The sequence below is a fragment of the Lathamus discolor genome, chromosome 1 (assembly GCF_037157495.1).
Source record: "Lathamus discolor isolate bLatDis1 chromosome 1, bLatDis1.hap1, whole genome shotgun sequence".
In the NCBI taxonomy this organism is placed as follows: Eukaryota; Metazoa; Chordata; class Aves; order Psittaciformes; family Psittacidae; genus Lathamus; species Lathamus discolor.
In genome coordinates, this window is record NC_088884.1 from 136,470,494 (window position 1) to 136,542,582 (window position 72,089).

The following is a 72,089-nucleotide window of genomic DNA, read 5'->3' on the forward strand; positions in this document are numbered from 1 at the left end:
CTAATGAGCTGACAGCTGGTGGCCAGAGGACGTGCAGAAAAGAGCCAGTCAGCTGTGCCTTCTGGGCTGCTGCTGGAGCTATCTCCCTGTAACCCAGGGCTCTACTTTAGCACTGCAGCTCCCAACTGCCAGGCTAAGGCGCACCCTGGTAATGCTCCAGGCCTCTCAAATCTCCAGGGGCTTGAGTATGAGCTTTTGCAAAGTAATTATAACTCTGGGATTCTATTAATTTCCTGGGGGGGGGGGGGGGGGGAGAAGGTGGAGGTACCAGTAGTCCTTGTATTTTCATCTTTTCTAAATACCCCAAAATGCCAGAAGTTCTAAAAGAAACGAACCAAACTTTCAAAATTAGATAACTAATTGTAGTGAAGCAATTTGACTTTATACTACTTACTTCATTTCATCAAGATAGTTCATAGGATGCTGACAAGCATTCTCTTCAACCATTCATTTTCATTATTAAAAGAGAAGGTATTCTAAAACTTAATCTCCCCCTCTTTTTAGTGTTTTAGTTCTCTCAGAATGAATAGCTAAAATGTATTACCTCAGAAATTTCCCTCCCTTCCCTCAAAACAAAGCCACTTGCAAACACCGTGATGTGTGAGGACACCTCTGCAGGCCTGAGTTATGAAGGGATGAAGCCAGCATTTCTTCCTCTGCTGCTGCCGGGCTTGACCACATGCTGGTACTCAGCCTGAGAGGCACATTGAGCTTCTGCTGCTCTTCGCAATGCCAGAACTCAAGGCTATCCTCAGGTCGACCAGTGGCTGCTCTTCGTGGAGCAATTGACATTTTGATCCGCTGTTTCTAGTCCAAGAAGAAGTCTTCCCTTTGGTGCTTTAGTTCAGAGACATTCTGTCTACCAGAGTGAGATGAAACATGAAACATATTGCACAAGAACTCTGGAATTTTCCAAATAACACTAATTTCTAGAACAACATAACTAGCTCATGTTTGGTTCCACCAAAAGAATAAAAACTCAAATAGCTTTTGAATGAAAATGACTGAAGGGGAACATACAAAAATGTTTTCATTTCATAAATGAGTTTGAATTGTTTTGCCATTTTAACTCAAAAGAGGACATGCCACAAACAGCATAACGGAGGTTGCTGTTGCCCTTTTAAAACTTTATTTTAATGCACTGAATGGACCAGAGCCCTGAGGAATGCCTTTCACTCCTTTCATCCCCAACCCACCAGGCAGCTGTCCTGCTCAGCAGCCCTCCTCCCACCCCAAGCTGGCAAGTCAAATGTCACATTCATTTCAGTTGCCAAAAGTGAGTGCTCAGCTGTACCACCAACCCAACTTTTTGATGACCACACCAAGCTCTCCCACAAACGTATATTAAGAGGAAGGCCCCCTGCCCAGTAATGGTACTTGGACCAAGTGAAAAGCACGTGCAGTAGAATTTGTGGAAGTGCAATGAGCCACTGGTGCTAGTACTTCTCAAAAATATACGCCTGGGGGAAGCCAAAGCTGATTTTGTACTTTCTGCAGCTAGAGAAAGGACTTGTACTACACACTGATCTGTACAGATCGATAGGCAAGCCACAGACTGTGCCTTCCTACGTGGTGACCTGATGGCTGGATAGCGTTAAACCTGACGCACAAACCCCTTATCTGATGCTTCTCATATTGCTTAGTGAGGAGCACATGCTTAAAGCCCAATGGGCTCTTTGGGGTCAGCTGTTTTTCTACTATCTGTCACAACCTAGCTAAAATGATTTCCAGGACATGGGCAGAAAAATCAAGTCACTGGAGCTATCACTGCTGGTAAATAATCTCTGCTACCTGGCTGGCAGCTGACAGATAACAGTTCTCACGAAAAAGAGTGACCGATAATCAATTTATGAAATATGGGCAATCTTTCAGAAAACATAGCCTCAGCACAGTTTTTGGACATAAACTTACTAGTTACAGCAGACTCTTTTAAGAAATTAGTGCTCAGGAATCATGGCAATTTAAGGTTATCTGTAACCATTATTGAGAGCTACTAAAGTTCCTGGAAACCACAACACAACTGTAGAGTAAGTTTGCATATTTTTATTACAACTTCAGTTCAAAACCAGGGGCTAAGAAGTCTATGCAACTGCTCCTTGTCCTCTGTTGAGACTCACACCTCCCCACAGGATGAGTAGGAAGTTTCCTAATCCAAACAGGAAGGGGGAAATGTTTCACTCGGTTTCAGCCTACAACACAGTAGAAATAGGGATACTGTTATCCAACCTCTCCAGTGATCGCTGTGAACATTTTGGTCTAGGGTGCGACTGGTCATTCCCTGGTGACTTGGCCAGGAGCATCATGTCTCCATTGCATCTTTACGGCATACAGACGAGAACCAGAAACAAAAAATTCTGCTGGTGGTGATGTATACGATGCTGGTCACTATCTCCATGTATCCTGTAGTGTTTCAACAGTCTTTTTTCTTCTTTTCTATAGAGCTTACAAGTAGTTTCTTCTCTAGCTAGTAAAGAGAATGCAGGAAGAATCTCTCCCTAGTGTTCAGTATACGGGTGGGATTTTCTTTTCTGCTTCTCGCTGAATGAATGTTACAGCTGAGGTTCTCTGAAGTGCTCTTGCTGACTGCAGAATTACAGAAGAGATTGGCAAGCACCCCTGGAGGTCATCTGGTTCACCGCCCCTGCTCAAGCAGGGCACCTAGAGCCAATTGCGCAGAACAATATCCAGATGGCCTTTGAGTATCTCCCAAGGATGGAGACTCCACAACCTCTCTGGACAACCTTTGACAGTGTTCGGTCACCCTCACAGGAAAAAAATGGTGTTTCCTGATGTTCAGAGGGAACATCCCATGTTTCTATTTGTACTCTCTATCCCTGGTCCTGTCACTGGGCACTGCTGAAAAGAGTGCTCTGGATCAGTCTTCTTTGCAACCTCCCTTCAAATATTTGGTCCATGTTGGTCCGCAGTCCAGATGGTCCATACTGGTAGCACAATGTGGTTTCTCTTTATATCTGGGTACAATAATGCTTTGAAAGGCAGATAAAATATGTACTAAATGCTTTCCTAATGTACTTTTCCATGTAAGCTATTGCTTAGATGTGGCTCAAAAAAAATAAATTCAGGGGGAAATGGTCTGTGTGAACGTGAGCAGGGATGGAGGCAGTAATCGCTGTGAGCTTTGAAGCAAAAAAATAGGAGTAAGATTTTTTCAGAAAGCAGAGATGTCGTATTCTAGGTTGCTTCAGAAGGGGAAACATTTCAGGAAAATAAAACTAATGATGTGCTAACTGAATAAATGCATAGAATAGCTCCTTTGGCTATGCCAAGTAAGAATTCACTAATTATTTGTACCAGCTCAGCTACTGGGATACCTCAGTATGAAGTCTACTTTTCTTGACATGGGGAGTGGACGAGACGGGAGAAAAAATGGTTCAAAGTCAGCCACAGTCTCGGTATCTTCTGAAGCTGTACTAGAAAACACTGACAATGCTAATTGTCACAAAGCTGGCACCTCCTGGCTCCTGACAAAATTACTTTTTAATTTTCTTAATCAGTTTTATCAAACAGAGCCAAGACCTGGGTGGAAGAAAAAATACCCATGAAACTGTTTTAAAAAGTTCTTAAAAGTTCTTTAAACTGTTTTAAAAAGGAAGGAAGCTCTTCAAAGAGGTTTTCTGACAGAACAGAAATGGTTAAGGACCAAAACAGTTGAGGTCTGTCACTCATATGAGTTAGTAGGGGGTTTTGATAGTATGGTTCTAGAAACTTTTGATTATACACTCTGTACCTACTATAACCACATACCAACTATGCTGATGCTAACCCTTACGCAGCAGAGTTAAGAATGAGCAGGTAAGTCATAGATTTCAAATTTGGAGTAATTAAAACACAGAGTCTCCCAGTGAGATGCAGGATACCTGCTCGGCAAGGGAAGTATTACGTTTTCTCTTTCTGATGCCCCCAACCAAAGCAGCATGAAGTATCTCATCCTGCCTCCCTTCTTCCTGACAGATAGACTCCATTATCAGTCTACAGGATCAATCTTTAGTTGAAATTTTTGCGGAAGAAACCTGCATCCATGTTTGCAAGTATTTGTCCCATATATTCACAGGTAAAGAACTTTATAATTAAACATTAAGGTTTTCTGTCACACAGTTGCAAAAATGTTTCAGAATACCAAACTTGACCTGTGTGTGGCCAGACACTAAGATTTTGCTTCAACCCAAAAATTTATTGACTTACATGAAAATATTCCATCTTAACATAGTACACATTGGTAGCATTTGAATACATATTTACAGATTTATTTGAACTTTTCTGAACTGCAATTCTACAACCGAGCAACATATCCATAAGTGTTTCATAAACTTTCAAACACTTACATATTTATACATATAGTTTTTGCATATATATATATAAAAAAATATTTTTGAGACTCAAGGACCGAGAATAGTCAAAAGGACATTATTGCTACATTTCCATATTTACAAAAACAATGCATAAACCCATTCAAAACACCAAGCCATTGCAAAATAAGATTCAAAAATCCCCAAATTATAAAAATATACATTTCAAGAACGAAAAACCCAAACCTCTTTCAGCTAAGTGTCTGTATAGTACCGAGACATCTATAATTATAACAACTAGCTTGTCTACAGTAGCTCTCAAAGCCAACACGTTACAAAAGAGCTTTTATAGCATTAAACTGAAAATGCTCAACAACAAGTATGCATAAGAGTGCCTCCAAACAACTGGCTAACTTTGGAAAGGTGCAACAGCCTAAGTATGTTCAGTGCAAATGGCTAATTTTTGACTTAACTCTGAAAGACAGCTTCCTGTAACAATAAACCAAATGCACAGTCATTGAAGCAGTGCGGTATTCAACATAACCCAAAATATACTACCAGTGTGTGTATTTACAATTACCTTGCATTTGGGCAGTTAGTTACAGATTTAAACTGCATGTAAACTCAACCAAAATCCTGGTAAGGTATAAGTTACAGAGTGCTTAAGTGCATTGTAAATAAATAGGTACTCCACTAGGACTCTGTCACTGACAAATGCTTCTTTCAATGCCTTTTCTAATTTCTAGGGGACAGAAACAAAAGAAGAAAATAACTAGCCCAGTCCTAGGCTGAACAGGTACAGATCCAAAGCCTCATGTCTGTCAAACAAGAATGAAGGGATACTTTCTTTCACCCCTTCACAGCTAGGCTCTTCTTTATGATCTCTGGACTACAACAGAAAGATGAAACAACTTGGGGCGGGAGGAAATAGCCCTTTCCAGTTAGCACTATCCAAGCCTGCCTGTGTGAAAGATTCACCTGGGTAGGACAAGATAAAGAAAGGGCCCCTAGGAGAGACATTTTTGCCTCTGCTCTTGCTTAGATAAGATGACTTGTTAAACGGCCTCTCCTCCAGACACACCAATGGGAGCAGCCCTCCTCCTCTATTTTGACCAACATGGCAGGGCCCACCTATCTTTGGTGAACACTTTTGGACATAAATATAAGCAAGACAAGCATCCAAACCCTTGGGCTCCCAAGGCAGGGAGGTGTGGGAGTGGTTCAGGCTCTGTGTTGCAGTGACACCCTGTGATGGGCAGCTCTGTCTGCTGCTGGTGGGGAATGGGCCAGTGGAAAGTACTGCCTATATCCACAGAAACCTTGTGACTGGTCTGCAAGGCTGACAGTGTGGGTGGGAAATGAAGATGCACGTTCTTCTCCCCTCCTCTGGTTCAAACCCCAGAGCTCCCAGGAGGGTTTGCTGCTGTGCAGACCAACTTTGGAAGGGTCTCGGTCCCTTGTCCTCTTGCCCAGATACATACAGCCCCCTTGCTGGCCTCTATGATACTTGCCTGGGAAAGCTTCTCAGGCATGGCTGGATGTGGAAAGGGGTTTGCAAAGCCATTAGCTTAATATTAGTTTATTTCTTACATTTGTGAAACAAGATTAACTAGAAAATGACTGTAGGCCTTCCAGGCGCGGATCCAGAGAAGGATCACAGCAGATTTGGTTTGATCTGCTGTCATCTCATTCCACACCCTGGCTCAGGATTTCTTTTGTTGGTTGGTTTTTTTTTTCTTCAGATCTGGCTCTCTACTGCAAATACACACAATATAGCAAAATATATACAGCTTCAGTTAACATTGCAATGATGCGTGTAACCGTGCTCAGAAGATTATGTGTAACAGTGTGTGGTAAAGGACAGTATTACAACAACGTTTCAGCTACACAGTGGTAGTAGTGAGTAAAAGTAAAAGAAATTATTGAAGTTGTCCATCTCTCACCCCCTGCACAATACAGCTAATACATCTGGGCTCCTCTTCTTCCAGATGCCACTCAAACATCTTCACGTACCAGGAGAGGCTGAGTAGATGAAGCACTACTACCCACCGAGTTAATCCTCACTGAGTGATCTGGAGCGTTTTCTTGACTGGAAGGTGGAGTTGAGAAGTTCGCATAAACCTGCAGACACCAAAGACCAGTGTCAGTACTCTTCACGCGTACCTGGAGAGCATGCCTTTACTAGCCTTTTCTCACCGTGTACTACACACCACTGTGGAGAGGTTCCAGATCAAGCGTTTCTTTGTAAATCTAAAGAGATTTTCAAAATTTCTTGGGCTTAACTGCTCTTTTAGAGAATCAAGAACATCAATCTCAGTTATTAACAACACCACAGCTTCTAACTGCATGTCAAATTTCAACTGAGCTCGAGAAACGCAGCCCAGGCTATTACTAAACTCCCTCAGAAACCTCACTAACACTTCCTTCATATTCTTGTTTTTGTTTTAGTAATGCCTGCACCTGCCAAAAATATGCTACAGGATGCAATCGAACACCAACAGCTTTCAGTTTCCTCTTTTCTCAAATTGTCAGGAAGCCATGTACTCTGTGCCCAAACAAGGCATCCAGAAGGTAAAAAGGAGCTTTATTTTTAAAACAGGTTTTAAACCTACTTCTTTAAACCCCAGTAGCACACAATGTGATTGTGAGAAAACATCCAAATTTCTGATGTGCCTCTAATTTTTCTTTGGACTGTTTTGTCCAGTTACCCTCCCACAAAAGCTTTTACTAGAGAATGGTCGATGAAGCAGCGAATATGGTTTGACATGACATACCTCCAAGGTTATAAAAACAGAGCTAGGGGAAGCAAGAGAGAAGAGGCAGAAGAGCATGGAAAGCTCAACCCCTTAGTCCACACAGATTTCTAATACAAACAAATGCTAAGTATACTTTATGTCTGAGATGTTTCCCAGATCAATAACATTTTTTGTAGTTTAAAACGAATTTACAAAGTAAATCAAAAGTGTTGTGCCAGGTCTATTTTGAGTGAGAAAGATCAACCATACTAACAGTCTACACCAGCTAGTATGTTTTAGGTATGGGCTTAGACAGCTACTGTCTAGTGGCACAATTAAGCAGCAGTGAGTAGCTGTTGTGGTTTAAAGCCTGTCAACAAGTTGGCCATGCAGTCCACACTCTGCCCCCCCAACCCCACTCCCGGAGGGATGGGGAGGAGAACCGAAAGAATGTAACTCCCACGGGTTGCGATAAGAACAGTCCAGTAACTAAGGTATAACACAAACCACTGCTGCTACCACCACCAATAATAATAATGATAAGAGAAATAACAAGGGAAGAGAATACGATACCACCCGCCGAAACGAGCCCAACCGAGCAGAGAGTGCCCTTCTGGGTAACTCCCAGTTACATCCCAGGATGTGCTGTGGTATGGAATACCCCTTTGGCTAGTTTGGGTCAGGTGTCCTGTCTCTGCTTCCTCCCGTCTCCCTCCCTGGCAGAGCATGAAACTCACAAAGTCCTATGGCCAGTCTAAACACTTGAGCAGTAACTAAAAACATCGGTGTTATCTGCTTTGTTCCCAGGCAGAAAGCCAAAAACACAGCGCTGCACCAGCTACTAAGAAGGAGAAAAAATGGCTGCTACTGCTGAACCCAGGACAGTAGCCCAGATATCATTCCTTCCACCCAAACTAACAGTGCAAAGCTACTTAAGTAATGCTGGAAAATCAATGGAGCACCCAGTGTTTTTGCTCCTCACAGTTCTAGTGTAAAGTCTTGCTTGAAACTGCTTTGACTCCTGAAATCTGCTGATCCATAACTTACCCGGGGGGCATTATCTGAAAGCTGCTGCTCTATCAGCTGTACGATTTGTTTGAATGTGGGTCTCTGTAATGGATCAGCATCCCAGCAACTCTTCATTATGTCATACCTGCAAAGATAATGAAATTAAGTACCTCTCATGAGGAAGGCACCTATCTCATTTCCATCGTTATTTCAAAGAAAAGTGTGACCCGGTCCCACCTTCTTTAAATGATACTTAAGAATAGAAACAGCGCTGATAACACCTGAGCTTGTAACAACAAAGGACTCAATACTCATTGGTGCCTCTGGACAGAACTTTCTTTGACAGCTTGCTAAGTGCCAACCATTTGCAAAACAGAGGATTAGGGATGGCTCATAAAGAAGAGCAGTAGTCAGTCCTCTCACTGTCAGGAAGTACAGTGCAAATGCAGATGCTGTACAATCTAGTAATGCATCTCTATGTCTACTGTATCTGAACTAAAAATGTTTGTGTTCTGTGATCCGTCAATAATTCATTGACATGGGGCAGATGCCATGACAAAGTGATCAGATGACACAGCACATGAGTGTATTTCATTGCTTGTAACAACACAGGCATGTATTCTGCTAGTTAGAGTACATGAATTATTTAAAACATGAAAAAATCTTAAACAAAAAAAGACAACGAGGCAGTGCAATGAGCCTTAAGGCAAGGATGGAAGCGTCCCTTCCTTTGTGCCACTGCTTATGTTTGGTGATCAGAGGTTCTGGTTTCTCACTTACATTTCAGGTGGTGCACACTCAGGGCTGAACATCCTGTATCCCTCCTTGATCATTTTATAGAACTTGGAGTCCACAGGCATCCCTGGATAAGGGCTGCTTCCTGTTGAGAGAGCACACGAGCAACATGATTTCTGCACCTGCAATAAACCCAAGATGAAATAGAAATCCCCTAAAGTACAGATCTTGAAGGAGCTTACCTAAAGAAAAGAGCTCCCAAAGCAATATCCCATAAGACCAGACATCACTCTCAAAGGTGTAGACACAATTGAAAATACTTTCAGGTGCCATCCACTTCACAGGAAGACGGGCCTTTCCAGGGAAAAGGGAATAAATTAAGACAATAGACATAAGGAATACAAAATTTACAATATAAAATTAAGCTTTTCTACCTCTTACATGCTTTAAATGCTCATTAAATCAAGAAATCCAACCAATCTCAAATATCCAACCGAAATTGAAATCTTGGCATTTTAGAGTCTCTAAGCACTGCATGGGTATTGATCCATCTTTCTGTGGACCTACCAAACTCCTGCAGTTCCTTGCACTCTGATTTTCTGTATACTGTATGATTCCTCCTGTCTTGTTTACAAAAGATGGCAGGCAGCCAGAGCAAAATAATATGTATGACCATAGCATGGTTCCTTATGCAAACATGGAAGTCTACTTCCACAGACTGGTTACCATATGCACACAGGTAAGATTAACCTAGTCAAGATGCTTCAAGACTTTAATCAACAGTTAAGACACCTGCTTTAGATCCTCAGCGTATCAGAAAATCACAAGAAATAAATATATATTGACACATATTTTGGGTGGGAGTATTAATCTGCTGAAGGATAAAAAGGCTCTGCAGAGGGATCTGGACAGGCTGGATTGATGGACTGAGGCCAACTGTATGAGGTTCAACAAGGCAAAGGGCCGGGTCCTGCACTGGGGTCACAACCCCACACAATGCTACAGCTTGGGGAAAAGTGGCTGGAAAGCTGCTCGGAGGAAAAGGACCTGGGGGTGCTGACTGACAGCTGCTGAACATGAGCCAGCTTGTGCCCAGGCAGCCAAGAAGGCCAATGGCATCCTGGCCTGTATCAGCAACAGCGCAGCCAGCAGGCAGGGCAGTGATCGTACCCCTGCACTGGGCACTGGTGAGGCCACATCTCAAATCCTGTGTTCAGTTCTGGGCCCCTCACTACAAGAGAGACATTGAGGTGCTGGAGAGGGTCCAGAGAAGGGCAACAGAGCTGGTGAAGGGTCTGGAGCACAAGTCTGATGAGGAACGGCTGAGGGAATTGGGGGTGTTTAGTTTAGTCTGGAGAAAAGGAGGCTTAGGGGGGACCTTATCAATCTCTACAACCACCTGAAAGAGGTTGTAATCAGGTGGGGGTCAGTCTCTCCTCCCAAGTAACAAGTGATATGGCAGGAGGAAATGGCCTCAAGTTGTGACAGGGGAGGCTTGGACTGGGTATTAGGAAAACTTTCTTCATTGATGAAAGGGTTGACAAGCACTGGAACAGGCTGCCCTGGGAAGTGATGGAGTCACCATCTCTGGAGGTGTTTGAAAGATGTTTAGATGTGACACTTAGGAACATGGTTTACTGGTGACCTTGACAGTGCTGGGTTTATGATTAGACTTAGTGACCTTAAAGATCTTTTCTAGCCTAAAAAATTCTATGATTCTATGATTTTTCATAAATTCGTGTGGGGACAGACATCCCTTGGGAATGCCAACTGAAGCAGAGGAAAGGGCACAGAAAGCCCTTTCTGTAGGAACCGGTCAGGCTTCTATCCTAAGCATTTGTCCTACTGTGAGAGAAACCTGTTAAGTGGTCGTGCAACGGTATGTCAAAAGTTACATTTCAGCCATACTATTGAGATGAATTTGCCATGGGCTGGCTCACCAGACAGTCAACCAGAGCTGTTTATTTCCTGAACACAGACAGCAAAAACTCTTCCTGGGCAAGCCCCCAGCTGCTGTCATCAGCACTGCCTCCCAGCAGTATCCACAACCGGCAATGCCTCAGCACTCCTCATCTGCTTTAAGATCAGGCCAGATGCAATTGGATGCCTCCTGCAGCCACTGCTTCCTCTCTCCCCCACCAGGCAGCTGCAGCCTATCCTCCTCTGACCCTTTCAGGCTACGGAATCAAAGAAAACCATGGCTTTTTGCCTCCCACTATGCCCTAATCAATAAATTCACACTTCAGAATCCAGTTTCCATTGTCTGAGTGATGTGTTACAGCACAGAAGAGGATGCAAGCCCCAGATTATATAGGTATTTTAAAAACGAACCATTTCAGTAATGCACAAATATAGTAATGCCAAGAGAAAACAAGTTTCAAAATAATTATATTTAAGATTGAGCTACCAGCATATTCCAATGGCAAAACTTACAATTATTCATAGAGATATAACTTTTAGTACATTCAGATGTAGCAGAAAGACTTGGCATTGAATTGGTGCAGCAAAATCCTCTCCTCCACTACAACATGCATTTAAACACCAGCATGTTTTTTTCCAGTATAACACCACACACATACCAAAGGGTTTGTCAGCACACACATCTACATCAGGAATTGCTCCTGCTAACATTTCTGACCAGCATGGATATATACCAGAATTTGGAAATCTACACTTCTGTGTAAGGAAGACTTTTATTTTCATGTCAAGACAACAAGAACTCCCCAAACTTAAAACAGGTGGCTTAAGTATCATATATACTTACGTTTCCCTTGACCACATAATTGGAGTCATTCCTTATGTCTCTTGCCAGGCCAAAGTCACAGATTTTTGTTATTCGACCATGAGTAAGAAGAATATTTCTTGCAGCCAGATCCCTGTGAATGCACTAAATAACAAACAAACAAAGCTATTTTATAATCATCTCAACAAGCTGTTGCTTGGTTACATGTATACTCAGCTATTCAACTTACTGCGTTATGCATTTTATGGTAAGCTGAAAGTCATAATGAAGCCATGTGACGATAAGCTTACTCAGATGATTAAGCATTCTGGTGTAGTATCTTTACTATCATGACATTGATCCACATAGCTAAGGTTGTCTATGCATTTATTTTAGAAAAGAGCATTTGCAGTCACTTTCAGTTTTCTACTGTTCCACATTTGCGCTGAAGTTTCATATACTTCTTCTCTGCCATTTTATCAAAAATAATCACTGCCTTGTTTCCTAACACAGGACAAATAAGGGGAAAATATGGTTTGTTTCTAAAATAATTCCAGTCTTCCATTAATAACTATTGCGGTTGAGGAAAAAGTGCTGAGAAGATGAAAATAGGGAAAATTATTGCAGTAACTCAAAGCCAACAGCTTGGAAACTGAATCCCATTTCAGAAATACTCCTCTGGAAGATCTGAATTATTAAGTACCTACGAGATCTTTATAAGCAGACCTAAGTATTTGAAAATACTGTAAATTTTCACACGCCAGTCTCTTTCAGTGTACAGTCATGTGTTCAGTGACCTAGCTAGCTTATATTCCTGTTTTCTGGAATACATTTCCCAGGCTCCAGATGGGTGCTTGAGTTTCCCACGAGCTGTGTTCCTGTGTATGCAGTTGTGGAAGCCATGTGCATTTCTTAAGAGAACGGAGGCAGGTCCCTAACAAAATTATCTCTTTTTCCATCTGGAAAGGAGAGTGTTAAGCTCCTGTTTTACTGATGGTATATAGTATGCAGGCGAAACCTGTCTAAAGAATACCTGAAGATGGTTCATTTTTTTTTTTTCCTTGAAATATGAAACTTCAGGAATTCCCTACAAAAAATTACTTAAAATATCAAGAGTTATGCAAATCAAACTCAGACCTGCAGGTTGCATAAATCCCTTAATCTCTGTCCCTTCTGCAGGCTTACATGAGGAACTATTTTTAATGACAGTTACTGTCTCAGGGGACTCTCATTCACCTCCCAGTCCAACATATTCTGCACTTTGCATATGTAAAGGTAAGAGCGTAAGTGCACTGCAGCAGTAAAGTGAAGGAATGGTCAAGCATCCAGCACGTCTCTGCCTTGTTCAGTCTGCACTGAATAAAGACTTTGTCCATTGGAGGAAGCCCTGTCTTGTGATTAAGTCACCACATGCTTAATAAGGGAATTATTTCCCCGTGACAGACTCCTATCCCAGCTCCTGCACAGAGGCACTTTTATGCCTCTGAGCCTTGATACACAAGCAAGTTGCAAAAGAGCAGCTGGGTACTCTGCGCTGATGATCTGCATTGACCCTCCTTCCCTGAGAGTGTGAGGCAATCTGAGGCATCTTATCCATCAGCCCACACTACTCTGCATTTACTAGCTGGAGCTAAGAGCGCATAGGTACACTAAGACTGAAAAGGTCCAAGCACAACAATGTGTTAGCACAGTGAACTTAATTCTGTGATAAAGCTGTTTATTCTTCACTGCCAAAGCAACATCACTCATTACTTCCCAACCTCACGTTCAGGTGGTGTTACATTCATTATTGCCTTTGCTACTCAGTGTCACAGTGTCAGTTTGAGAAAGGAGTCCTCAGGAATGATGCATAGTGAATTCTGGGGCTATTCTATAGGAAGATAAGAAGAAATAAAGAACATGTGTGCTAAGCAGTGGATGTCCTGCATATTGAAGGATAGAGGAGCCTGATGAAAACCACTAAAATCTGTAGTATGTGTTTGCCCGTAGGCCTGTTTTGAAGCTGTTAATAGATGAAAATTAAACCAAAGGGTTTGGAAGGAGGAACAGTGGGGGAAAAAGCAAGTCCAAAAGCAAGTTTTAATGTGGACTTCCTCCGGAGCAGAATTAGACCCACATTTTCCACTGTTAACACAGGATCCTAGACTTACACTATTTTTGTCAAACTGCATGTTTGGTTTTGCTCGTTATCCAAGGTGCAACTGCACTACCCTGTGTCTCTATTAGTTACAGTGTTCACATGCTGAATGGCATTTTTCCAATATAATGTAAGAACAACCAACAGGAAGAAAACAATTATGCTGTGCTTAAGACTTCTATTCTATTATAAATCCCTTTCTGTTCTGCAATACCTCCCCTATGAAACCCAAAGAAATGCCTATTATGTTCAGTGTAGCCTGTGAAGATTCTTTGTGGGTCTCTAGGCTGGTTTTATCTTTCCAGAAATTAAAAACCAAGATATATCCTGTACATTTCACCATACTGCTAAAAAACCCCAAAAAAGCACACAGTGTGATACCTCTCCTGTTTAAGGAAGTATTCTGCATGAGAGGAGTAGCAAGTGCAGTGTTGTTTAGAACTAATGCAGACAGACAGTTGCGAAACTGTCTCCATAGTGTTGTTTATTGTGTAAATTCTCAGGCAGAGAATGAATCTTAAACTCACAAGTTTTAATTGCTTTTCTGAAGGAGCCCACATGTTGGGTTACCATTTTTTTCCTGAATTCCCTTTAATTCCCATACACCAGAGCAGACTGAAGAAATAACTCCTTGAGGTTTCCATTCACTGCTTCCAAAGCCGTCAGGAGTTTTGCGTGCTCCAGGAAACAAGGAAGGGCTGAAGATGAAACCCGTAAGAGGCACCAGACAAGCTCAGCAAGGTTCAGCTGTACCTCCCATCTCCCAGCACATGACGTTATTAATCAGTGGAGTCTCGGGGTGCAGCAAACCTACTACGCTGCAATTCCTCCCTTCTGTCTCTTCTCTTGACATTTCTATGACTACTTTCTGTTCATGAGCAAGGCCACCGATTGTACTAGCCTGAACTGTGGATGTGCAATAGCACTGCTTGACATTGACTACTGTGCACCCTGTATTCTGTTTTATGGGATATAAACCTCCGCTTTTGGCCAACATTAGCCAAAGCTGCAGGTACAAGAAAGAGCATATCAGTTTCCAGTGCTTGTTGAAAAGAACACAGAAATATTCAGCATTTAAACATACAGATCACATTAAAACACTCAAAAGTGATGCTAGAGGACATCGGAAATCTACTGATTCAGTCCAGCTCTGAAAAATTCTTAACTTACATTTTTGGAGGCAAGGAAGCTCATGCCCTTTGCCACCTGGTAAGAAAAGCTTAGTAAATCTTCAACATCTAGGGCAAGTTCGTCGTCTTCTGACACAGAAAGAGTAACATCCTGATCGGTGTAGGATCCTACACAATATAAACAACAGCTTTTGAGTAGAGCAAGTGTAATAATTTAGAAACAGAGTTGTCTTAATGTTAAACAAAACAGTGATCTAAATAAGTACCAGAGTCACATAAATAGCCCATCACCGAAAAGCAGAAAATAATTCTGATACTCCATTTAAATGTGGAGAAACACAAGACACTGTAATTCAGCATACTGTTCTTTCTCAAGCCTTCTCATATCAATTAATGAGTTTTAATTGTCCTCGTCTGTGAGAGAAAAGTCTGATAAAACCGAAAAAATCCATGAAGCCCCTCTCTCTGCACTCCCACAGGCAAAGAGAATTCCTTGTCAGTGTACTCACCAGACTTCACTGGTCTTTTTTTATCAGGTTTTGGTGGGACTGCATATGACACTCCCGGTTTCATGTCCATGTACTCATTGGCAACATCACTGTAGAGGCAGATGAAATGAAACGTAGTTTAGTAAAAAAGGTCTCAAAAGGCATCCAAACAAAAAGCCAAGGTTACTCCAACCTTCTGAATATAATGCTTTACAAATGATTGGTAGATTGGAAACTCATGGGTGTGTAAAAAAGATGCGGAAAGGCCTGTACAGTTTCTCAGTACAGCTAATGATACATCTCAAAGTTTGGAGTTTGGCTCAGGTGAGCAAACAAAACCTTTCAGATATACACTGTTTATACAGACTTCACTCTCTATAAATTAACATCCAGATGTTTCACAGGATTTGGTACTGCTTCCTTCTTCTGCTTAGGCCGACTTCTACCAGAATATTTCAGCAACTCAAGTGGCAATGGAAATGCAGAAGACAAATGGTAAAAAATGTTAAATTCAGAGATTCCCAAGTACCACAGAGGACCCACATGTATTTTGAAGAAGTCGAGGCTTGGGACAGCCATCTGCTACATTTTTTAAGTTTTCTTACTGCTATATATAATTCAAATGTACAGATTTTCATCCTATATGGTTTATAAATACACAGTTGGGCACCTTTAGAAATTATGGATGTACTTTGGCATTTTTCACTTCATTGCCATTAGAACCCATACACATAGCCCTTCCTTTGCCTGAAATATCTGTTTAGTTTATGAACAATAAATGCGGCCACAGAGAAAGCAGTAGTGACATTACCAATAGTTTTAGTCACCACCAGAAACACATCTGATCCATTCAGCAGCTGCAACTTTACAGTAAATTCTAACATGAGAATTTGGTAAATACTCTGCTGTTAATACCTCAACTTGCAAATTGTGCTCAGAGAGGTTCCTTCACTGAAAAGAGGACACACCTCCAATGGCAAGTCACAGCTTTATATTCATCACCTCCATAGTCCCAGCCTCTCTGGGTCATTAGCAGCCATCCATGGCACAAACAGCTCCACCAGTACTACAGCTTGATGTGACAAAGGACTTTACCACCTCCTAAGGGTCTGCCTGGTTCTTTTGTGTCTGCCAAAACAAAGTAATGGTCCCACTGGGGCAACAAACAGGCTAAAAATAAAAATGGGCAGGTACTGCAACAGCCCCTCTGTTTTGGCAAATTATGTCTCCCCTCACTTTGCAAAGGGAAGGAGTGAGCAGGAAATCTGCTTGGAAAGGTACTTGGAAAGAGCCCTGGGCTGGTATCTAAAACAGTGTTAAAAATACACAGATGAAGTAAATGGAAAAAAAAAAAACAAAGTACAAGAGCAATCTCGGAATTGTGACACAGGCCGTGTCAACGCAAAATCTAGTGAGCTGTATCAGTGGCAGCTTGCCTCTAATACTGTAATGCACTGGCTTGATTTTGTAAGAAGTCATTTCTGAAGGCAGGGACTTAGGAGAACTCAAAGTATTAACACCCCAACACTGGGGGAATTGTCATTCAAGCTGCTAAATGAGCACTGCCAATGTTTAACAGGAACGATAAACACAAATACGTACAAAGACTGGAGCCAAGGAGTTGCACGAAATAACTACAGGAAATTTAATAAAGTAAAAATCAATCGCGCTCTGTTAGAATAAACCACCCACTGTACAAATCGTCTCTTTAATTAAATTGTTTCCTTGTCCAGCAAAGATTCTTCAAAGCCAGCTGCATGGAAAGTTTCTCCACATCTCTTACCCCTAATAAACTTTGTTATCTCCTCCTCAATCTTCTAAAAACACAAGGACGTTTCAGCAGATCATACTTACACTGCAGGCTCTGCCTGATGCAAAAGGTTCTCGTAAACTGCTGTTTCTGCGTGTTCTTCATGTTTTGGACAAATAAATGAATCTCGTTTCCGTCTCAGAAAATTCAAAAGATCGCCATAGCAGCAATATTCTGTGATGACTAGAGTGGGACCTGCAGATGCACACGAGGTTTAGAAAGCAGGTGAGTATTGTTTCTAAAGCAGAAAGCCTTACATAAAGATAGCATTCAGCCAAGCGCACAAGCTGGGCTATTAAAAATCACACTGCCTAGCACTGTCTAGACTTGAGAAGTTATAGAAAAGTAACACAGCATCTTCTTCTTTCACAGATCGGCAACTATCGTCCAGCTAAAGCTGTGTTGCTCCCAATTAATTTGCCTCCACCCCCCTCAATAGCATTGCATTGTACAAAGATTAAACAAATAAGGTCTTTTTCTCTTTCTTCATGTGATAATGTTTCTGGCCAGACACATCTGTTTGATTTTGCTCACTTCCTGAAGGAAGTTATTTGTTCCAAATGTTAGAGTAATTCAAGCTTCAAACATTAATCCTTTTGATTCACTTCTGTTTACAGTAGAGCTTCACACTCCTTCAGTAATGTTTTGGAAATGATGTAGAGTGTTATATTCTGCAGTATAATAGGAAAAATCATTCAAACAGAACAGCCTGCTGCGACAGAAAGCTACATTGCACAAGGTCTTAGAATATTAAAATGAAATCAGAAAGGAGAATCAAGTCATCTCCAGCACGGATGTTTATAGATCAAATATATGTTTTCTGAGTGAATGACTCCAGCTATAGCCCTTGAATGTGTAATTGCACTGCGTGTTATTTCATCTATAAGGTTATTCTCTACCACCGTTTCCTAACCTCACTAGTTCATTTCCATTTTTCTGCAGTTAAAAATTACAGCTTTCATAATAGCAAATGCAGCGTTTGTGGTGTGATTTTCTTACAGATGCCATGTATTTTCATCTGTGACAGACACACACTCAGGCCAGTGAGTCTACTTCGTCGCCTGCTTAAACAAAGTTGTTTCATCCTACTTTTAAATCATTAAATGTGAAAGTGAGAAATGTTTTGCTTCTGTCTAAATCTGTGAATTTTTACAAGCTCCTCTTCTTTGAAAAATGAAGCAAAAACTTAAAAAGCAAATATTTGTGTGAGAAGCAACACCATCTTTCATATTAAAATGCACATAAATTAAAAATAGAGGACTGTATCACTCTGTATTGACATTTCAGCTGTTTTGTAGCTTTTACTATGTATGAAAACAAACTTTTAAAGTTAACATTAAATGTGAAACCTTTGTGTTGTGCAATAGTTTATTTAGAAAAGTCTTTTTCTCAAGTTTCTGCTGCTTAGAATTTGTAATTTCAGTGGTGCCTTAATAGACACATTTACAGTTCTAACAGAAGGCTAGAGGGCTAGAAGACTATACAAGACAGGCATGTTGACTTCACCTTGGATACCAACAAGGAACCAGCTCATGTATCTCTTTGTATTTGTGAGAAACAGTGTGCTTAAGGAAAAAACTTATGCCACGCATTTTTGCACTTTCTTCTCTCAAGAAGAAAGCACACAGTGGCTCATACGAAAGACAGTAACAGCAACCTTCCCGTTCAGCTGCAGCTACAGTGGTCTCGTTACTGGTTTTAGGGTGAGCCCAAAATGTAGGTTCAGTAATTCACAGGTGATAGTCATGATTATCTGTGACCTGCCTAAACAAGAAATGTATTTAAGATTCCTAGACTAGGCAGCACTGGATTCTTCTTCACAGGGTTCCTCCTTCTGGCAATAAAAGAAGGAACAGAAATAATCAATAATCTGCTGATAATCCCACCTCCAATAGTGCAAGCTCCAAGCAGATTCACAATATTAATGTGGTTTCCAAGGTAACTCAGCACTTTAAGCTCTGACATCAAGGCTTCTCTTTCTGTTAAATGGGCACTTGCTGCAAGGCAAAGCACAACGTTCAGTATGTAACACACTGACAACGAAGTGAGAAAAATTGTACAGTATATTAAAGCAACTTACTTTTCAACATCTTTACTGCTACTGTCATAGCAGCATCAGATTTAAATAGACCATAAGCAGTGGCTTCAACAACTTTTCCAAAAGCTCCAGCACCAAGGGTTTTACCTAATAAAGAAAAAGAACCAAACAAACCTCTGTAACAACTTGGAGAGCACTTCTTCTTGAAGTGTTCAATATTTCATCTTGATATCAGGGAAGCTATTGTAGATATGCATGCTTGCTTTTTGTCCCAAGGTAAGTATGAGCAATTATCACTATCTGCTTTATTGCAGGTCTTTTTGACAAAACCCTCCTGTGTTTGACCAAAGTCTCATATGAGACTTGAAGTTTTCACCTTGCAGATGAAGTTAAATAAATCTAAACTAACCAAAACTCAATCGGTTTCTAGGAAATTCCCATTTGTGATCATAAGGAAGTTGCGTTGGGTCTATGTAAACATAGTTGTTTCCATTTATTTCTTCAACAACTTTCCACTGAACTTCGTATTTGGGTTTCTGGAAAAGAAGGAGAACAGCTGTCACTCCTGAAGCCTCCACAGGCAGCTCACACACTTTCCTAACTCAGGCAGAGGGGCTTCTGGTCTTACCTGCAAATATATGTACACCAGAATCACGACTATGATGCACATCAGTCCTGCAGCAACTCCAAAGGCAATTAGTAAAGGGGTGAAAAGGGTATGGGTACGGATTTGCTCTGGAAAGAAACAGAAAATTCTGCTTCAGTACTAAAAAACTGTATTAAAAAGATGCAGGTGAAAACCTTTCCTTGGTTCTTCCTTGTGAAACATGACTTGGGTTTTTGACTTTCCTGGATGTGCTCCAGATACACCAGAATAGCTTTCGTGAATGAGCTGTGGAGGACAGAGTTGGCACAGAAACTATCCAGTTAGTTGCGTAAGGAGTCTCAGCTTCAACAATCAGGAGGCATGATTGATTAATGCAACAGACTTGCACGATCTCAGTCAAGTTAGGTTAAAGAAAGCTTTTTTTTTGAAGTCCTAATTTCTTCTCTTTTTTTTTCCTCCCAAGTATGATCCCTACAGCACAGTCTTTACGTGCAGAGGGTGTGACAAGTAGCGAAGGATTACCATTCCATTAAAACCAATCTGCCCCAAATCTGGCTTATTTGTTTATGTTATATCTGGGTGCAACAGAGAAAAAAAGAAGCAGAACATTTGATTCTGCAAAGAGAACAGATTTACAAGCACGTTTCAAGTCGTTTATGTTCTAGTGCTTTTTTTCCCCCCGCAAACCCACAAATGCTTCTACAAAACTCGTAAGTCCTGTTGCAGTATGTTGTTACTTCTTTTATAGCAGCAGGGCCCTTAGGCTCCAGGGAAGTTTGGGACTGCATTTTTCCTGAGACATTGTAAAAACATTTAGAAATCCTGAAGACATTGTAAAAACATTCAGAACCCTTGGAAAAGAACTGATGGACTAAACAGTCAAAACAGACAACAGGAAGAGGGAGGGAGAGAGGGAAAGGCAGTATAATGCTGTAGGTGGTTTGCCCCTGTGCTGCACAGACAGAAGACAACCAGCTACCTACTGTGCTGCTTATCTGGAGCCATAAAAAGATGATACCATAATATTCATTGAAAAACTTAGACTGAAAAAAGAAACACTTCGACAGGCAGAGCATGCAGTGTAATACGCCATCAGCCACAGTACTGCAAACTTCTTTACAGCAAAGGTAAAGAGCTTAAAATCCTCTTACAGAAAGAGCTGAATGGCACCCACATTTTATGGTCTCATTCGCTCCAGCCGTTACCTTTAATAGCAAAGTTGAAAAAAGCAGAGCTCTTGTCCCCATTGCTAGAGGCCTCGCAGCACACAGTGCCAGTGCTCCTGAACATGCTGGCGTTAATGGTGCTTTCAACCAGGATTCGTTCAAATGATGGCACTGACGAATTTGTGTAACTGACATTCACGGGCGATATTGCTGGTGAATCAAAACACCTAAGAGAAACAATACTGACAGTCACCTGCCATGGTATGGATGACAGATCCTGTTGTTGAGGCAGATAGTCACTGCCACAGCATCAGATAACTGAACAACATTGCTCTACACAAGGGTTCAGCTGACCATCTTATGTTCGAACCTTAGCCTACTCATGATGTCTCACTGTCTTCTATATAGTGGGTGAAATGGATACGTACATCAAGCCTGACCCAACTGGACATCATGAGGTCTTTGTGTTTGCTTTTGGCTAGATACCTACAGGTCTGTAAGTCCACTAAGGGTTATGTAATATTCAAACTGTATCTCCAACTTCACCTCCAAGCAGTTGTGATCTATTACCTACTCTTGAAAACTTTCCCCAAACATAATTTTATTATAGCACACAAAAAAATATTCCATAATGTACACACAATACCATCAGGCTTATATGCAGCCAGAAAACAGCCAGTACTGCTCTCTCAAGATTCTGCCTCTCTTTCGTACTACATACTACATACTACATGAGGACACAGTTAAGACAAGAGAAAAAAGTACTATTTAAAAAAAAAATCAAGGAAATAACAATTATTTTAGGCAGAAATCTAATTACACAGGTGAGACTGCGTACTTGACTTGCTAATACGACACCTACATCCACAGTGGAATTCAACCAAAACCTTAAAACATGCTTCAGAAATGCTCACTTCACTATGAAACTCTACAGTCTTTTTAGAAGTGTGGTATCTACACATCAGGTTATGTTAGTGATAACTTCACTCTTGTTTACTTGTCATATACTTCATGTGAATAGAAATCTAATTACTTTATGTCTTGAAAAATTACATCATTACACAATAAACAGAAGATAACAGCCATATTTGCAAGTGATTCTGTGACTGTCATCCTGTGAAACTGCATACAGAATCTGTCATCTGGGGCCAAGCTGATGCAAATCTTAGCTAGCTTGCAGCAGAGAGAAAGCTTGGCTTTTACTTGTCTGTGGCAGAAAGCACTGGTTATTCCCCTTTCAAGGACAGCATGCAAAGGAGAGTAATGAAATGTACCCCTACCTTCTCAAACCACTGCAAATAATGCGATGCCAAAATGATGAAAAAAGTGATGTAACGTTTGAACGTGTTATCAAGTCATTTTATGTTCTTAATTTTTAATTATAAATGGGTGCGTTGCATCTAGAATAACCTTCAGAGACTCTGGTTTACTTAACTCACCTCTGCTCAGTTCCTGGGCAAAAATACCAGTATATGGTCGGGGCTGGGAATCCAGCTGCTACGCACTGGAGAATACCATTGCTAAGCATATCCAAAGTGAGAATCTCAGGTTTTGCTGCAAAAAACAAAAATGGAGGTCACACATTAGGGGTACACAGAATCTGCACTGACATTTACATTTCACCGCAGCAACCTGGCTGCATCATTATCTGTGGAATTACTTAGGTGAACAGAGCCTTGCATGCTCAAGTATGTCCACATCTGAATCAATGTCCTGCAAGCACTGACCATCTGTGAAAATATCAGATCTTACACTGAATGCTTGGGCTAGATGTTGGAAGAATACCTAACTCCATTGAGTGTTTGGTTTGATGAAAAATCCTAAACTAGCAAAGGCCAGAGCTTAAACAACCGAAGAACAACAGTGCAGTTCCCGTTCCTGCACAGCATGACTTTACCCGCCTGTAAAAAGGACAGTTTCTTCACAGTTACAAGCACACTAAATCTGTCAAACCACATCTCTCTTACATCTGCCCTGTGTATTAAATACTACACCGCAACCAGAAAAGGAACTACAGTGCAACCAGTGCAGACCTCCCAGTCCCCACAGAGGACATACGTCTCTCCAAGATACCGCTACCCAAGTGCCCGACTGCCTGACTGACACACTGCACGCAGAGGAAGCTAGTATTTAGCTGAACATATTAGCTTTATGAATGATAATTCATGATTACTTTTGTAGTTTAGAAAGCAATCCAGCCAGCCAATGCTTCCTGCCACATCCTGCACCAGAGCTAGTCCTGCACTTGGGTCAGGAGCTGCTGTTTCAAGTATGGCAGGAAACTAGAATGATCAAATAGACTCCAGAGTCCATTGTCATAGTCTTCAGCAAAGGGCACTGCCAACACAGCAAGCTGTTTTTCTTGGTGAAACTTGAATTAAAGGCCTTATTTTCCACAATATCACCTTACCTTCCTTGCAAAATCACCCAAAAAGAAGTTAATGGAGAAACCAGACTATATTGCAATGACACTGCTCACTTGACAGGTACAAAGTCACAAGTCCATTATCAGTTAATACAACTTTACAGGATGCAAGATGAGCTTCTAACATTCTAGAAAATAGTAAAGCTGCACAGACTACACTGGGAAAACACAAGTTTGTTTCTGATAAAATCCATGTACAAAGACTGCACAGCGTTAGTTTTTAATGAGTATTCTACTTGCTGATTAAATTAGAGGTAATAAAGCACACATATATTCTCAATCACATAGCATATCCTCATGACTCATGTTACAGGAACCAAATGTTCTTTCATTTCTAAATCTGCATGTTGTGTTTTATGCAAACTACCAAGAACCAAACATTGCTGCAAAGTCTTGAGATGAATTTTCAGCATTACGCATTTGGTGAGGAACTTTCTGAGAGCGCACAGCATTTCACCCAGTCTCAGTGCTCTTGGAATACACAGAATTCACATTTCTGAAACTGGCTGGATTGCAAAATTGTAATTAGATCATCACTGCCCACATTCAATTTGTTTAGGTATATGCTATATTTTAGGCAATGCTGTAACACAATGTAACTCAAGAAACGAGAGAAATTAGAAGTCAAATATAAGAGGAAGAATGTTAAGCCACAGAAAAAATATCAGGCCAGAGTTGGGCTTCCATCTTCTACCAGAAATCTACCATCTTCTGACTTAGAGTGAAACAAAATGCTCACATTAGTCAGGCTTCCTCTGGTGTAAAAACCTAGTGCAATAAAAGCCGGTCTACATGGCCACGAGTCCATGTGGACTCATCCTGAAGCAGCAGAGGGGGACATGAGGCCATGCAGGGATAATGCCTCTGGCAGCCCAGGCAGTGGTCCAGCCTTGGTGCCATGGGAAGCTGAGCTGCAGCAGCCTGGTGAGAACAGCGGACCCAAGAACACCACTACATGTGATGCGCCAGGTGAAACGCTGTGATGTGGTGATTAGCGTGTCTCTCCCCACCAGCATGGAGGGCTCCCAGGCTTCCCTGGCACAGAGAAATTAAGGGATGCATTGCACTCTTGGCAGCAAAGACCTCCTGCAGCCAGTACCCACGGGGACTGAGGTGGCTGCCACTGCCATCCCCCCAGGCTGTGCCATTTGCTACCTCAGGCCACACAGGTCACTGCACGTGCACCCCTTCCTGGCAGCCAGAGCGTCTTCATCACCCACCAGCATAGGTGCTCCAAGGGATGCTGGAGCAAAGGTGGACTGGCTTTTGCAAACAGATGCCAAGCTGTCACCAAGCATCTTCTTTTTAAAAGAGATTTTACTGTGCTAGATTTTACGACTTTCACTGCCTCATTAACCCTGATATCAGCCAGGCTCTTAATGACTAGACTTTGCTTACTGTTTTGGCTTTAACCCTTTAAATATTTAACGTTTCGTTACATTGCTTGGTATACATGCACACTGCCATCCATAATCAGCCATTAGATGTCTTAAAACCTCTAATTTTACGAAGTTTATTAACTGCTTTTCAGCTTTTATTAATGATTCTGAATGTATCAAAGGCCACTCCTACTTTAATTCAGTGCTCTGTATGATAATGTTGAGCATTTAATTGCTTTCTATTACCGATTTCCTTTTCTTCATTGTTAACAAAGTGAATGGCTAAAGAGTAACACTGTGTAAGTATTGTCTGTCATCACAGACAAAGAGACAGGGCTTTCCTCCTGCATCTACATTTTCTAGAGGGGAACAAATGTTTCTATAGTATCATGGTGACTCCTCATCTGTTCACTGCATAGTCCAGTGACAGAAAAAAACGCTGAGCTTGGTTTCACGCGATCTCTAACACCAGTTTTCTCTTTGCAGCATGAGCAACTGCATAGATAATATTTTGCTGACTATAATTAAGCTCAGATATTATTTTGCACTAAACTCAGATACTAGTTGGAAGATTCTTCTACCAGCTGGTAGATGCACTGTACTTTGGAGACTCCTACAAATTCTTAATTGTAACTCCATTCAGCATGCTACTTGTCAAGCTGTAATTTTCCATTTGGCTCCTAATTTCAGAGCTCCTTCCTTCCTTACTTTGTTACATTTACTATAAATTACTACTTTTTTTTTTTAAGCAATTTTGTATTGTTTCAGATTAGCATATGCAATTGCTAAATGTGTTTAAACCCAAGGCAAGAATTTCTGCACTGGGTTCTTTCAGCAAATGCTTCAGCATTGCTTTTTGTTTATGTGAAGACACTCTCCTGATTACGAATCCTGTTTTACCTGTTTGATTACTTTCTGCTGATTACTTGCCCAAGACATGCAAACATCACAAGCTATATCTCACAAATGTATGCGAAATCCCCACTAACAACAGTGCTAGGTCAGGATGCACCATTAGATCAGTATCTGACCCACCACACATGGCTGACCTTTGGCAGTTGCTCTGCTATGTCAGATAATATGGTATGTTGTCATGCAGTTTGTATTTCAAACCTAAATGATGAGCATTTTATAAACCACTAAACCCAGGTGATTTTTCTTAAAAACAGCCCCCAGAAGGATCAATCTACTTCATTTCTTCTTTTCAAAATGAAAAAATATTTGCAGGAGCTTAGTCAAAACACCAAAAAAATCCTCTTTTTGAGTCAAGTGGGTCAAATCCACCTGCTTCAGCAATGGCTGCAGTCCACCCAAAGCCACAGTGCATGGTGATGAGAACTCTGTGAGACTGCTTAAATGTGCTCATTGCATCCCAAGATTGATCTTACTACTTACAAGGCCAGTAGTTAAAGGAAGAGGGAAGAAGCCTTGAATACTGATGTTTGTATGGACAAGCCAATCAGGAGAACTAAACTGTCTATCCTCCCTCTTGCCTCGACCACCTTTGTGCTTCACCATGCTCTTCCTAGTCTGGTTTACTAACCAACATCTATAAGGGTTTTCAGCTTTCATTCAGTAGCACACTCCCAAAAAGTGGCAACACGGAGCACTGCACCAAGAACTGACACCTGAGGATGACAAAACTGCGGGTTGTTTTTTTCAGTTCTTGTGAGCAGATTGCTCCGAAGCAGCCTGCAGAGCCTAGGAGAGCTGGAAGGACCATAAACAGCCCCTCACTCCAAGCACTCACATGATGCTGCAAGTCAAAAAAACACCATCCAGCCCCATGTGAATCAGCAGCTCCACAGGCAACCTGCAATTTCTCACATTCCTTCCCAGAAATTAAATTTGGCTCAACAATTTGCTCCACTAATCTGTAAAATAGTAAAATTATCCCTTGCGACTGTAACCCACACGCATCCATTGAGACAAAGGATATCTGAAGTCACCAGTGCCCTCACCTCGAAAATCACAGCTGGGAAATAGAAAAGGCACAAGGATACAAATGACAGCATTCACAGATGAAGAAAGAAATGCCATGCTCTCAAAGAAACCCAGTCGACATTTCTAGACCCAAACTATGGCATTGCTAACAGTGAAGCTACAAGTGATGACCTTCAGTGATAAATGAGAAGAATTCAGAAAACAGTATCTAGGATTTTGTGTGTTTGTGGAAGCCTCAACAGTCCTCTGCATAAACCTACGCCTGCAGAAGGACACGCGGCTGCTGAAGCATAGCAGCAACAAAGAACTCTATTTGCAGCACATTCACTCGCTTTCTACACAGTTCCTCCTGCTGGGCTTGAAGGCATCATTGCCTACCTCACCCTAGTTTCCCCAGTTTGCATGCAGTCCCCTCCTAGTTTAATTTCCCTTAAGCATGGCCTTTAGCAGCTGCCAATATTTGTCTGCTGAGAGCATGAAACGCTCTAACAGGATGGCTCTGCTAAGAAGGACAGGACTTCCTGAAGGTTTGATTGAATTAATTTTGACGTTTAGCTTCTGTCTTGAAGAACGCTGTTTGGAACTGAGACTGATGCTCTTTTTTAACAAGCATGTCCCAAAGATGACAGCACACACATTTGTAATGTTACGCAGATTTTTCTAAAACAATGGTGATCTATATTATTATACAAAACTATTTAGGTGCCAAAAGGCACAAGCGAATAATTCTCTTGACAAGCATTCAAACTCTGCATCAAACTCAAGCAAACTAAAGACGAATAATAGATTAACTGTGCTGCCAAAAATGCAAATTATAATCCCTGTGTATCCTGCTCCACCTTAAATTATCAAAGGTTTATGATACATGCTTGTATTTGAGATCTTGTTTTCAGGTGCTGAAGTTTTTTTCCTGTATCTAGCTGCTCTCTGGTAACCTCTGGAATACATTCGCTAGAATGTAAGGTCATGCTGTATAGTAGGTGGATTTGTGTAAGTACTCTGCACTTTTGTATCTTGACATTTAAATAGTTTTCCAGCATGTGCTTTATTTCAGAAAGCCTTTCATATGCTGAACCACACTGTGACATCTTGTGCATATATTATGTTGTGTAAAATACAATGACTATGATAATGAAATATTTCAGACTGTTCACTTTACTTACTTTTCACATAGACATTAAATGTTACAGAGGAGCTGGCATCAGAATTGGACACAAAAAATGTGTAAATGCCTCCTTCTGTTCCTTTTAATCGGGTAAGGTGAAGTTCACTTGTATAACTGTAAAGAAAAAAACTAAGCATTACTGATGCTCACAACTTGCAGTGAACAGGCAATTCCTACCCGGAAGCTGAGAACTGAATCCCTAGCACGCTGTCTTCTGCAGACACTTTCCGTGCACTCTTACCTTGCATTACAACGGCACTTGTGCTACAGTGTCCAGAAGTTCTGTCACTTCTAACACCCAGATTTGTACCTGGGTGACAGCTCAGCATCAGGCTCAGACCTCATGCACCCACCACAGCCTCCTCCTTTTCTTGCTGAGGGTGGAACCCAGGTACACAACCCAGGCCGTAGGTGCTAGGTGCTTCACTGGATTTTTGGAGGACCATGGCTCAGAAGACTACAGTGCCCAGGAGAATTAAAAGCATGAGCTTTTGTCTAGAGCACTGGGTTCCGCTGTGGTAGTGGGCAAACAACTTTAAATTCTTGTTTTTTCTTATCGGGCAGGATGGCATGTCGTGGGCACACCGGTCCACAGATGGTGTGGTTAGCTAAATGCTATTCCAAGTCTAGGTCAGCAGACTTTGCACCAGTTACTGTGCTAAGCTATGCATACTACAACATCTTTTATAATCACAATTTTCTCACCATCTCCACTTTCTTCTTTCCAGAGCAGATTCTAGGTTGCTGTTCCAAAGTGAACACTATAGCACTTACAGTCACCCATATTACCTGTTACTGCCCACAGTCTTGAACTTGACATAATGATCCGATGAATTCTGTAACGTTTCATTCATGTACATCCAGAGTTCTTCCTTCGGTTTTGGATATGCCTCATATTCAACTGTTAAATTTCCATTTTGTCCTGCATTTATATCTATTGTGGTATTCATTGTTGCAAACAAACGGACAAATCCTTTAACTGATGGCCATAAGAAGAGAAGAAAAACATTTTTAGGGCCATTTAGAGGATTGTCAGTACACTAACCACACTTAAGACTACTTCAAGATCAGAGATCAAGCATCCAGATAACTGTGAAAGAGGAAACCTTATCTACAAAGCAGAACTTGAACCCTCACCTTCAAAACCAAGGCCACCAGCTTTATATAGCAATGAGACACAGGACTTAAAGCAGTCTTGAGTGCCTTGACAGAAATAATTCCATCTTATGGTGACAAATACTCCCTTTCTGCTTTTGGAAAAAGGCAAGCATGTGTTTGATTACTCAAGTATTTATATTTTTCAAAAACTCAGAGTTGCTGATACGAAAGAAACACTAAGAAAACAGGATAAATTGATAATTTATGACAATATACTAGAGTACCTGAGGTTTCTTTGTCAATTGTAATTAAGAATGACATCAAGAATGAATCTATTAAAAACTGTAATTAGACAAAAATGTGCTAAGTCCACAGGCCTGGATATGAATTGTCTTAAACTAAAGCATTTCTGTTCATCTACTGCTGGGTCTTAATCTTTTATTTGGCAAATATCATTTATCATTATGCAGTTCTGTTCCATAATATCATGTGGAGCAGCATCCTTACTGCAGTGTTTTTAATTTTATTAATAAACTCATCAGCTTCAGGATTATTCACTTTGAAAAGACACATTTTTCAGTCCCATTACACAAATTCATACAGGAATTATCAGTTTGACAGGCAGATTGCAATTACAAGAAAACACATTTACTGAGAGAGCTTGAATTTAGAACAAAAGTCAATCTCAGATCGCTGCTTCTTCCCACTTTCTAGTAATCAAACTGCTGTGGCCAGCTGGGCACCTGAGCTCAGGAAAACCAGAGCCAGTGGGGCTTGGTGAAAGCATATGGAGCTGCCAGAGCGCTTGACAGATGCTTTGGAGAAGAAAGGATGAAGTAAACTCACAGCAGGCAGGTATGCTCTAAAATGTTCCCCATCATTAGGAAAGAGAAAAAGATTTGTATCTGGAAACTGAAGTTTTTTAGTTCATTCAGTTTTCTTCTGTTTCTGTATAAACCTAGATTCTAAATTGGACCCAAGAGTCTGCTAATAAAGTTCTATGATTGTGCTATCAGTCCCCAAAACGAGGTTCTGGAAACTGCAGTTAAATAAACTATTAAAAAAAGTAATTAGGAAATTTACCAAAAATACCCATTATTTCCTGTAAACCTTTTGGCAAATGTTAAAACTACAGTGATTTAGGATCTGATACAATCCCAGGATCTCTCCAGTACATACCATACACTTCCCAGCACCCTGAGCACTGGCACAGTTCAGATAAATCTAGTCAGTTTGACAATGAATGGTGAAAAGCATCCAGAAAGTAGAGTTTATTTTAAGTCAAATTTGAAAGGGTGGGAGAGAAAAGTACCTTGAAAAGGAAAGATTCCAGCTTTTCTCTGTCATTTTTTATTGAATACAAACTTTGCATTTTACTAAACACAAGCTTGTTACTTTATTTTCTACTTTTTATAAGGCTGTGCTTTATTTTAGTCCCCAGACATTAAGTCAACCCTTTTTAAAGCCACATTTGCACATGCAGTTGTAGTCCTAATAATTTCTGTAGTTACAAACTTCCCTTCTCTTATAATAAAAGCTTTCATATTCATTCAGGGAACATATTCATGTTCCCTTTGGGGAAAAGATTTTGTTTCATACTTCATGCTGTTTTCCTCTGTTACGTCTGAATTTTGCCTCTCCTGTGAAAAAGTGAGGAAACATCTTCAACATTGAGCCCTACCTCCCTGAATGGCAGATCAAGGTTAAGGACACTCAAACCGCTGCTGCTCTGACACGCACAGGTCAAACACTTCTGTTTTCTTTAATTTAACAGAGAAAGCAAACCAAGCAACGAGTATCTGTGTGACCAAAAAACAGATTTGAAAAGGAAAAAGGATCCAAGACTTCCCTCAGTTACTACACCCTTGAACAGTAAGGAACTGAAACAGTTGTAGCCAACTATGCAGACTTCTTCAGAATGATCTTATCAACTACACCAACATGTTCTTAATTGTCCTTAATTTATCAAATCAGCCTGTTTTAGCAGCTTTAAAATCCAAAAGGCACTGTGTGTCACCCAAGTTAATATACAGCAGACTCTAACTGAGCCTGTTACTAAACAAGAGGAGAGAGAGAGTTTGCTCAGTGTTAAGGGACGTGATCCAAAACCTGTGAAAATGATGGATAGTGGGTATACGACAGGGGTGAGCACCGGAACAATTTCATACAGTCTATGCACACTACAACATTCCTCACAGCATTATTTTAAATAGAAGTATATATAAAGTTTCTACATAAACAACAGTGACACGCTGATGTCAGCAAAATTGCCTGTGCTTGGAGGGTAGGTATTAAAGATACGCTTCGTGCTTGTGCTGCCAAATTACTTAAGTGTAGGGACAGCACCAGGCAAAGGTAAATGACTTGCTTCATTAAGACTGGATTCAATGTAAAATTAAACCAGGAAGGATGAGACAAACCAGCGATGGAAACACTGCTGGGTGATTGTTCTAATAGCACATTCTAATAACATACAAAGGGTTACGGAAATTGAAGTAGTCATCCACACCACAACCATTCCTAAGCCATCCCATATGGTAACAGTTGGCAATAACCTTTCAATAAAGCAACTTTACTTATTGCGATTTGGGGGAAAGGCAAGAGATGGAAAGGATGGCTCCCCAGTGTTCTCACTTTCCACCTCCTGCTCTTAGAAATGTTAAGATTTCCACAAGAACTATTTACCTAGTGCTTTCAAGGTTACTGTGGCATTGGTTTTTCCGAACGGGTTTTCTGCTTGGCATGTGAATTCTCCAGAATCATTAACTCCCACTGAACGGATGTTCAATGTTAATTTCCTTTCGTATCCATAATCACCCAAATTTCTGCTTTTGCTTGTAACAATCTGTCGGTAAAAAACAATTAACATCTAAAACACTGTGTATGCAGCATCTTTCCTAGATAAATTAAAAATAGAAGTAATTATAACTTTGCTATATTAATATTCATAACTTTAAACCGGAATAATAAGCCAGCACGGCAAACCTGTCACTAGAATCTCTCCATGCAAAACAAGTGTGTGATCAGCTGTCTTTGGGAGATAATGTCCTCTCCTAAGTCCTGTTCCTTCCCGTTATTCTTTATTTTTTTCCTCCTCAAGCTCCAGTGTAAAGCAAGAATGTGTGTGCATGTGTGCATGTGTGTGCGTGCAGAAAACGGTGCTGCGCCTAAAGTCAAACCCAGCTCACTCTGTCTAGATTTCTAATGCTGATGATGGTGAGGAACTGACATGTTTTATTTGTACTAACAATGCCTCTAGCTGTGGGGCTTGATGCAAAATGGCCACTGGCTCTTGACTTTCCTAATGCTCAAAAGCTGCAGCTATTGTAAAAAGCCATTGCAACTCTCAAGTGAGGTTCACCACTCAAGTCGTGACTAAAAACCACTGAAGTCTCCAATGGTTGCTTCCCAGTGAACGACGAGAGAACTTAAGGTGCTAGAGCTTCATTATAAACTGTGTTGCATGAGGCCAAGCACCCCTGATCACAGACATACTGCAGAGAGACCTGCAAGCAGCAGGTTTTCCTCTTGTACCGCTCTGACTCTTGGTCCATAGCAATCTAGATTTCTTAACCTTAAAGGCAGGTGGAAACTTCATTCTTTTTTCAAAGCATTAAGTGTGTCATGACTCTATGCCTACGTATGCACAGAAAGAAATAAATGCCTTGATGTCTTGACTTCAGTTTTTGTGAGAATGCTTAGTATGGTTGGAAAGACTGATACATTTACATTGATTAATCCAAATGCAGGCTTGGACTTGTTATGATTGTCTGATAAGATTATCTCAATTCCTGAGGTTCCAAGACCTTCTGGATAAATTTAATCTTCTCAAGACAATTTTGATTCCTGCTGAGCTATAATAATTCACAAATGAAGTTTGTTTTGTATGGAAGTGTCTGCTTATAGCAAGTCTCCTAATTTTGAGAAGTGGTGATAACTTCAGTCATATGAGGAAGAAGTGGTTTGTATTTTTTCCACCCACCTATTCAGGAGAAAACGTAGTTCTGCATCTATTTAAACATGAATTTAATGTATTCTAGTTTAGTACGAAATTGAAAGTCAATATTTAAAAGATAGCATCGCCTACTATTTACCAGAAAGGACAGAAAGGTCAAACTTATCTGGGCAAAAATATTTTCCTCATGGCTCTTAAAAAGTGAAAAGTGAGAAAGCACAAAAACTTAAGGGAAGGCCCCAGTTTCATCATACCAGAACAAAGAAAAGGGAGGGAAGTAAGGGAACAAATTAAGTTCTCAGATGAAGGACTTGCAGTTGACCTTGGCAAAGAACCAAAAGCCCCATCTGCATGTCCCATGCCACCTTCATTTAGACCTCCCCAACCTTCGGAGCTGCGAGGTGGGATTTCTGGAGCAGTGAGCACTTAGCGACAGCAGCTCTGCCAGAGGCAGTGGATTAGTTAAGCATGGCATACCCAGCCCCAGGGAACAGGCCTCCTGTTCGCTATCTGCCTGAGGAGATGTGATTTATCTAAACATCACAGCATCACAGAAGTCTTTTCTTCCATACACACACAGACATGTGGACTGTGAATTACATATTCTGGTCACCACCATTAGCAGTAAAAGACCAGCCAATTAGCATGGGGTCATATATGGCAGAAGTTACTAACAGGTCTTCACAAGGGCTTTTAATTAATAGAAATTTCAGGGTACACCCAGAAGACCAAGAAGCATCCTTAGAAACAGCCCAGCGCCTGCTGCTCATTTCAAAGGCAGAGCTGGCAGCACGCTGGCTGACATGGGGAGGGAATCTCTCTGTCCCTCGTCTGCAGAATAGCTATGCTGCCAGTAATCAACTCTACTGGAACACTTAGCCTGCCAATAATTCAGTTGGTGATGCCAGGCAGTAACTTCATCTGTCACTACAGACAGAAGCCAGTTCACTGGTTCATTTTTCAGAACTTCCCCAGTTAGTGAGGCACACCATGTAATTTAAATGAATTAATCATTCCTGCAAATCCTTACTACTATTCCTGTCACACACAGTCCCATGCTAATTAGCAGGTATTTTACTCTTAATGATAACGACTAGAATCTGTAATTTGCAGTCCATGTGTTGATATTTGCAGCTCCCATTGATTGCAATGTGATGTGTAGGCACTCCATGCTTCCGTATTTAGGCAGCCCAATAGAGGTCACCTAAACTTTACACTGAAGAGCCTAACTTCAATTTCTGCTTGGGGGGAATAGCCCATGCAGATGCTTTTCCGCCCAGCCATCTGCATGGCCATAGGACAGTTGTTGCTGGCCCTTCATCACTCCGTAGGATGTGGGACCTTTGGAAATGCAACAAATCCAAACTGACACAGCGTCAGGTATCCAAGACAAGTATGTGAATATCTACAGAGAGTTTGCGTACTGTGCTGAGGCATATATGATACAATTAAAGGAACTCACCGCACTTCTGTGAGAAATCCAGCTAGCTTGTACACTGCTGTCCACATCCGTGATTATGCATGTAACCTCAAATTCTTCTCCTTCTTTGAGAAGCTCATGGCTTTTGGATAAGGTAATGACAGGAAGAGTTTTGTGGACTGGAAAACAATTTAGAAGTGTACTTTTCATTAGCTTCAGAGCTTCCAAAGGGGGGACAAGAAAAAACAGTCATTAACTTTCCAATAAATCTCAGGCCTCAGAGAAGCATCCAAATTTATCTAACATATTACACAGTTGTTCCCTTACAACAAGCACATTTCTGCTTCAGTCCCCCTTCAAATTACATTTAAAGTTAGATAATATGCAAGAACATAGCAACTTGCAGGAAGAAACTCAAATGATGTTGAACCATAAATAAGATGATCCATTCCATGACAGTGATTAAAACGCTGCACTCTGGAATTCAAAACACGGTGAGGATTAGCCACTGAAGAACCACAGGCTAGCATGAACTGCAACTTTGAATTAGAAAATACCACCGACACAAAGTACTGCCTGACAGGTCCCTGAAAGCCCCTGATGGACAGCCTAGGAAGGACAGTACAGCTCAAAGACTACAGCACAACCACCTCTGAAAGCACCACAGCCTCTGCTCACAGTGATGGTTCAAGGTGGCTGGAGCCAAGACTGTGGACAAGTTTGTCACCCAAGAGCAGGTGACATGGGCTAGCTGTACCCCTGTTCTGCTACAGGGTGTCTTTCGTCAACAGTTAAGTATTTCTGAGAACTATGTACCTCCTATCTCCATAAAGCTCTTCAGATTTTCCTCTGTTCCCTCTGCAATTTGTTTTTTTCTGTTTCCTTCAACCTTTTCTTCAACTTTTTCTCATTTATGAGACTCCAGTGAACTTCCCACTAGGGCTTTTATGCAGGAAGACTCACTCTCAAACTGTGAATGGAACTTATATCAGATAAGGTCTTCCATACTCTTTCCTGCCTCTGACACAGGCTTTGTAGTTGTCTTAGGTAAATGACACAAAACTTAGGAAAACGCCATGCTTTTCAGCCATTCATACTTTAACAATAATGTTTTCCTCATGTTGCTGTAAGTAGCTACAGAAGAGAACAAAGAAACATGTTTGCTCTCTTCAGATATAAAGGCTGACATGAAAATCTCCCCGGCATTCAGCAGTACCCAAGAGACAAGCGGAAGCCTGTGCAGAAGGCATGCTGTGTTCTCACCCACCAGAAACATCTATGAACAACAAAAAAGCCATTAAGTCCATAAAGCCCTCCATTGTTTTGAGAAAGGCTGGACATAAACGCTCCCTGTGCTATTGTAGCAGGGCTGGTGTATGTCAGCATGCGTGCACAGCTCCCTGTTTCATGGACGTTTCTTCTGCCTTTCTGTGCCAGAGGCCTGGGGGTCTGAGTGCCAGTTATGATTACAAAAACGTCACTCACCAAAGGGTCTCCCATGCATTTAAATCCTCACCCAAGGAGAAAGTGGGAGTTTTACCTGGTGAACCCAGTGAGGACTGAACACTACAGCACAGTAATTACGACACTGAGGATGCCAATGCTGCTCTGCTTTTGATGGCCTTCAGCAGATGCTTCCACTTACTTCATGCCGCCCCACAAACAGAGAACACAGGCATATTGCCCAGGTCCCGCTAGCCACCAACAACCCACCACCAGTGGGTGGCTGGCAATGGATGCTAGGTAAGCACTTCCCATCTGAAGTCACTGCTGTATTGAGCAGGTACAGATTTTATCCCATAAAAAAGTGAAATATTCCCATAGTAAAACTTGCACTTTCCTATTTCAGAGAAACATCCACTAATTTCTTTCTTTGGCCATCACTGGAAAAAAAAAAACAGTTGAAAGAAAACCTTGTTACAGAACAAATAAGAGAGACAGCAAGAACAGACTTGATTTCTGTCATCAAAGGAGAATGCCAGAGATGGCCGTACTGATCCAACTTTTATTCTTTTCTCATTAATTGAAATTTAGTATTCATTGAAATTCACTGCACCAGCGTTCCCAAATTACCAGGAAAAAGACTTCAACTTGCCACAGCAAACTCCACACTTGAGATGAACCCCAGTGCCCATCCTCTGCCCCACCACTGAAGAGCAGAGCATGAAGCTGGCCACATAGACCTGAGCTGGTCACACAGCCCCTGCCACGGAGCAAACACCAATGAGTGTTTCATCACACAACAGGGCATCCCCTCCTTCACCAACATGAGGGGTGATGCTGGTGGTGGCCTGGCCTTAGCATACAGCAGGCAGAAGGGGAAGCACACCAGCCCCAGCAGCCCCAGAAGCACCGCTGCGGCGGCATCACTGATGCCTGGATGCCTCTGGAAGCACAAAGCCACCAACACAGCCCCTGCCCCTCTGCTTTCAGCAACAGAAACCCAATGGGACACCTCAGCTGCACGAACACAAGCGCCCTTGCAGCCAACAGAGACTCCCTCTGCACAACCTACGCGTGTGCACGGACAGGGAAGGCTCCCTCCCCAGACCTCACGGCAGCCTTTGTCTCACACGCACGCCTTAGCCGGGACACGCTCTCAGCTGCACCCAGGGGTTACTTCATGCAAAAGCCCCAGAGCCACGTGGAGACAGCCGCATTTACTTGCCTCTGAGGAAATGCCGAGCCAGCCCGGCTTGCTGAACCGCTCCCTCCACTTCTCTCCTGGGTATTTATACAGTGGATTAATGACACACGGGGTAACCCCAGGCTCCAAACAAAACCGCCCGTAACGCCCTACACAGCCAGGCACTGGGCTTCTCCCTCCCAACCCACTTAACCAGCCAACCCTAGGGCACAAGGGTGAGGGTCAGAGGTAGGGCATCAGAAACAGGTCTGCAGAGCATATTGCAAGTGTTGCATATCACAGCTCAGCCACAACACACTCCTCATCATCATCGGGGCACATGGCTGCTGTTGTGACCATCCTCACAAAGACGGAGACAAACAAGGGCCCTCTGCTCCCCCAAGCTCTGCCTCTTCACTGAACCCTTCTTCTTCAGAGCCATAAGTCCCTTTTGCTGTCACTTGTGGGCAACAGACATGCGAGGCAGGTTTGTGATTCAGACCCAAATCTCCACTTTGCATGCAGAAACCTGTCCAAACCTGAGGGTTTGTGCTCAAAACAACAGCATAATCCAAATTACTTAGAATGGTGAAAAAAACACCTGGAAATCACCAGGAACAGAAAATAAACATGATCATGGCCAGAGCTGCTTAGCACAGCTACAAGTCAAGTGTCCTACAATCAATCTGTACCTCAACACAACTTGCCCAGAACAAGCTTTGTAAGCCCCCATCTTCCTTTGGACAGCCTGCAGCAGCCACAGGCACCAGAGTAATCCCCTGGTGTGCAAGCATCTCTGGTTTTGAGTAGGAGAAGATTCTAAAAGCCCCCAGAGGAGACCACCACCTCCATCCTCCCCATGAAAAGGTTAGGATAAAGGTGAGGCTTCACAGCACTTCCCGTCAGCTCCTGGAGAGTGAAGGGTAAAATCAGGTGCTCTACAAGAAGGCAACATTTTGGTGTTACCTGGCCTCACGTTCAGAAAAATGTGCTCCGATATTTTCTCAACTCCGTTGTGCTTGGCCAAACACTGGTAGCAGCCCTTAAACGACCTCTGCACGTTCTTTATAATGATGCCTTCCTGGGGATTGGGAATGAACGTCATATTTTTGGGGAGACGTCTGCCATCGCATTTTCTCAGCGTGAAATTCGAAACATCTGGATCTGTTAGTGGGCACACTAGCAGGATGTCACTGTCTTCTTTCCCATAGATGAGAGAATCAACAAGGAAGAGCACATTTGGATCTGTGAACAAACACAAGACCTGTCAGAGCAGCTGACATTGCATAGGGAACTTCTGATGACCCTAACTCTGCAGTTGGGCACCTACATCAAAGAAAGTTTTATGTTCAGCCAGTAAAAACAACTATTACCCAATTCATGTTTATCAAGAGACATTAAATTTTGTCCTGGAAGAGCAGCACAACAGGAAATGTGCAGTAGCATTCAATACCAGACACACTAAGGACTCATGTGCACTAAAAATAATCTTACTGCTTTTTTATTCGGAGATGGGAGATATCTTTTTTTGCCTTGTTTAGCTCCAAAACCTCCACCCTCCAGCTCCAATAACAGTAAACAGATTTTCACAGACCATTAAAAGTAATTTGCTTTTAGCTAGCGGCCAGGCTGTAAGGTTTCATGCCCACAGGAGGATCTTGAAGAAATTTACGAGCAAATGGAAGTTGAAAAGCACCTAAATTATGGTTTTCACTTCTGTAAAATACATAATCTAAATGAACACACATTGCTACCAGAGGAAGCACCAAAGAACTTCTCTCTCTTTCTCCTCTCCCTGAAAGCAGGGGTTATTTTTAGCCTCCTTAATAACAATATATTTAAAAAAGTCATATAAACAGCGTATCTGATTGAAAAATCATCATGGAATTTTCACAGGGTAACTTTCCTAAAGCACTTCATGTCAGCCAACCCCAGCACACAAATATACAGTAGTTTACATACTTTCACAGCTAAGGTTAAAGCCCAATATAGGTGATGACCTTGAAATGCTAAGAACCTGGCCAAAAATAAAGGATGGTGTGGTGACAAACACTCTGTGTTTGAGCTTATTTCAGCTCCCATCTGCCCTCCCTACGGAGCAGCATGAATTAGAAATGTAGACACAGGGGGAAAAGTTTTGTTTCTTTTTTGCAAACTTGCTTAATGCAACTTGGAATGATTAGAGGTCAACAAACCATGACTTAACAAGGAAGACTGAGAGAATCTGGTAAAGAAGATGGACAATGCTCATTTGGTTTAAGACAAATACTAGTCTGAAAATAAAGCACAGGACATTTGCACAAGTAATTAGGAAATACTAACTTAAAGGGTGCTCATCACTAAACAGAGAAGTTATTGGCTGGTTTCTAGCTTAGAGTGAGGGTATAGTTTTAACTTCATTTGATACTGGCACCCAAGATACCCCCACAAATGAAAAGCTTTAAAGCAACAATCTAGAACTAGAGGATGGAGACTACTAATAAATGAAATAATATTGGTACAACACTGACACTTTGTGCCGAAGAGGAATATACCTATAGTCTGTCAATACTGTGTCATCCTTGGTCACAGAAGCATGGAAAGTATGTTCTTAGTAGATACATATGGATGTAAAAGATAAATAGCTGGCACCATTTTATGCGCCACTTGGGACTAGCAGGATCAAGGTTCTTGGTCCTGCTCTCCATGCCCAGCTTTACAAGCAGAAAACATATGGGGTGCTTGTGGCAACATCACAAGCAACTGAGCTCATGGTAGCATCTTCAAGAAGATGTAAGGCGTCATTAAGACAAAACCAATTGCAAAATAATGGCCAATCTCACAAACATACTTCATTTACTTCCAGGAACTTGGCAAAGTGAAGGCTGCACATTTTTCACACAATTAAGACAAAGAAATTAACAACACGCTGCATGAAGGCCACACATAACTTCTCTGATGCTTTGGTAATCATGCTCAGTGGGAGGGTTGCCTGTTATCCTGAGGTGAAGGAGTCATCTGGTGGAAGACACAAACAAATCTATGACCACAGCTATCTAGGATAATTACCATGACCTTCAGGAAAACAGTCATAGTAGATAACGTCAACAGTGTTCGTCACATGTAGATAAAATACACGCCAGGTTTTCTTTAGCCATAGTCTCAGAGAAACACAGAAGGTCAAGAAAACTCGTCCATAGTAGCTGCCTGGCTATTTGGACAACTCAGGAGCAGTTAAAGGAGCGTTCTTTAAACCTGTGGTTACTATGTCAGATATCTTCCTTTGGGAAAATACTCTTCACTGTGCTGTGCTGGTATTTCCCTGTCTTGGAGAACAATCTTGCAGTTAAGTCTGAAAGGACTGGCAGGGCTCAGAGGAGGGTCTTTGAGACAACCCCTGTTGGACAAGGAATGATTTCTAAAAAAGGTGGATGTTGTAGGACTTTTTTCCATCAACAGGGAAGAAAGATCACCAGAGCTATGTGAAGAAGCAGGAAAATAACTTCCTTGGAAAGGAAAAGGGAATGCCAGGATTGGTACACTGTCAGTTTGAGGGCAGCTGATGAAGCCACAGATCAAGAGCCAACAAAAGATGAGAAGAAAACACAGGGTAATAAACGATTGCAAAAATGTGTCAAGAGCAGAGGCACTCTTCCCAAGTTGGACACTTCTGATCAGTCACAAGGTAGATCAGAAGCTGGAGGTGGAGGAATCATTGCCGCCTGCTGGCTTAAGCCCTGAAAGCGCAACTTCAAAAAGCCAAATCCTTTAGCTACATGTCTCAATAAATCAAGTGCTTGGGGACAAGCCTTACATGACTATGTACTGCTTGCTTCCGCACAGTACAAGTGACTCATACAACTGATTCAGGTCATTTGGCTAGCTTCTAGAAAGACAGCTCAGGTATATTTCACCACAAGCAACAGGGATGTAAAGAGAAACTCATCCAGAACATTGCTCTCATGACAAAGCCGTTACAAGCAAAGCTGGGAGTGAGTTTTCTTTCCACTGTCAGGGAAGATGATTTCTTGTATCAGACTCTGTTCTCCCTTTGTTCGTCAAATACATTCCCCCCTCCAGCATTTACTGCCCTATTATTTTGAGAGTGGGAAAGAGAGGGAAAGCAAAAATAATGCCTTAATTGATATTTACCTTTAACAAAAACATAAAAAGAGTTGACGATACTCCCTTTGCTTTTGCATGTGTATCTCCCTGTGTCTCTGACTGTTGCATTTTTGGTGTACCACTCTTTCTCATTGGAACTCCTTGCTTTTGCTGATGGGTCCGAGTTCTGGAAATTCCAAGTCACAGGTCCATTCTCGTTGCACCTCAACCTTAATTCCTCCCCTTTATTAACAACCAGTGAAGCTTCTTCATGGGGCAGTGAACCACCTGGGAAAAAAAAAAAAAGGACAAAATACAATGCCTGTCAATACAACACTCCCCTTTTTTCTACAGCAAAATGCTTATTTATAGTCATATATGTGCAGTTAATATTTTGGGAGTTATTTCTTTAAAATACTAAGCTGCAGTGGCACTGTGCAATTCTACTGACACCTTTTGGCTTGTAAGACTTTCGGCACACAGAGCAAATAACCACTGCAGATAGAAACTGGCCTTTAAAAACCCATTTGAAACTCATTTCAGATGCACCCGTTTCTGCAATGGTTTGGCTTTTGAATGGGAACAGACCCAAGCTATTTAAAAATTAAATTCAAGAACATATGAGCCTGATTCTACATGGCAGCACTTTTAATCATTCTTTGTCATTTACTCAATATGTTGCCAAGAACTAAAGTTTTTTTGCTTAACAGTTACCTTTTTTTAACTGCTCTCTCATTTATTCAGAAACTTCACTCAGACTCTTAGATTAGAAGTGTCCAGTTTAATGAAGGCATCCGTACATTCTTTCCATACTTCCTTAGTTTTTCAGTTGAAGTGCTAGTTCATCATTTCTTACCTCCCAAACATTTCATTCAAAACATTCTTCAAGCTTCCATCCAACTCTACCAAATTAGTTTCACCAACTCACCAATCTCCCAGTCACCAACGCTGCTCTAAATGACCTCTAAGCTTCTTTTCCACTGAACATGCCGTAACACAACTTCTAAAAAATTCTCAGAGAATAAAGCTGTATAAAATTAGCAGCTTCAATTCACAATTCCCAACTTATACTCCATACTTGGAGAAAGAAGCACATTCAGACTTCTCTGGCTCCACATTTAAGGTAACTCAAACAGAGGGTTGCTGAGTTAGCGTTCTTAGTGAACCTACAAAATGGAGCTCATAGCTGAAAATGCAAATTAAATTCTTACTACTGTGGAACTACTTAAACATCAGAAGAACATACACAAATACTGAGGTTTTCTAGCAGGAACAAACCCTTCCCTTTTCAGAGTAGCTCTTTAGTCCTACAAGTAATCCTTAGCTTACAGCAACAGTGCTACCATGCCTCTCATGTGAAGCATAGTTGTACAAGATTGTACAACAGCCATATGCAGTAGTAGAGTCATGCCACTGAAAATACTACTTGCATTCAAAACTACACCGTGTCTCCGTTCAGAGACTGAATTTCTCTACCCACACAGATAACAACAGACGTTCAAGCAAAACAATCAGATAATTAGTTGGGATGAGGTTATGTACTCCAGACTTAATTCATTCATCTCACAGATTTAGTTGTTCTTAAGATATATACTGGATTAAGATCAGGTCAGGTAACTGCTCCTCTTCCTGACAAATCCACCACAGAGCAGGAAGCAATGGACAGCCAGACCACCTGCAGAGTCCAATTACTTGGTTTGTGTTCTGGGTTTTGGAGGGAGCCCTTGTTCTGTCCCCATGTCCCTGGGAAGAAGATTTATTTATCAGTGCTAAACCAAACAGGCAATCATTTTTCTAGCATTACCAGAAATTTTTCACATGCGGTCCACTAACCCTGCGAATATGCTTCCATGACTGAACGCCTAAACAACCATCCTAGAAATAATAACTGCCAGAAAAGGGCCGGAAAATCCCCACTTTTAATTTCAAATCTGTCACCTCAAAGTGCAAGTGTGAACCTGAGCTGTGATCCAGCAGCTCAAACAAGGAAAACTAAAGTCCTAGGTCTCAGGAGCACAGGTCCCAGCCAGCAGCAGCTCAGCAGGCAGAAGAGCTGGAAAAACCCTTTGACCTGGGCACAGAAGTGCCTGATGCCAGGTTAGAGGCAAGGAGACCTCTAATTTGCAAACCCCTGGGATCAGAGCCAGCCACTTTTGGCACATGAGAAGACAAAGACGTCTGAGGTGGTCTCATGGGAATGTCTTTGGCAGACTTCTCTGCTGCTTCCCACAGACCATAGGGTACTCAGTGACACATTACATGAGTGGCATAATATAGTAAGAGTGCAATGTGGTACACCCACCCTGGTACTCGGTCCTCAGATAAGTCAGGGAAGGCTGCAAAACGAGAAGGTAAGGACATGCTTCTCTGGCAGCAAGGTCTCAGCCTGCTCCCTCCCAGGGAAGGTGTATGTGAAGCCAGGCTGGGACAGACCATGAAGCCCACCTTGCGCCAACACCAAGGAGCATGGCACTGGGAAGGTCACACAGCCCCCACCATGGAGCAAACACCAATGAGTGTTTCATCACACAACAGGGCATCCCCTCCTTCACCAACACGAGGGGTGATGCTGGTGGTGGCCTGGCCTTAGCATACAGCAGGCAGAAGGGGAAGCACACCAGCCCCAGCAGCCCCAGAAGCACCGCTGCGGCGGCATCACTGATGCCTGGATGCCTCTGGAAGCACAAAGCCACCAACACAGCCCCTGCCCCTGCCCCTCTGCTTTCAGCAACAGAAACCCAATGGGGCACCTCAGCTGCACGAACACAAGCGCCCTTGCAGCCAACAGAGACTCCCTCTGCACAACCTACGTGTGTGTACGGACAGGGAAGGCTCCCTCCCCAGACCTCACGGCAGCCTTTGTCTCACACGCACGCCTTAGCCGGGACACGCTCTCAGCTGCACCCAGGGGTTACTTCATGCAAAAGCCCCAGAGCCACGTGGAGACAGCCGCATTTACTTGCCTCTGAGGAAATGCCGAGCCAGCCCGGCTTGCTGAACCGCTCCCTCCACTTCTCTCCTGAGTATTTATACAGTGGATTAATGACACACGGGGTAACCCCAGGCTCCAAACCGCCCAGACGAAACCGGCCCGTAACGCCCTACACAGCCAGGCACGGGGCTTCTCCCTCCCAGCCCACTTAACCAGCCAACCCTGGGGCACAAGGGTGAGGGTCAGAGGTAGGGCATCAGAAACAGGTCTGCAGAGGAAAGGGGCACATTGGAGGTGTACGGCATAGATTAAGGTCATACCTGACGCACTAAATGAGTGTGGATCTATCAAACCACCCACAGCACTTCAATGATGCGCTGTGCACTTCGCACATCACTTGTGCAGATACTGACACGTGCTGCAGCAACAAACCCTTCCTCTTCTGAAGCCTGTCTCTTTAGTGCTACAAATAACCATCACCCATTCCCCTCTTATTCAGATCATAGTATTGCACAGCTGAACTGGATGCACAATAGTGACACCTGAGCCAGGGAAGGGGTATTTCTCAAAAGCCAATGCCACTTGTGTTCAAAAACACAAGAGGCTGAAAACACAAGAGGCTGAATTTCCCTACCCACACAGACATTCAAGCAAAACAATCGGATAATTAGTTGGGATGAGGTTATGTACTCCAGACTTAATTCATTCATCTCACAGATTTAGTTGTTCTTAAGACATATACCGGATTAAGACCAGGTCAGGTAACTGCTCCTCTTCCTGACAAATCCACCACAGAGCAGGAAGCGATGGACAGCCAGACCACCTGCAGTTACTTGGTTTGTGTTCTGGGTTTTGGAGGGAGCCCTTGTTCTGTCCCCATGTCCCTGGGAAGAAGATTTATTTATCAAGGCTAAACCAAACAGGCAGTCCACCAGCACCTGTTTCTTCCAGCGTCACTGGATATTTTCCACATGAGGTCCACTAATCCTCTACACAAACTCCTGTGACTGAACATATAAACAAGCATCCCAGAAGTAATAATGGCTGGAGAGATTAAGAAAAACATGATTTCACATTTTTTGCAATGTCTGTGACTTTCACCCGCTCTTTCCGCTAGCCCTCATCTTGCACATTCGGGTTAGGAGTACAAAATTTTGCACCAATTACTATTGGCACTATCTAGCAAGTTGTTAGAAAGTCTTTAAAGGTGGTAAACAACACAGCAGAGCATAACTCCATCCAGAGGCACACTGAATACATTATGTACTGAGGAGAGAAAGGCAAAGGGAACAAGCACAGTGGCACTCCACAACAGAAGTCACAATACTCTGGTTGAAACCATACTCAGATCAAGACAATCTTGCTATGGTTCCTTTTATGCAGCCTAAATATTCATAGCAAAACAATTTACAAACTGAATTGATGCCTTGTGTAAAGTATTCCACCATGTAAAAGGGTTGGTTGGTTGGGGGTTTTTTGGTTGCCCTCTGAAAATAACGTACTTTCAAGAAAGTATGGCAGTGTAAGGCCAACAGGTTGTAAAAGCAAAGTCTATCAGATGTGCTTGGTCTCATGCATCTGAATATCGCCTGCCGTTAAAAAAGAACAATTAAAATGGTGCCTAGAAAGATGGGAATGACTTCGTATTTCGCTTTTGAAGGAATAGTTAAGTAACAGAAATCTAAGAGTTTAACCAACAACTTGTAATCCAGTGCACTAATCCCCATAGCAGATGTCTATCTGCTATCTCTTGATCTTTCCTCAGACAGCTAATGCCTCACATCCGAGGCTGCTCCAAGCCTGAGGCATGACAGGGCTCTCCCGGGCCCACTGTTGCTCCTGCACACTCCAGGAACACCAGTCATCAGCACATAACCATAACCATGACACTAATAATTTGGGAATCAGTTGTGTTGGCAGGATATACGCCAGGGATCGTAAGAGACCCTCAAGTGCCAAGCCCCACAGGATATGACATCTGCTGTCTCCTCCCAGGGCTCCATGTTCACCCTCGGCAGGACCATGAGTTTAACAGTCACAAGCGGAATTGTGAACTCTCTGAGCTGCATTACGGAGGAACCCATCATTACACCTCCGCTGAAGGTTTCCAGGTGTGGCTATGGATGCTTACTCTGTTATCTGACCCATTGCTAGGCATATCCCCACCCTCTCCTTACACCTTGGAAAAGTAGGTGGACCTCAGAGAAGCCCACCCCACTACAGGTACAACACAGGACAAGGGGAAGAGAGGAAACCCATCCTCTGCCACTGTGGCTCCTGCATGCTAGTGGGGACAGATGATCCCACTGTTGGTCACATGCTGTGAATCCCACTGCCAAACAGTCAGCACTCCCCATACACTGCATAGCCCGAGTACCACACTGGGATCCTGATGATCCTCTAGAGTTGACCTCTAGGGCAACTAGCAGGTAGTTATACGCTAACAAAGTATGTTGATAATGCCAAATATTTTATAATTAAAAACATTTAAAAAAACCTCAAACAAGCAAACTAACAACAACAACAACAAAACCCAAACATTTACAAAGTCCAGAGTTGGACAGCCCAAGATGCATTTTGGATGTTCAAAATTTGTGTCCCACAGCTGAAAAGAGACACTTCCACCACCGTAGCTTCTCCCCGTAAGATACCAAATCTGAGTTAAAAACTACAATGCTGGGATCACTTATGAACAAGGCTGGGTAACTGGAAAAAAAAAAAAAAAAAGCAGCAGAATGTATGACTATATTACAAGCAGCTTCCTAAGCCCTAAAAATGAAGGGAGATGGAGGAAAGAGGGGGAGTACAGCAGTTGTGACTTCTGCATGCCGCAGGAACATCTGGAAAACCAGGCTGGAGGAATTAGAAAATGAAATAGCTCTAGATAATACCGATAGGAAATGCAGGTCAAATTGCAGGGATATGATTAAGGACAGCAGAATGTTCCTGTAACAATTAAGGGATGTGCAAACAAAAAAAGCTTTGGCTAAGGAGTGCACTGTCCTGGGAAAAAATACAGTTTATGCTGGACCTTTTCAGCCTCAGCCACAACACTGCTGTAGCACGGAAAAGCACATCAGGTGCAAGTCCATATCATGCTCACAAGCAACTGGAAACCATCTCCAGCTGCCAAGCAAACAAAGGATGTGGGACTGCCACGGAATAAGATGAAGAGTCAAGCTCTGTGGATTTTATTCCCAGCTCTGCCACAGACTTCCTGCACAACCTTAGGCCAACAGGTTAGTCCCTCTGTGGTCGCTTCCTCTTTCAACTCTTATCTAAACATTAAAAGGAACAAGAAGTTTGTGGCAGCTCTGAAACACAACAGATTGCTTTCAGAGAAAAACAAAACAAAACAAAACACAAAACCCGTGCGCCTTATCCCACACCCTTCTACATTAAACTTATCTCAAACATGGCCCAGGACAGAGGCACAGCACAGCTTCACAGTACAGCCACAACAGGCTCACATCCAGCACCAGCCTTTCCGCCAAGCCCAAGGGACTGTCAGCCACCTAACAGCAGGTTCATTGCTACCCAGCAAGAGCAATCACTCTCCCTGGCTCTCCCAGGGCTGGAACACACTGAAAGGGCATGCCAGGCTCTTCTCATCTTCTGCCTCATCCCATTGTGGCTGTCCATAACCTTCATAGTCATCAGCAGTCCCTGTGTAAGGGGTACAAACTGCACAATGAAAACAACGACCTGACTGCGACCTGATCCTGACCATTATCTCTAAACCAGTTAATGTTTTTCTGTGACAAATGCATCAAGAAGCTAAACTACAATGGACAAAATGTCCATGACTTTCATATACGATTGTGGTGACTGGATACAATTAGACTGCTTTCTTTTCAGAGCCTATTCATTCTGGGCACTGGGATCATTTCAAGGGCTATCATGCAGACCTCACTCACCGCATTTTTCAGTTTCTCATCTACAACAACATGAGAGAGCAGAAACAGGAGATAGGCTTTATCAGTTAAAGTAGTGGCACTGCTGTAGATGCAATGGTCTGGGGATATCAGTAAGACATTGCTTGCAGGGAGGTAATATCCTCTTTCAGCATACCCAGTGCTGCTGGAAAAATGAACATGTTTTCAGACACACAAATCTCCCGCAGGTCTGAAAGAAAAGCAGAAGCAAAACCGTCTCTTTTACCCAAGTGCTGAAGTCGGAGCCAGAAGCCTGCCAGGTCTTCTTTACAGTATCAGTTGGTCTAATTGAAGGGCATTGCCCTTCCAACTCTGTCACTTACTTGTTAAATCCACTATGACACTTGACATACGCTATGATGGAAATACATTTAAGACCTTTTCAATTATATTTCCTTTGTCCTGACATTTCATGCCCCAAGGAAACATATAAAGTGTCAAACTTTCATGTTAATCACACTGAAATTACTTTCATTTGCTCTCATGGATAATATCTCCCAGATTTTTCACAGGAAAGATGCTATCACATGCTTACTTGTTTTGTTCCACCTCACTAAACAGACACTCTCCCTTACACTAGATGAAAAGTTTTGCAATAGCAAATGTCAATTTTAAATGATTTGATGCGAAAGCTGTATCAGATCCCATTTCAGCTAGGCTGCAGGGGAAAAGAAGGCTTGCAGTATAGACTCTTACTTCACAAAAGAAACTATCCATTCCAACACCCATGCTAGTGTCTTCCTCAAGGAAACAGACCAAAAAAGACCAAAGACGTGATTGCCCCATGCAGCGCCACAGACTTTTGCCATGCATAAATGCCACAAATGCTTGCTCAGAGGGTTCCTTTGCCCTAACTTCATCTTGGAGACTGAAAAGTAACTTAACTGTCATTGGGCATGTATTACAGGGTCTAGACTGATTAGGCTTCCCGGCAGAACTAAGTGGTTTGTTTCTAATCCATCTAACAGAGTCAGTGCTATCTGCTGACCAACAAACTCTTTACACGTCTTGTGTTTCCCAAGCAGAAATGCAGAGCTCCTGTGCTTGTGCTTGATCTGAAGTTTTGGATCCTCAGAGGCTGTATGCTACTAAGAGGGAAGAGGATTCGTGGGGACTTTGACATTTACCCAGCTGCATGAGGGCCATCACTGTCTTCTCACCCAGCCTTCCCCCAACTTCCGTAGACCCTTCACCCTGAATGGGAAGGGGGCAGAAGAAGGGCACTGTGAAGGGCAAGAGGCGGGAGCTCACCAGCCCAGCACTCAAAGGAACAGCAAAGCCTACCCCATCAGCAGGCAGCGTGAAGGAGAAACCAGCATCCCACAACACAAAGAGCAAGTGTGGAGTCAGCCAGCCAATTCCCATCCACGGCAAACTCAAGAGAGGAAGTGGAAGGAGGCTGAAACAAAGGTCGTCTTTATCATCTGTGGAGGCACAAGTATGGGGAACCACAGAGGCAGCTGGACTGTGCCTGAGACACCCCCCTTTGCAGCGACACCCCTTATGAAGCATTCAGCTCCATGGTTTGTGATTGCTCCACATGGACCTGCAGCACTGAACACTCATGCCCTGCAAGGGCATTCCATAAGACAAGTAAAAGGCACTTGTTGCTTACCCATTGCAGGGAAAACAGATCAGGTGTCTGAGGAGACGGCCAACTACACCTAAAGAATGCTTACGCACCCCTCTGAACGAGATGTGGTTAATCAGAAACAGCCAGCATCAGAGGCAGGTGGTAAGAAGACAAATCCAGCCAGCTTCCAGCCCCCGCACATCCCACTCTCCAAGAGAGACATTCACAGGATCTTCAGGCAGGACAAGCATGAGCACCTGGGCTGATCCCCTGCCTGTGGGTGGAAGCCAGCAGATCCTCCTGCAGAGGGTCTGATCACAGCAATTAGCAATGTCGCTAATCGCACTGCCTTATTTCCGAAACAGGCTTAGCAGAGCAGATTCTGCGCCTGGCTTCCAAAACAAACATGTGAGATCTGCCCTACACATGCCAGTACAACCCCCCCCTCAAGGCAGGGGGCTAGGGGAAGTAACTGCACCTTCCAGAGACAGAGACTCTCCCTCTTCCCCCAGCCACTCTGTTTTCCCTTGCTGGGGCAAGGAAACTCCAGCCATGCAAAGCCAAGCAGCTTGCCCTTTCTGACTGGCATGCCTCGCTCTGCAGCTAATAGAGGCATTTGTCAAAAGCTGACATGTAACAATATAATTCTAGTTTAGCACACATGCTACATGGCCACAGCATGCTCAAAAACCACGCTTCTTTCCATGGCTGGGTATGGTACCTTTCTGAGTCCTCTTTTTCTGGCAAATCACAGCTTTGGGGCTTTTGCTCTTGCTTTGGAATTTCTTTTTTGAAGGAGCATTATGTGGACTATAGCCTTCAAGTCACTTACCTTGAAACAGTATGAGATACAACCTGTTCTAGGTGATTAATTCATTTTATTACAGCAGGTTGGCACACTACGGTCTCTTACACCCAAACTTCCCACCACAGAAGGAATCTACAAGCAATGTGCTAATGAACAAAACCAAACCCAAAGCATGACTGACCTATCAGGGTTTTTTTAGACTTAGAACGGTCTAAGCTTAAAACAACTACCTGCTAACTCTTATTAAAAAGAAGAAAATACAGAGGACAGATAAATACAGATGTACGTACACACACACAAATAGGATTTGCATAAAGATTGAAATGGTTTGCCACAACATTTGTCAGCACTGAGATTTATACACTTACACTGATCCTTACTCCTACTGAATTATTGCCTTCTTCCCTCTAATTTCCGAAATTACTTATTAACCAGCTGTTCCCACAGTTAGTTTTATCAGCTCTTAGACACATAAATAAACAAATTAGAAAGTAAGTATGGAGAATGATTAGCAGGAATGAAAAAGCACATTAATGCACAGTGTATTCAAATTCAGCTGTCATGCATCCAGTCTATTACTTTAATGGCTTTTTCTTCTCACTTCTCTCTGCTGACATTTACATTAAAGGTGCAGTATCTTTCAACTTCCATTTTGAACGGATTTTCCTTGTAATGAGCAACATGGGCTTGAAAGTGTGTTTTCTGAAATGCAGTGAAAAGGTAGTTTTAATGAAGAGAAATGAGAGAACTGGAGAACAGTGAATCGTTTTGCAATCTCAATTAATGCCTGTTTGGAAAAGGCTCAACTGAGAAAGGAGATGTAAGACCTTTGGCAATGCGAATTCTAATTATTTCAAGTCTTGGCAGTAATTTTATCAAATAGTAGCAATTTCATTAAAAGGTGCACTGGTAATCATCTACATAAGGTCTCCAGAGGGGAAAATATACCGATAATTGCATAATTATGTTATCATTGCTCTTATGATGGACCACATTAGATACCACAAAGAGAAGCGCCGTTTTCCACTTTCTCCAGATATTTAGTTCAGTATTTTTTCCTAGAAGATTACAGCAATAAACAAGATTAATGAACACGTTCACCAAATTTTGCAGAAGAGGCACAGCTATCTTTTATGTCCATATCACTTTGTATTCTCTTTTCCTCCACTGGAAGAACTGACAGATTCTTGAGAAAAATGCTGGGCTCAGTAAAAAGATAGCTAAAGCATTTCTATAGCTCTGTTACTGAAATACAACTCACTGCATCACATGTATGCATCCACATGGCGCACGGATCCATTTAAGAAGCAGCTTTGGGAGTATTTCCATATTTGTCCATATAATTAACCCATCTATTCAGTGATTTTCAATAAACCTACAGTAAGTCAGACTTCCCTTGTCTAACTGCCTCACAAACTTTGCTACAAAGATGTTGGTAAAAAATTATTGTAAAAGCCTGGCTTTACAGACAATACCAAATCTAATAAACATATTTTTAATGGGGGTGGGGGGCAGTATATACTTATCTTTGCACATGCCCTCTGAACCTGTGACTAGGACAACTTCTGAAGAATTCATCGGCCTGTTCTTTAGAACCTCCTTGGGTGAACAAATCTCATGTTAGGTAATCACACTAACACCTAGCAAGACCTGTCACTGATGTTGTCTTGTAAGTGCCTTAAATACAGAGATTTTGATCTATTTTTGAGAATGCAGTTTCATTTCCTCAGTCTTCTCACAAGGAGATACATAATTCAGCCATTGTACTTAATCTCCAGCATTAGCAGAAGTCACACGTGTATTCTGCTTGAAAATTGTATTTATCTTTTATTAATAAACCCTGTCACAAATTGCATATACATGGCATATATATAGGTAGCTGCTTATTGAAAAAGTGGTCCTTGTTCCTACCCCTGAAGAGATACACAAGAGGGCATGGTGCTGTGAGCACAGCTTGCATACCTGCCTAAGCACGGAATGCCATTTCAGCATCCCTTCTGATAGTATCTACCTTATGTATGGAGACCAGACATAGAGGGCTCTCTTCTGCTCGTTTCATTTGACCTCTTTTATTGTGCTGCATACCTCAAATCCTAGGTATGATGATAATTAGCATTACTGCAGAGTCAGCAATTTTATGTATAATACCTGGAAGTCAGACATGCTATGAAATAGGAAACTTCAACAGCTTGTGTTACAATGAACACTACTGGGAGGAAGCTTTTATTTTGTTGAAGATCACATAATTTCTTTTCAAAGTTAAAAAGTTATGCTCATTCACGCACAGAAAGCACTTCCATGACATAAAATAGCAAACAAAGAAGCAGCAAAAGTAAAGAAAAGAATCAGGCAGTCACTGAGCCACAGAAAATGAATGCCTCAGTACCAGGTCCTAGTGCAGAAGAGCATCTAGGGCATATGAGCAGAACCACTTCAGGTAAAAATACCCTATTAAACTTCATATTTAATATTACATTAAAAGTACTAATGTAGCATTTTTATAATGCACATTTTTTAAAAGTAAAAATATTCAACAGTGATTGTGAAAATACAATTATGTAAATTTAAAATTACAACTCCTCTAACAATTAAAAAAATTAAAGGCAAAAAAAGTTATTCAAGCCATACATTTGCTGCCAGCATTTTAAAGATAATCAAACTACTGAATTCATGGAAGTCAGTCACTGAGCACCTCTAGGCAGGTCGTGCTGCAACAACAAACCAGCCTTCGGTATCTGGCATTTCCAAGCAGGTGCAGAGAAAACTATTTCTGTATTTCAGTTCATTCAGTACAACTCACTTAAGCAACCAGTCCATTCAAAGAGGAGCTACTGATCATGAGTTGAAAAAAAACCATGAATGTTTTCTTTCCGTTGCCATTCTAAGAATAAAAAGAGGATGAGATGAACCAGTTCTAAAATTTTCAGAGCACAGTGATTGGAAACCACCAGTTTTTACTACAGATAGGCCTTTCAGTCATTAATTCTTTATTTCAAAACATTTCTCAATGAGTTTTTTCTTCTGAATTGGCTGGCTTCTATGTGGTGCTAGTTATTTAATGGAAGAACATTTCAGAATTCTCATTTCCTTCATTGTAATCAATGCAAATCATCAGTAAAAAAATCAATTATCTAATACAAGAAATGTCAACACTTTCTATTTTCGTAGTAAACATACACATGAAGAATCGGAATAAGTGTATATACAACCACCTATATAACTGCTTAAATACAGGCACAGTGATTAATCAAATAGTGTTACACATTAGTGAGTGTAACACTAAATGCAAAGGCTATATTTAATTAAAACTCTAGCTCAGTGGTAATAAAGGAGGTTAAACCTTTCTTTACAAAATGATTAAGTACAAATGCAAAACAGTTAGAATGAGGCTTACTGTTGACTGATTTAAATCATGATTAAAATCAGATTTACAATGCCTTGAATCTAACTGAAGCACATAGTACATGGGGAGGTAACTATTTTGTTAAACCTGGAAGACATTTCTTGTCTGGATTCAGCCATCAATTTTACACCTCCTGTCTGGAAGAAATATAAATGAGTTGGAAAGGACTGAGAAGAAAAGAGGAGTTACAAAAGATACACCAAAGAAAAGGCTCAAAAAGGTTAATCACAGAAAATTCAAAGATGTTATATTAATTGTGAACGTGTAAAATGGCATTATAAAGAAGACAATAATCATCAGTTCACTATATACACCAGAGCAGGGAAAAAAATAAAATGATGGAATTAAGCAACCAGCAAAGGAGATTAGGGTAAGTATCAGGAGAAGCTTTTGACCTTTAACAACTAGTTTTGTCCCTAAAAAATGGGTGGTAGACTCTGCACCACAAGTCTGCCTTAGAGCAGATTAGAGCAGTTAGTCTGACCCAGGGGGATTGGAAGGGACAGAACAGATGAACTCTGCAAATCTAGTCCAGCCTTACAGTTCTATGTGGTCTTCCCAAGACTTGCTGTGTTTCTCAGAACCCAGCTGCGGGAGGCAGCTGAAGGTGTGACAAAGTCAGATTTCATTCAACAAAGAATGAAGTTTCCAGTCCTGAGAGCTGCGGACAAAACCTTCAACACGTGATGTCACTGAAGCCATTAACTCCTGAACAAAAAACAGGTTAAGAGAGCCAAGTGCAAGTTTTTAACCTCCTGATACCATCCAGCAATAACCTAGTTACTTCTGAACAGCCTAGGTATGTGAATACCCAAAATACTTCAACTAAACACCTCACTGGGACTTCCCCCCCCCCGAAAAATGCAGGCTCTGAATGACATGTTATAACCAGCAAGTTTGATTTATTTTTCCTGTGTGGCTTTTGCATAAAGCCTTTCTTTAAAAGACACCCACTCCATGTTATGAGGAGCATGTTCACCCAGCATGAGCAGAGGAGCCCTACTCAGCTTAAAGGCTAATTCCTGATGGGAAAAGAAAGGAGATGCAGACTAACCTATCATTTGCCGCGTTTCCAAAGAACCTGTAAGAGATATAGCTCTCCAATTTCCAAATTTCCCTGCCACAGTTTTCATCTCTTCTTAACTTAAATCACCCCATGCATCCCCTTTATCACTTAGATTTACAACCATCAGTGCCTAGTTGACCGGAGAATTCTTCTCCGTATCAGGTATTTAATGATTATGTCACATGATTATGGACTAGCTGTCAAGATGACATTTAAAATCATAGACATCTAATGCTGTCAGCCCTCCAGTAACAAACCCCCCCTGTAGCTGATAATGTTACTAAATGATGCTTCATTTTAGTTACAATTTCCAGGAAGGATCCATATGGAGCAGCCCGGGAGTTGCATAGCACGCTAGCAACATTAGAAACTTTTCTGTTATTTACACTCCTGATTACTGTTATAGATAATAAAGAGCCTTACGCGCTGTGCAAAAAAAAATCTGTTGCCACATGAAGAAGATCATTAAAAATCCATTTAAAGATATATTTGAAAACCTATGTTTTCAGAATAAATCAGTATAACCCCCAAGAGTAAATCCATTGAGAGATTAACATTTACTGCGCCTTCTAATTGGTATACCCTAGAAAACAGGAATCACATTCTCCCTTCAAACACAGATGTTTACACTCCCGTTATGCTTTTATCACCAACGGCAGCAATCTTGGCCGGTGGACAAACAATACTCTTCGGTTGTCATTAGGTTTGGCAACCAGCCAAAGAGGCTGCTCACATGCCTAAAACTATATTCATTTATGACTGTTTGCAGGGTTAATTGTCAAAGACAATTTTGGAAAAAAAGCCTTTTAGTTTCCTAAAAGTCACTGGAAAAGCCACGCACAGTACTTCTGCAGTAAAATAATATAGAAGAGTAATAATGATTTTAAAATTCCTTTTATGCCAAGTCCTAGCCATCTGTATGTGCATTCTCTTCAGGTTTTTTCTTTTAATAAATGTCCAAAAAGATGTAACACACTGAATTCTGGTTCACCACTTTCATTAGATGACTTCAGCATCAGCACTCATTTTTCGCCTAAGGTTACAATGAACACCTTAAGCTCTATTAATGCTTAAGAGCCTCAGCCATGGCAGATGAGTTTCCAAAGGGCAGAAACAACTGCAAGCTCCTTCTTACACAGAATATTCAGAAGACATACAGAAATTTAAAAAAGACAAAGTTTTACACTTAAAGTGAGAGAGTACTTACAGTAAATGCAATGCATTAGGATATTAGACCTCATTTCCTCTAGCCATTCTCTGAACAGCTGAAAAGAGACTTAAGGAAATGAGTCAAAATCCTGGAAGATGTTTGTACTAGATGAAAAAGAAAACAACATCTGTAAAATCATGTGTCACATGCATAGAGCAAGACAATGTGCAAAGCTTGATCTCTGCAACAACGTTCATCTTTATGGGCACAGAGAAAAAGCTGAAAAGTGGCTTAACCTTGAGCAATTACTGCCTCTCTCCTACAAGATTGATACGAGATTAGATTGGTTGTCATGTATTGTAGATAAATGTTTATGTTGTTGAAACTCTGATGCTGTGTGGTTCTTGCTTCATCCAGAATTTGCTATTCCTTGCCTTCAGATTACACCAGAGTGTTTACTGGAAGTTCAGGCTAGAAAGCAGCTTTCCTTCAAACTACAAAGGTGAAGTACTTGGTATTTAATTTGACAGCTCTATATATGCCTTAAAAATCTTTCCAAACAGCTTGCACTAACAACAAATTATAGTTTTAGACTATCCAAAGAAGACAGAGGTACCACTAGAGTTTCACACAGCAGACCAGAGAGAAAGGACAAGTTTCACAAGGAACTCCTACCAACTGGAACATGACTCAGAAGTTCCTCTTAAGACCTGTCCTAGCTCATGTGTACATTTGCTAAAGGCATATCCCTTCTGATTCCACCTGCGTCCTGGTGCAACATGTCCCTTCTGGAGGTGACTCAGGATCCTTTGATGAATCCAGGCAGTTGCAAAGAAGCATTACTGTTTGGACAATCAACGATAGGTTTCAGGGAGGGCTGAAGAGAGGTGGAAAGCCCACAGGGAGCCAGTATAACCAAACAATACTACAGCTGCAGTCATCTGTTGACGAGAGGCTCTCTCTTGCAAAATGAGCACATGGAAATGCCTCCAGTCTCTGTGAATGGTACTTACACAGGATGCAAATGGGAGTCTCACTTCTTGCCAAATGTATCACATTCCTTATTATAAAGCCTGAAGAAAAAAACACGCACTTGCTGGGAGAGGGTTCCCAGTTGTAAAGGAAGGAAAAAGAGTCAAGCAGTGAGCAATCTTTGACACTTCCATTCTGCCCCTGGCAGTGGCCTTGGGCCATGTTTCTGCACAGGAGAATCTGCCCTGACATGAGGAGGGAGGAAAGGAGGAGAGAGCAGAGACGGAAACAGGGGAGTAGAGAGGGCATGATACACAGATGGTTTGAGGGGGTCAAGACATCAACTGAGTGACAGCAATCAGAATCCCTATCGTTCAATCTTCCTCCTTCAAGCCTCCTCCCTTGTGGCTGACAGGTAGAAGGAAGCATCATGAAAACAGACATTCTTCCCTCTGGGCACAGGGAGAGCCTCCTATTACTCTGCAGCTGACTGGAAAAAAAAAAAAAGGCTGTACTGATGGATGCTGAAAGGAACCATGTCCAGTCTTCCATGACCATGGGATGGAAATGCCACAGACACCCTGGCAGAGTACTGGGGGTGAGAGGCAGGGCAAGACTTTGGGGAGGACAGTAGAGGTACAGAGTAAAGATTGTTCCAGAATATCACATTAAATGAGGACTAAGGCAATACCCAAATGGAAGGGAAAGTGGAAGTGTATGTTAGGATGCAAGAAAAACAATAAGCAGGAAGGTGCTGTGGACAGAAGAGATGCTTGGTTTACCCTCCAAGAAACTACATTAAGCTCTTTTTTCCACATCTTCCTTCCCTGTTTGCAAACAAAGGAAGAAGCTCTTGACCAAAGGCCAAAGAAGGACACTTAATATAAATTTGTATAATGACAGACAACAGGACTGGTCTCAATAGGGACTGTGGGAGATCATCCAGTCCAAGTGGCTGCACTGAGGCAAACCCAAAAGTAGCCCAGGGTCACATTAGCTCCAGAGCAATCCACCACAGCAGATCAGCTCTGTCCTGCCTGTCACTTCTGATGTCCCCTGCGCCGCTGCCAGGACATGAGCCATCACTCTGATACCTCCTACAGCACAAAACCATACCAGAATATTCCTACATCTGTGTGATACACAGATGATGCGCACACGTACCCAGAGACAGTTGTCTTTTGAACAGCAAGTCATTTATGCCTACTACACAGTGTATTTTTGTCTACACGTTTGTCTGATGTGCCCCTGAGCTGAAGTCTCCCACAGGTATCTGAACCAAGAACAAGAGGAAGGTTCTCTCCTTGCTTCTCCAGTACGCTGGAGTCTGCATCTCATGTCTTCAGGAGATGCCACCAGTCTGACCTGTTTCTCAGTCTTCCCTTAAGGCCAGACTAATCATATGATGAAGGATAACTTTCAAGTCCAGGCAAGAAATACATGAACTAAATAAAGTTGGTGGGTATTGATAATTTCAATATGGGGCAGGGGGGTTACATATTTTGAGGAATAACCTGTTGGTAGAAGTCTTTCCCACCCCTGTGGCCACTGCATTAGCATTTTGTGGGCATTTCTAAATAGGAAAGTGCTCAAATTGGCAGACATCACACTTAAATTCAGATTATCAATAAACAAAAGGGACCGAACCCAGAAAGTTACCCAAACAAAACCATTAACAAAAATACTTATAAATCAGCTACTGCCCCCTCTCACCTCCCAAAGTGAAATGCTTACAAAGAAGCGGGAATCGTCACTACTCTTAGTTCCTGGTACGCTAGTTTTCCTTGCTCCCAGCAGCATGGGCAGCGCCTTATTGAGCCGTCCCCGGCTGCTCCCTCCGTTGGCGGCAGCGGGTGTTAAAACACCTCGCACTGTGCATTGCTTCCTGGGATCCTCAGCGTGCTCAGCTAAGTAGCAAAATAACCTTTCGTGTTACGCACTTTCAGACTTCGGTGCCCAGGCCCAGATTCCTCCCTGGGTGCAGCTCCTCGAACACTAGCTGCGACCTCCTTACAGCACCTTCCTCTGCAGACCTCCAAAATGCCTCCTAAGCCTTCAAACTGTGCTACGAGCTGCACGGCGACTGCGAAAGCCATGTGCAAAGTTGCCCAGCCCTGCAGGCAGATGCTGTGTTTAAAATCACCATCCCTGCGCGCTAGTGCTGCAAGGTTGGGCAAGGAAAGCCCCTTTTGTCAAGGATGTGGAACGGAACCTTTGAATTTATGCCCGACACACTAAAGTTTCAGCACTGACAGACCTTCCTAAGGCCAGAGCGACACCGCTCGCCCTCCTACTCAACGCAGAGCATCGGCAGTGCCGGAGCACAACGGCTCTCGTGCCTGGTCCCGCGGTGAGCCGTCTGCTCAGCCCCTCCAGACCGCTGGGCACCGACCCACTCCCGGGGCGCACCGAGGCACCGACCCACTGACCCACTCCCGGGGCGCACAGGGTCGCCGAACCGAACCCCAGCCCCCGAAAGCCCGGCCCCTCCCCGGGGAGGCTTCACGGCTGCCGGGGAGCGCTGGACACCTGACGGCGGCGGCTCCTTCCCTGCCTATTGTTCAACGAGCACTTAACCGCGGGGACATTTTGTACCGATCGCCACGTACTTTATTGTCAAAACAGCCCGGCCCGTGGAGGTGTGGGGGGGGGCGCTCCCCGCCGGCCCCTCTCCCAGCCCCGGATAACCGCGCACTGCAAACAAAGGACTTACTGCCCACCACCAATCCCGGCGGGGCGTCCCGCGAAGGCAGCGCAGGGCGATGCCAGGGCACTGCGCGGAGCTGCCGCCGCGACCCCTGCCACGGCGCTGCCCCCGAAGTTTTCCCCGCAGCCGCCCTTGCCTGCCCCGGCCCCGCGGAGCTCCGCGCCCTCCCGCGCCCGCGGCTCCCACCTGCGGGGAAGAGGCTCAGCAGCAGCAGCACGGCGTGCGCCAGCTCCCGGGCGAGGTACGCGCCCTCCATCCCGCCGCCACCCCCCGAGCCCGGCGCGGCGCGGCTGCCGCTCGCACCGCCCGGCGCGCAGAGATGCCCGAGCCCCCGCGGGAGGGCTGCGGAGTACAGCCGGCTCCGCCTCCACCGCCCGCCCCGCGCCGCGCTGCGCGGCCCCCCGCGGCGCCCTCCGCGCCCCCGCCCCGCCGCCGCGGCGATGGGCGCAGGTGAGGAGCCAACCCGACCACCATCCCCGCCCCCCGGGGAGCGCCCTGGTTTGCCTGCGTAGTGCTCACCATACAGACCTCAAACACCACCCCCCTTAAATAAAACGGTCTAACAAATTCAGCCCCAGTGGCTGAATATGCACACAGTGGTGTAGTGGGGGAGAGATCGCCCTCCTCTCGGAGCAGCGCTTCTGCCGTGCTGGGCGCCGGCGAGTGCTGCGAGGAGGGGTCGGGGCTGTGAGGGTGGGGAAGCCTGGGTGTGTGGGGGGCAGAATCCTCTCTGATAGCTCTTTGAGGTGTCACAGCAGATTCTGTGTGCTCCAAAGGTAACGTTTATGCCCTGGCTGCCAGCGCTGGGATCTCAAACTGTTTCCGCACTGGGCTCTCATCTATTAAGGGTCAGTCAGGGCACCAGAAGTAAGACAGTGCTGTGACACAAAAGGAAGGATTGAAGGAACTGACTGGTTTGGTATGGGAAAGAGAAAGCTGACAGGGAGATTGAACATGGAAAAGGTTCTTGCAAAGAGGATTGTGAGCAATTGTTTCTCATGTCCCTCAAGGGCAAGATAAAAAGTAATCCATTTAGTTCTCAGGAAAAAAAAAAAATAGCTTAAATGTTAGAAAGCACTTGAAAAGAGTGAGGAGAATTTAGTCTACAAATGCATTGTGGAGACGAGGTTGTGGAATCCCACAGAGGGAGTTTTTTAAGCACCGATGAGACGATTGACGAGGGGGATCTGGGAGCACTTGCTTCTGTAGCTGCAGAGCTGCTCTTCAGGCAGAAATAATACAAACTACAGACATGCCTTAAGCACTGCTTTGTCAGTCAGTGTCACATACTGCAGAGGTGCAGGAAAGGTGTATGGGTGACCCAGGCAAACGAGTCATCCATGCATTCACCAGCTGCCCTCTGCCCAGGTATCCGCAGGCAGCACCTTAGCAGGCGGATGCAGCAAGGACACACTGGCTGCCAGAAAACCCATACCAACACTTCTGCATGTACAGAAAGAAGTAAGGGACACATGGCAAAACCTTCACCCATGGAAAAGCATAAATGTAGACTTCCTGAAACATGTCAGTACAGATCAGAAAAGTTATTGAAGGCAAATTATTCTTTTTTTATATATATACTTTCTTCATCTTCTTTTCTTTTACACTCCTGTTAGATTTTTTCGCAAGGTTAATAACACTGTCCCGTATGGTCCAGCATGAGATGAAAGTCTTGTCTTATATATTTAAAATGGCTCTCTCTCCGTTTCTTTACTCTCTTTCATCTCTGACAGCCAGTCTCTTTTGATGGGTGAATCCTTCCTCTGCTGCAAAACGCAGTACGTTCTTGTTAGCATACCAACAATTTCAAAATCAAACATCGTTTTAAAGTCATATTTCTCAGTAGGTGCTAGCCTCATCAAATTAATTCTAGGTAGAGGGAAAAAAGCAGCTGAAATACTTAAATTTTTAGTGTACTCCAGATTTCCCAGATATCTTTGGGTTTGGTTTTGTAGGAGAAAAAAAAAAGGGAGTTGGAATTTTTTTTCTATAAATACATGGAACATTTACAGTTTAATTCCTTAAAGATGCAAAGGCAGCCTACAATAAGCATATGAGAGGTTTCCACTGAAACATTATCAAGGAACATGTGATGTTGTTATTGAGACAGGTTTCTTCTCCCTGTTGTTCTTGATTAGCACTTTTTCAGTTAGTGACCTGCCTTTATGTCCTGCACATCCCTGATCACATGAAGCCAAAGTCCGCATGGCCTTGCATCATGCGCCTTATTTTCACGAGCATTAACTGAATGTTAGACATCTCAAAATTGGAGTGGCAACAATGTCCTCCATGTACTTTGCCTGGTTATAGATAGCTACAGTAAGTGGGAAACAAAGGTGAATTGGTTTTAACCTTGCCACTTCATTTATTTTTAATAATCATAATGATAAACACATTTGCTCTTTCCACCTCTGTCCAATGCATTGCACTGAATGCTTTAAGTTCTCTCATCCATAATCTCTTTGCATTATAGAAGAAAAAGAAAGTTTCTTAAGCAGTGGAGGATTCTGTTAGGTCTTTTTTCTATCTTTGTCCAAAATTTGAGAGCTTAAGCTAGAAAGGGTCGTCTTTCGTCTTTGCAGCCAGCCTTACATGCTCCTCTCTTTAGCTGTCACTCTGGTACTATGGCAGTATGTTAGGACAGCGAATACCATTTCTCCTCATCATCTGATGGAACCAACTTGCAGTAGGTTGACATTTTGTGGGGGAAACAAAAAAAAGAGGGAGATCTACAGACTTTGGAGTCAATGGATACAGATTTGGAGATAAGAATGATAAGTTTGGAGAATTATTTGAAACTCTGTATTTGGAAAGTTCAGTTCAGCTTGAAATCCTTGAAGTGATTTAACATTTATAGACCAGCGCCTTTGAATAGTCAATTCAGAAGATTGCTGTTACATCTGTAGGACTGCTTACTGGAGTAAACATGAAGAGATCAATAATATTGGTGAGAGTAAGCTGTTGTCATTGAACAACTGGTACCCTAATGAAGAGCTTACGTTATTTCTGTATCTGAATGAAAATGCATTTTGAAATTAACCAATTTGATGGTTTCAAACAGTTTATTTGTCAGGGCTATGAAAAACTTTTTATTCTTAATCTTTATAGTATAAATGATCTGTGGAAACTATTATCTATGGCATGGCATGTCTAATGAGAAGAGAGGAAAATACCCCTTCTGATACAGCCAATCGATGCCAGCTGGAATCCTTCCTGATAGCCCTATGATAACAACTTCTTCTATGAGGTTACACTTTCCTTTTTCTAAATTGCAGATTGATAGATCTTAGTCTGGGGCACTGCTGTTCCAGATAAACTGGCAGCCCCAGCAAGCCAGGCAGCTCCAGAATTAACTCCTCTGTGATTCCTGAAGGCTTTGAGAAATTATGAGAGTTTGAAACGCGTATTGATCTACCAGTGTTGTTGAAATAGCTTTCTAATCATTGGCATACAAGTTTGTTAAGCTTTTTGAAAGTGAAAAGCAGTTAAATTTCTGCCTTGTGCGTTTATCTAAACCAGCATTTCTGGAGAGTGGCTGTCAGTCCTGCCATATGACCACCATGAAAAATATCTACTCAGCACTCTGCTGTATCTTAATTTTAATTGACAAAACCATGGCTGTGAATTTTATGAGCCTTTTGTTTATTAATTAAAAAAAAAAAGTGAAATCTGCTGGTCTAAACTGGTGGTGCAGCAACGCATAACCCAGCTGGACCTGTTTTCTAGAAGCCTTGAGAATTTGGGACGTCCCATTGCATTTACTCTTATTCATTTCCAGTCTTCTACATCCTCACACTGACATGCGTGAGGTCACACCTATAAGGTGGGGTATAAGGTCACACCCATAACCACTTGTGATTATCCACCCATGAGGGTGGGTTAGTGAAGAAAACTGGTAATATTTGATAGGCATATGTCTTTAAAACTACCATCTGTAGATGGTAGGATTATAATGTCTTCCACGCAGTTTAACTGAAGAAACTTCTGCTGGTTTTAGCAGGAATGACACTAAAACAAATGCAGATAAAGTGGACACCTTTATCTTATTCCCTCTGGAATGAGACTTCAAACTGAATCCATTCAATCTTACTAAAGTGGGAGGTATCTCTTATTCCCTTTTAATCCAGTTTTGTAAAACACTCAAATCCCATTGTGCCCATGATCGTAAATCAGCATTGCTGTCCTAGTTAATTAAAGATTTTTCCAGCATCAAATGTCAAGAGCCTAGATATAATCATCATTGAAGCTTGAAATGTGTGCTGCTTTTAAAGACATCTTGTATTATCACATGCATAGCACACTATTGTAAAAACTCCTTTATCAGTATAAGCTTAAGTGGAAAATAAAGGCTCTAATCTCCTTGATAGCGTTTTTTGTTAGGTTATAGCCTGCAATCTCACTAAGAAAAGAGATTTGTCTATGAACTGCCAAGTATGATTCTTGCCTTTTATCGCTTGCTGCTGTATTTGCACAGGCCACTGTTGAGAGCTGACTCCATGCGCCAACTTAGGTCTTTTCAAGTCTTGGTTTGTCTTATTTCATTTTGCTGCCGAGTTTTAATATCAAAGTAATTGTGAAGAAACAACTGATGTGGCTTCCTCCAAAGTGTTCTCCTTTCCCAGCTTGCTGCCATTCCCATCCTTCCCTGGTCTTCCCACACATGGCAGCTTTGGGCTGCAGAGCTGAAGAGCCTCGTCCTTGCTCTCTCTTCCTGCTCCCAACAGGATGTTAGTGCCTTGGTTGCTGAAAGCATATCCAGGCTCTGCATCTCGTGACAAGAACTAACTTTGCTTTGCAGTTCATAAAGAGTCCTTCTGTGTTTTCTCACAGTGCTTTTCCATATCTGAAATCTAAATAAATGGCTAGTGAGGGGTTTTGTCAGGCATTTTTCTGAGGTGATTAAAGCCACATGAGATCCACTTGACTCTGTTGGCATTATTGTTAAACTGCACTAAGTGGTGTATTAATCTGGGGAGCAAATAAGAAGAAAACTGAACCAAAAGCAAAAGAATCCCCTTGATTGAGACTGCATATATATCAAAAGTGTGATGTGGAGAACAGGGTGCTTATCTTGCCTGTGTTGCCTGAGTAGGTAAACTGAAAAGCTTGTTTGTTTTATCATGTCCTGTTTGTCTCATCATCTTCTCAAATTATCTCTCCTTAACCTATTTTAATTTATCACCGTTTAGGTGTGTCAAAAACTTCTTGGATCATTTTTAGCTTTGCAATACATATTCAAAGCTCTTTAGGTCCCATTTTGTTTACGTCTTTGTGTAGTTTGTAGAAATGTGTCAGTTCCCCTTTATTCAGCTTTAAAACTTGTTACTAACGTGGGTTGTACTTTGTGGGTGAGTGGCCTCTCTTGACTCTGTCTGCCAGTGCTTCTCTCACATGTCTGGCCTGGAGCACTCAGCCTTTGTCAGGGGAGCATCATATGAGCCTCCTGCTCCCTCCTGTTTCCATCCTCAGTGCCTGCTTTGCCCATCTCCTTGTAAAGAGCCAGGCGGATTTGTCACAACCCTGCCACCTTGTCTGGAACAAGGATATCAGTGTCTGGCCTTAAAAGTGACTGTTATTTATTAGACTCAGCGCGTGTCGGAGAAGATGGTTCTTAAAATAGTAAAGGGGCTGTGCATGTGACCCATTTACTATTTTTCATAAAAAGACCAAGAAGCCTGGTCCCCCAGCTGCTTCTCTGCAAAGCTTGTCTCAGTTTCTGCTCAGTTTTGCTCAATTCCCAGAGAGGCTATAGGCAACTGAACTTCTCAGTGAGCAAGGCACTTTTTAGTTGGCATCTGTGTCTTTCAGTTGGTAACTCCCAGCTTTGGTAAAGCAAGACCTGCAGTTTGCTGCAGGTGGGTGAAGTATCCACAGGGCTAACAGCTTCTGCATTGCCTCTCACTTCTGTCTCTGCAACTTTTTGAGTAACCCGTGCTAAACTAAAATGCTGTAGATGATGTTGCCCTTCTTTATAGGATAGGTAACCCTTACCAAGCAATGCTGCAGTGTCTTAGGGGACCGTAGAGCAGGTATATACGTATTTACGTTTTCATTACAATCTATCTTCACAGTTCTTGCTAACCAAATGTCTCTAAGAGATTATTTTCCTATCAGTCTTATTCCAATTTCCTACAGCTATCTTGTACTGCCAGAGGCCTTTGGGGCTTTTTTTTTTCAGCTATGTGTATTTGCAAATGCAGTGTATATTATAATCCCCAAGCCCACAGTGCTGATAAACAGCTAGAAAAACAAACACCATCGGGAGAGTAAAGGGTATCAAAGATGCCTCCCCATTAGGAAGGTCATGGCCATCACATTTGTCATCCAATTCTCTATTTTTTTCACCTGTAGAAGTTTTTCCAGTCTTTTTGATTAGAGTTTTTAAACTGGGATGGTGCAGTCACCTTTGGAAATTTCTGTATGTGGCCTGTTACGCAGTGTAAGTGAGCTTTCGAAAACACTTTCAACCACCTTCCCAAAGCATGCCGGCTGTCTGAGATCCTGGGAAGGTCTGGGACTGCCCCTTGTTTCATTTCATAGAATCATAGAATGGTTTGGGTTGGAAAGGACCTTAAGATCATCTAGTTCCAGCCCCCGTCCACGGGCAGGGACACCTCAGACCAGACCAGGTTGGTCAAGGCCCTGTCCAATGTGGCCTTGAAAAAAAAAAAGGTTTTAATAATACACTTATTAATTTCAATTAATTAAAATGATTTTTTTTATAAGTCATCAAAATGCAGATTTTGAGAGTTTGTCCAGGCTGGGTAGCCAGAAAGAAAATATCCGTTTGTGAAGATGCCCATGAGTAAATATGGTATTTTGTCTCTGTGAGACAGGTGTTGTAAAGCCTGCTGATTTTAATGAAATCATCAAGCTTTAGAAGGCTTGTGAGTCTGGACCTTAAGAGGCAATATTATATTAAATAGGATATCTGCTTCTCCTTTTTTCTCCTCCTGTTCTGAGTTTAAGCAGATTTAATAGAACCATATTAGTTCATTGTACTCAAATTCAGCCAAATGAGTTCCAGAATATGTTTTCTGGGACCCTTTTCCTACTTTATCTGAGTTCTTTTATGGAGTTGATATTGAAATGATGCATTACTCAGGTGTGCAATGTTTAGATGTTTCTGCACATTTTTCTGTATGTATCTGTCTGCTATGCAACATAAAACAACTGCATTAGTGTAAAAAATATGTATTTTAAACACCGTATCTGGTTTTGTCCTAATATGTTCAGCTGGTTCCCTCTTGTGTGCTTTTTCTGCTTCCTAATTCAAGAGCATTGCTGGCAAACCCCTAATCCCAGTTGCCAACCGTGCACAAAGCCCGTCTCCAGTTTGTGTACAGGTTCCCATGCTCAGAGGACTCTGCTGTTGCACCAAGATGTGTTCTCAAAGGTCACCACCTCTTTATGCCTTCAGTGGAGAAGCCCTGCCTTCACTTCTGCCTATTTTAAATCTTACAGACATTTACATCTCACAGTCTCTCTTCCCTGCCCCAGGTTCCTTAATTAACTGCCTATGCAGTCATGCTGTCACCTGGCAGCACACAGGGACAGTTTGGAACTGGAAAGTGTCTAACTAAAACTGAGATTTGGGATTCTTTGGGGTTCACATAAGAAATTATGGAGCATCCCTTTGCCATCTGCTCCTTGTTGGAAATAATGCAAATGTAAATGTCAGCTTACGAGCTGTTACCCCTCTAGGCATACAGCCTTTCCTGCCGAGGGGATGTGCCTCCACTGGGACTCAGCTTTCACAGCTGATAGTGTGGTTTCTGTGTCTGCCTCCGAACTGAACTACTGTGTGTTTGTCACACTGGTTCGCAAGACACTGGCCATGAAATAGGCTTAGAAAAGTCCTGACCCTTCTCTCCCTGTTTCTGTCCCCTGCTGTGGCACTTTAACGTGGTAGCTCTTTGTTTTGCTGTCACAGCTATTTTGAGGAACCACAGAAAAGGTTATTTTTCATCCCTAATCTAGTCTGTGATCTGGTTTACTGTGTGGCTTTGCAAACGGGTCTACTGCCAAACTGAGGGAGGAAAAGCAATGAGCAGTGAGAAGGAACTTAGGCTGGCTTGCTGCCAAAGCCAGCACCTCACAGAAGCGAACCCTTGCATTCTACAGAACCTGGCCTTTAAAAGCCAAAGTAAATGCCATGATGCCTCTATCTGAAGCCAGGTTTGAAGGTACTTACAGGTGATTTCCCCATTGTAAATGGACACCTAAATAGCCAGGGCAGTTTAAACAATGCAAGGCAGCATCTGGCTCCTCCTAGGAGTGGATATCTTGGTTATCTTGGAGCTATTTCCCCTGCCTCACGTCAGCTGGCCAATTGTTCTGTGCCCAGTCCAGGCTGCTGCTGCCGCAGCCTTTATTTATCCTTATATTAAATGTTATACAAGATGCTGGTTATAGGTACAATCTGTTAAATACATGATCTCAGATGTGTTACCAGCCCTCTCTGTAGAGCCCACATATGGCCCATTGTTAACACAATGTCAGCCCAGAAACAGCTTGCTTATCTTGCTACATCTCAGAGAGCGGGCAGCTTCCCCCCCCCCCCGCCAGCTTTTGCTCGAGTTCATGTGTCCGTAGCAGATCATTTGTTTGGGGCTTTGGGGATGAAATTAGTATAGCAATTAGGATGTGGCTGTGGCAAATGTCCACTCATTAGTCTATGTCAACGTGCACTGGATTTATGGCAGTGACAAGAAGTCAAAATACACGGTAGGGTAGCTCCTTTCAAAGGCAAATTTAACAGGTGCTGTTTGCTGAATCTGAGTCAAGTCTTAACCTGGGGTTAAATCTTGGGGTACTATTATCTGTAGAACCCCGATGCCATGTTAATAATTCTCACTGCACAAGCACTGTGCAGCTGATAAGCAGAAATATGCAGAAAATGTTGTAAATAATATTTAGAATTCTTCTTTCATCTTCTTTCACAGATGATTTCTCAGTTTCTCTAGCACAATCATATGATGAAGCATGTGTCATTTTGACCCTTGAAAGCCTGGAAGAACATTAGCATCTCAAGTTCCTTTCCAAACGTTTCAGAAATCCTTCTGCAAACAAACACTGGAGGTATCCAGAAGCAGCAACACATCACAATTTGTCTGATACTATTAGCTGCTGATAAAATAGAGAACTGCAACCTATGTTCAATGTGATAACAGGGTCCTGGATCAAATGTCCATTTATTTTGTATTCATGTCATATTGCTGTGTGGTCAGCTACATTGGATAAAATGTTATTGATTGACAACGCATTGAGGTTTGCTTTTCTCAGCTCTTTAATGAATACAGGATCCCTATGGAAATGAGCCAGCTGACGCTAGGATTCACCTGGTTTTAAGCTAGTTCACTAGGTGCTGTCTATATTCAGTGCAGAAATGCAGGCACCTCTGGTGTCACCCAGTCTGATGCAGGTGGGATGAATTATCTTCTGGAGATGTGTTTCTCCTCCTCAGAGGGAATCTAGACAACTGGTTTAGACAGATATCTCACAGATATCTCACTTTAATGTGGCTGGTATTTGCATATGTTGCTTAGGAAATTTAGTCTCAAAGGTTAACAGGCATTTCCTTTAGGTGCCTAAAAATGAGTAAGATGGACAAATACAATCAATAAGTTTCCTCTATAAGTAAGAAACCCAAAAGCAGAACTAGCAAAATTTATAGACAAGGAGACTCTGTCACAAGCACAGATGTGTCCAGATCTTGCATCACTACCAGCTACTTTTTATATCACTTCACTGTTTCTAGTGATGGAAATGGTACAGCTCTCAATAGGTCTGCAGGTCTTGCCCAGTGTGAAAAAGAAAAGGACCCTGCAGCTGCCATATGGTAATGGGATTTGGGAGCCCCCTTGCACTGCCCCACTGGAGGACTTCGGTGAAGTTTCTCTGTGCCAGTGTCTCCAGCTATAAAGGGCACTGACTTCCTTTGCATAATGCATTGTGCTCTGTGGCTAATGAGGGCAAGGTAAAAGCTAGGTATTAGCATTCCAAAGCAGTTACTGAGCATCTCAAGTGTGTGTGGCAATAATTTCCAGTATGCCTGTGGGCCTGGTTAGCTGGCTGTTACATACTACTTCATGAAGATCCTCACCTTTTGTTGCAACAAAACCAACATAGCACAAAGACTCTAGGTTGCAGATGCCCTCTCACTCAGTTTCCCACTAATACCTTGCCTGAATGGTCACCCTTCCATTAACAGTGATGTGGAGTGAAGGGTATTTCCTGATGGAGTCTGCAAGCCCAGCAACTGTGTTCGTAGGTGAATTCCTCTAGTGGTGCAAACTGCCACGCTTATTTCCTTAGGAGTAATTGTAACCCGATGAGAGAAGGTGTAGCTGAGTATGGGTAAGATGGACTAGCAGCAGCAGTAGGTACCAGAGCTTTCTGCATCCCTGCATTATTGTGATGCCCCAGCACCTGTGATTTACTCATGCTTGCCTCTCTCCATTGTGCTAGGCAAAGGTGTGTGTGATCAAGCTGTGGATCCAGTCAGGGAACTAGCCTATCTGAACCACTGGTATAGTACAAAAAGGGAAGTGGAAAACAGGGTTGCTTAAATTAACACCACTGTCCACAAAGTGCATTGTGTACTGCAGCCCCTGAAGTTATTTTCTAGGTCTTTGTCATCTCCTAGAGCTGACAACTTCTGTTCACTCCCTCTGATAAAGTTTTCAGTTCCTTCAGCTAGACTGTGGTTCCACACAGATTTTTTAATTTCCCTCTACCAAAGATGTTTGAGATAAATTGCAGCTCCTTTTCACAGATGTACTAAAGGGGACTCAGGAAATTCTCTTCTCAGTTCACCTGTACTGAAGCTTTTGTCAGCAGATGCAGAGCTTCCCCAAGCAGGATGCACTTTGGGGCAGGAGGTAGAGATGGCTCCTTAAGCAGTTAAAATACCACAGGATTACCTTTCCTACAGCTGCAACAAGGATCTGGTCTCAGGAAGCTCCACATAACACAGAGGCAGCATTACGTGTTTCAGAAAGGGATTTTCTCCTGGCGCTAGCTCTTGAGTGTGCTGCAATGTGTGCCCAAAGCTGTTGCATCTGTATCAGCTCACTGGCAGGCTGGGAGCAGAGCCTTGGTGCTGATTGTTCCTTGTCCTCATCATCCCCTTTGCAGGGAGCATTTCCAGAAAGCTGGTACCCTCGGCTGTATGACCTGTTTATGCTGATGTTATCACATTGAATAGCATCATCAGAAGTAAACCTGTCTCAGAAGGAAAAGAACCATTTGTGTACAAATTGCTAGTAGACTTTAATACATTCTCAGGTATGATGTTTTGGAAAAGGCCTCACTTGTTGTTTTTCACAGACAACTGTAACTCATATTCATTCACAGCCTTCTTGCACTATTTGATTTTATCAGCTGGATGAAAAGGAAAATGTTTGCCAGCTCCTCTTTAGCCAAGTGTGCAACTGTATCTCAATTTGAACAGCAAGCATATCTTTAGAGGGCATCTTTTTGTTAGGCAAATGATTATAGATATTGCCCAATCTATAAAAGAGCAGTTTCACTGTTCTTCTGGTTCTCTTTTACTTTTATGATAATCTGAACATTTGTAAGACATCGTTTAGATGTTCAAAATAGAATCATATTTTTGGACCGTGACATCGGTTTTTATGCCATTTCCCTCTATTTTGAGTTACAATTAAAAGTTCCTTTTTAAACAAACTGTATCTAATTTTTGTACTAAATCAAACCAGGCAGCAGGGAATGTTTTTACTTTTAACTGGAATGTCGTTAGAGTCAAGAGATGCAAGTACAATGCAGAATTGTAAGACATCTTTAAAAAAATTAATGAATTGACTACACAGTCTTTGTCTATGCTAGAAGTGGGATTTTTTTTGGTAGAGAGATGCCATTAAACTCTCATGAAGAACCACTGCTAGCACCAAAATAAAAGTGATTTCCCACTAGAGCTTGTTCCAGTTTTCTGCACAGAAGCTGCAATACCAAGAAGAATTTTGCTAGCCCAGAAGCATTTTCAAGTATGACTGTGCTGCTAAGATCTGGGTATTATTGACTCTTCCTTGACATCATCATACCAGCAAAACTTTTGGACCCAGCTAATGCTGTGAGTCGGAGCTTAAACCAGCACAATTAATGCAGAAGCGATATTCACTTTTCCACATGGAAATAGTATCCAGAAAACAGGCAACGTACATTTTTTCCTTGTAAAATACTCAGTTTGTTGATACACCAATGCACCAGTTATTTTTACCAAACTACATGCTGGGCCTAAATTCCTTCACAGTATGCCTTTAAAGGGCCACACATTGCATATAGATGTGTACGTTATGTACAACTTTGCTGTGCTTTCAAATATAATCGTTCTCTGAGAATGAAGCCAATGGCAAAATACCAAGTTTGGAAAAAAATTTGCTTTTTGAGTTTGCTGGACAAAGAACCAGAGTATGACTGGTATCTCTTGCTGTAACCAGTGCTGCAGTTTCCACACTCAGCTAGCACAGAGAGGTGAAACTGCATTTAGCTAGAACCCTCCCAATATTGTGTGAATTTCTCAGCCATTGATAATCCAGATCAA

General features: G+C 42.4%; 1 protein-coding gene across 2 annotated transcripts; it reads right to left on the reverse strand.

The window, feature by feature from the left end:
* Window positions 1-4,171: 4,171 nt before the first annotated feature.
* KIT (KIT proto-oncogene, receptor tyrosine kinase) lies at window positions 4,172-59,825 on the reverse strand. 2 transcript variants are annotated; one of them, XM_065697168.1, is made up of 21 exons: window positions 59,711-59,825; window positions 41,027-41,266; window positions 37,862-38,140; window positions 34,312-34,448; window positions 31,580-31,739; window positions 28,586-28,775; window positions 27,795-27,910; window positions 22,323-22,437; window positions 20,923-21,110; window positions 19,739-19,845; window positions 19,520-19,646; window positions 19,153-19,257; window positions 18,959-19,069; window positions 17,117-17,267; window positions 15,284-15,372; window positions 14,815-14,942; window positions 11,550-11,672; window positions 9,028-9,139; window positions 8,831-8,930; window positions 8,090-8,195; window positions 4,172-6,428 (listed from the first exon to the last, which is right to left on the reverse strand). In XM_065697168.1, the coding sequence occupies exons 1-21, from the start codon at window positions 59,778-59,780 to the stop codon at window positions 6,303-6,305; spliced, it is 2,880 nt and encodes a 959-aa protein (XP_065553240.1). In that variant the 5' UTR covers window positions 59,781-59,825; the 3' UTR covers window positions 4,172-6,302. The 2 variants fall into 2 exon arrangements, with proteins under 2 accessions (XP_065553240.1, XP_065553245.1); XM_065697173.1 differs by lacking the exons at window positions 37,862-38,140; window positions 41,027-41,266.
* Window positions 59,826-72,089: the final 12,264 nt, after the last annotated feature.

Coding starts and splice junctions, on each gene's coding strand:
- KIT (XM_065697168.1), bottom strand. CDS start 59,780: ATGGAGGGCGCGTACCTCGCCCGGGAGCTGGCGCACGCCGTGCTGCTG. Junction 28,776..31,579: donor AGTAACCTTGAAAGCACTAG/GTAAATAGTTCT, acceptor TATGGCCATCAG/TTAAAGGATTTGTCCGTTTG. Junction 17,268..18,958: donor TGGAGCTTGCACTATTGGAG/GTGGGATTATCA, acceptor GTGCATCTGCAG/GTCCCACTCTAGTCATCACA.